At 45.0% G+C, this 66,665-nt stretch overlaps 2 protein-coding genes across 2 annotated transcripts in view; one reads left to right on the forward strand and one right to left on the reverse strand.

Moving 5' to 3' along the window:
• Positions 1-566: 566 nt before the first annotated feature.
• On the forward strand, positions 567-55,003 carry LOC118769819 (protein AF-9-like). The gene is made up of 13 exons (XM_036517150.1): positions 567-674; positions 1,290-1,470; positions 28,335-28,417; positions 29,149-29,292; positions 30,641-30,679; positions 32,351-32,497; positions 36,647-37,255; positions 47,914-47,986; positions 50,012-50,153; positions 50,954-51,053; positions 51,850-51,921; positions 52,233-52,304; positions 54,729-55,003. The coding sequence occupies exons 1-13, from the start codon at positions 663-665 to the stop codon at positions 54,858-54,860; spliced, it is 1,806 nt and encodes a 601-aa protein (XP_036373043.1). The 5' UTR covers positions 567-662; the 3' UTR covers positions 54,861-55,003.
• Positions 55,004-66,566: 11,563 nt separating this feature from the next.
• The window catches only part of LOC118769718 (histone H2A.Z-like), a 2,923-nt gene continuing 2,824 nt past the window's right edge, over positions 66,567-66,665 (reverse strand). The window contains exon 5 of the mRNA XM_036516999.1: positions 66,567-66,665. This exon is cut by the window's right edge and continues 268 nt beyond it. The gene's annotated coding sequence lies outside the window, so the exon portion shown is untranslated.

Genomic DNA, 66,665 nt, shown 5'->3' on the forward strand with positions numbered 1-66,665 from the left:
CAAATCCAATGCATCTCTAAAATGAACATTGTTGAAGATTGTTTATTTAATGAACAGACACCTTTCCCAAGTTAACACAGCACACAGCCACCTGGGGATGAAACTGGCAATCTTCAATCCATTGGTTCAGCTTCTTAACATTTCTTGCCACGCTTTTGGGTTTCATACTCAAGGGGTAGTGCTGCATTAAGGATTTGAACCTTTAGGTCACAAGTACAGTTCCCTAAATTCTGCACCACCAGACTGTGACAGTCTGTATGGGGTTAACTGACTCACTAAAATGGCTAAATCATTATCTGAACAAACAATTCCGTCTTTTCACGTTCTTTAGTGAATTGTTGACATTAGGACTGACGCTGAAAATGCACATCTGTGTTGTGAGTCTCACAGTTATGAAGCTGTGATGTTGTCCCCGGATTCGTACAAGATACAAGACTTTGGTCGTCTGCCAACATTGTCCATTTGTTCACCTCTCCTCTGTCGCCGGCAATTCTCTAGACGGTGCACTGAAACCGCGCATGCGTCTTGCTTCTCTCTCCTCCGACTGAAAGTCGGGCTGAGTTCAATTAGGAGACAATGTCCGCCATCAGCACACTGCGCTCTTCCACCTTCCCATTTAAACTAAATTTTCCATGAAATAGCACTAACAGACGGCCCCAAGAATGACCAGCTCGGTGAGTATCAATTTGTTAATGCTTCAGGATGTGTCATAATTGCAACAGACAGCTTTTTACGTTTCAAGGAGGTGATAGTGCGCAGCCCATTTGTACGGCAGATTTCTAGTCATATTTCTGCATGCAAGTACAGTTGAACTAGTTGAGCAGCCGACAGGTACGTTTGCAATACTGAGTTTCTTATGCAGGGCAGCTTGAGTTCGGTACTAAAAAGTAGAGTATTATTTAGTAACATCGTGCTCCTGGAATGAAAGCGCAAAGCACGTATGTTAGCAGCTTCGTAAAATAGCAGACCAGGTTCGCGAGATGTGACAGTATTTTCAGAAAGAATAAACTGAGAGAACTCGCTTGATCAGGGTTAAGTATCGCATTGTTAATGGCGAAAGGGCATGTGTTCACACGTGTTCACATGAACTTGTGTATCAAGGTGCTTTTTGTAACTTGTTTATCCACTGAGAACCCTACTGTATGTCAGTGGAGCTTTTATGCTGGAAAAGCGCGCATTTAGCTTTATTCACACACACACACACACATTCACACGGCTCTCACATTTTAGCTGGTGTTCGACCGAGATTTCAGTGTATTTTATTGTATTGCGTTATTTACATGTCACAGGGCGCGGTTCAGGTGAAACTAGAGCTTGGTCACCGTGCCCAGGTCAGAAAGAAGCCCACCGTGGAGGGCTTTACGCATGACTGGATGGTGTTCGTCAGAGGACCGGAACACAGCAACATTCAGCACTTTGTGGAAAAAGTAGTTTTTCATCTGCACGAAAGCTTTCCAAGACCAAAAAGAGGTGAGGGCGCTTTTTGATTCCTAATGTCGTCTGGTTGTCTGTTTAAATGCTGCTCTCCTCTTGCTTGGTTTTAACTGGGCTCGGGTCGGCGTAAGCGCTGCCAGGGTAACGTGTGGCAGTGCCCTCTTAATTTGCCATGTTATACTAATGTGTGCGCTTACTGAGTGTCTGCTCAATAAATCTGAATTCACGTTCAGACCAACGAAGTGGCGTTTGTCTGTAAAATAAATAGATGGCCACCATCTGTTTATATTTGCTGTAAGACTTGTTTTGTGGATAGCCGACAACTTTGCTGTAAAACGTGATGCTAATTTACAGGCATCGGTTCCGTGGAAATGCTGATATGTGTTTCATCTGGATAGCCTAATTTTATACTCCAGTGACTCCTCTAACGCATGCGTGCAAACTAAAGTTTGAGGATTTGTGTCATGCTTTCTTCACACTGATGCCGGTAAATAAGCAGTGTGTTTGCATGTGTGCAAGTGCACTTGTACCAGTCGCATGTCTGGTACACAGTTATGTTGGAAGTTAATAGAACATAAATTATAGAACGAAAACAATTTGTATGAATCTGTTTCAACTACCGTTTACATTTGACGGTGCAGGCGTTTTAATAGCCCGGTATTAGTAATCTAAAGAATCTCTACGATTTCGCATTTCTCTTTTCTCCACGTTTGGATCTATCAGTGTGTTGTGAGAAAGAGTCCCCGAAACCCTCTAAGCTTCAGAGGAATTACTTTTATCAAAACATGGTGCATTCACTCGTATCGATTTGGACAGGTTGGCACTGGACAGAACTTTTTCTTACAACGCTAAATCGCTCTGGATGGCGCGTTTGGCAATGACAACAGAAGGCGAGGCAGAGCTCAGCGCAGCAGGACATTACAGTCCAAGCACCACCGCTCATGCAGCCCGTAACGCAGAAGAAAGAGTTCCCTAACGGTGACAGTCATCGGCAATAACATCTGTTCATCCAACGTCCCCTTGCGTTCAGGCTGGGTTAGGTGTCGCCAGTTAACACGCGTCCATTTCCAGCGGCTGTTATATTGTTCTGCACACGACGGAAGCAAACCTTGAGGATAATTTAACAGTTGCGTCTGCATCATGACTGCATCTCCCTGTATCCCCGTCTGTTTGCCTGCTGTGTTAGATTGTTAAAATACTTTTGCGCCAGAATATTGAATGCGGATGTTGTGTCTTGTTCTGAAGTTTGGTACGAACAAGTTTAGATTTTAAAAGCTGGTTATTTTAGTTGTCTGGTTTTTCGTGCTCCTGCTTATATGAGCGTTAAACCAGTGGCGTCCCTCGTGTAACACATGGGCCACTCTGCCGCAGGGATTGCTGGCATTTATTTGGCGTGCTTCTGTTGCACTGGAATTGTCATTCGTCTGGATGGCCAACGTGTAATATAATCGAATACAAGCCGCTGCGGTCTATCTAGTCAAGTAACACTTCCTTAAATCGACAGTAACTTTAGGCATAATTTTAGAGTGAGAATACGCTGCTGAATGGGAGGTTTGAAATGCCACCCTTAATTTAGTGTCTGGAAATTTAACTAAAGTTTCTCTGGAGTGTACACGTGGGAGGAACCGTTCGTGATTCATGGTCTTCAGGTGTCCCAAGGGTGGTCCAAAATCGTACCAAATCGATCATGGTTTGGCTAGAAGTGCAGAACTGGTTTCATGCACTTCTCAAGTTAAACATCAGCTGACATGGGATTTCTGTGTAACAAGCACCATGTAATAGCAATTTTATATACACCATGTAGCGTGCAATATCATGATTAGAAACACTATGTACCATTAGATACCTTGTTTATATCACTTCTTACCATACGAACAATATTCCCTTCCTGCTGTTTCACTGTGGGTAAATATATATTTTTTGTAAAGGCCAGGCAACAGATTGTAAAAAAACCCCACAAATGAGTCATTAGTTTCAGAGTATCCACAGGCCCCTGCTTTTCCATTTTTCAAAAGGGCAAATTCCATTTCTGAAAATGGCCGGTGTTCTTTTTTTTTAAATAATTTTTTGTTTTTAATCTTTTTGGTTGCATTTTCTGCTTCTTTTCCATTTATTCATTCTACTGCAGATACAGACCAGGCAAGCTGTACTCACTTCTGTGTAGTGTTGCTAAATGACAAATGTGTAAATATCCCTCCCCCTCATTTCATCAGTTAAAACAGCTGGAACAGTGTTCCTGTTTATCTTGTGTTAAGCTAATTGTTTTGAAAATTTACATTCAATATGATTTTGATATTGATTCATTGATATGATTCCCAATTTTCATTTTGCCCGAAAGCAAATGCCATTCAAAACTGACGGTTTAATTTCCAAAGGTCAGTCCCTCTGGCACACCAATGTTTTCAGGGACCTGTGTGTATCTTGCATTAACTGCATTTTCTCCCTGTGTACTTCCTGTATCTTGAATTGTTTTAATGAAGTGTGTGTTTCAAAAGGAAAGCCTGTAACTCCAATTTGATTCTTATCTCACTACATATTCAGAGCTGGAATTGTGCCTTTCTGGGTCTGCATATTTACCAGAGCTGGGGCCAATTCTATTTCAGTGCAGTCAATTCAAGACATTAATTGAAATTCAAGTCATTAATTGAAAAGATCTGCCTAGGAAATGTTGGGTGATTTTCAATCCATGAATTGATTGTTTTATTGGTTCCCCACAGTGACTAAATTGAAATGGAATTGGCGGCAACTGATTTTTGATTTGTGATTTTTACACCCCTGAGCTTTTCCATTGGTCTGCTGTTGAGGACCAGGGATCTTTTACTCACCACTGTTAGTCATCCACTGAAATGGGTTCAAGAAAAGGAAAGCATTATTGTGGACTCTTCATAGCGATGAACAGCATACCTGGAGAAAGGTTATAACAGGAATGTTTTTGTTTAGCTGCATATTCCCATGGCGCTCAATGACAGTGCTATGATGGTTTGTGAAGTGGTGCGGGTAGGTGTGGTCTGACATCAGTCTGCATGGTCTTCTCCCTTCAGCCCACATAAAGCACATTCTCTGAGTGCTTGTTTTGTGCTAGGTGAAAGTTTGTGTTGTGTGTGCCCCTGTGTGGATTCAGATAAGTCAAACGAACTTGTTTCGGTGACTGATTCTTTCAGCTGACTCATTATTTCATCACAAGCTCTGATGCTGTGCTGTGAATTATGCATCTGTGCATCTCAGATAATGCCTTGTACTCACTGAAATTGCATGACACCAAGGTAGGCTTGATGTGTTTGGCTGGGAGTGTCAGGTGTGAATACATCACTGGTACTCTGATCTTTGTTATGGCAGTTGATGAACTTTAAAGCGTGTTAATCCTTCTTGAGAGAGTAATGCAAAACAGTTTTAGAAGTGTTTGGTGATGACTCTCTCTCCTTCTTCTCTCTGTCTCATATGTATATATATACATTAGTATACATATGTATTTGTATACATATGTATATACATTTTTCACCCATGTAAATGTCACCAGCATCAAGTTCTATGAATGTCTCAGAAAGCCTTTTACATATTTAATAATTTATTTTGAATTACAATCGAAAACAGTTTATATATCTTGCTGTCTATCAATAAATATGGCGTATTGCATAGCAACTTTTTGTGGTGTTATCCATTTATAGATGGATTGCTGGACATTTACTGAGACAATTTGGGTTAAGTGCTTATCCCAAAGTTACAACAGCTGTGCCATATATGGGATTTGAACCAGCAAGTTTTGGGTTACACCAGACTGCTGAATTAGCAAACAGTTAGTGAGCAGGTAATAACTGGGTAATTTCCAATAATAGAATGAAATTACAAAGAAGCCATGGTTTTAAAAAAGTTTCTCATATTTTCAGATGTGTTGTTTGAATTTGTATTAGGTTCACACATAGAAGTAATCTGAAAATGGAAAAATCTGAGGATTATCAAAGATAATCCCTGCATTCTGAGTCATGATAAGTTTCTTGATTATTCTCAAACCTGAGTGCTTCTGTGCTATGCTGAAGAGCTAACCTCTTCTGCCACAAGCTTAAAGAAAAACACAAAAAACCTCTTATGACAGAAAGCTAGCAAGGGTGGAAAACTATTACACACCTTTTATTTAGCATGTGAGTTTTACAGTTTTGAAAGTACAAGTATAATTTGCTTTGTGCAGAGGTGTTCTGTGCAGTGTGTTACTCGGGTTGTTGCATTTTTGCAGGTCTATTCAGGAGCCAGAGAAGCTTTCTGCTCCATAGGCACAAAGGATCTCACAAATAATGCACAGCCCTCTGAGGTTTGGGGGCGATACAGGAAATGTACTGCAGGATGCTGTTAAGTTACAAGATCAAACATATTGCTTTGTGTCTCTAGGCCAGAGGGGAGTGGTGGGGGGGGAGGACTGGGGGGCTTTGATCAGCACGGACGTTTGACTGAAAGGCACAAATTGCCATTCAGAGTTTGGTAGATGGAAGCCTTGACGTGGACATGTCTCACCAAATGCTCCACACGACTGCCCGTGACCCTGCAGCTATGTCGTGAGGTCACTTCCTGTGATTTTTTTTGTAATGCACAAACTGTAACAGTCGACTGTTGAGACTGATCCGCATTAAACTGATACCCGTTCCCGGCCTGAAAGATATGCCCTCAGTTACCACACCTTTGAAATACAGGTTTTGTCCTGAGCATTTTGATTGGGCGGAAGTACCCCATATTGAAACTTAATCTTTGTTCTGGTGCTCTTACTGAAATACTGCTTTTGTTGACGTGAGTGTGCATAGTGTATAGCTGAAGGGAAAACAAGAGCTCTTATAGGAGCTCCACTCTTATAATGTAACACTTAACTGTTGTAAAGGTGGCCCTCTATTTGAAAACAAAGGCATTAATATCTCTCCACAGGGCTGTGAAGGTGTCGTTTCAACACCCAGAATTCTTTTGGTTAATTTAATTAAAAATGCCCCCGCTGGATGGAACTGGATGGAGTTGTTTTACAGCTGCAGAGACATTTCAGTGAAACTTGACATCCAACATAAAGAACTCGACATCCAACATAAAAAAAGCTCTCGTGAGCCGCCGTGGTGCAGAGCCTCGCAAACTTGATATCTAGGGTCGGGACTGGTGAGAGGGGGTAAGAAACCCAAAATAAACAAATTGGGAATATCGTTTTACTTTTTCTCTCGTTCCTCTTCTTTCCAGACCCCACAAAATGTTGCTTCTAATATCGTGGAACACGGTGAAGTGGTTTGGTTGATTGTCAAGGCTGTCTCCTGCAATTTAGCAATATGTAAAATATAGGGGAGTTTTTATTTGGTACAGAATATACCAAGGGTAATAACTGAAATATGGACCTAGTATTATAGGGATCATGAAAAATAAAAAAGAAGTAAAAAAAAAAAAGACAAAAATCCTGTTGAACATGCTGAAACAGTCGATACAGTGTCCGTCTAAGTTATGATCTACGAGGTTGTTCAAGTTTGGCTTTTTGGATACCTGTCATTACATTCCAGCATATTGGCTACAATAAGGGTGGGGACCCCATGTTCCCAGGGGCACACAGGGTCTGCTGGTTAAGTGCTTTGGGACAAAATTTAGCCTAAATCTTTCTTTGAGGAGAGAGTCGCCTTGCCAGCTATTCCAGGTGTAAATCTGATGCAGACTGAGATAAAGTCAGGTTGTCCAGTGAGCGTCAGTCTCTTCACTATTTAGGCACAATGATTCACAGTAGACCCCATGACCCCCCCCCCCCCCTTAGGAACACGGCCTCCTTAATTCTGGACTGCAGTCTAGCCTTTAGGTTCTGTGTCCGCTGCAGGGGAGACATGACACCAGTTTTATAATTGGACACCTGTCAGCATTCAGTCTGGCAGGTTTGGCATTCACATCCTTCGTCTCTCTGGGCTGTTTCCTGTGAGTCTAGCTAATGTTGTCCAAGGTTTGTGTGGGTGTAGTTCGTTATATCTGTGCTGACCAGTCAGAGACAACCATAGTGCCTTTAGCGCTATGGTAGAGGAACAGGTTGCTTGGATTACAGGTATATTTCCCTCCTTAGATCTTTGGATCTTGGTGTCACTGCTGGTCTGTTTTAAAGGTAGTTTGAGAACACGTGGGACATCCTCACATCATGCAGATGAACACTGTCATCAAAAACGTCACATTGGATTAGGCACTGCAGTGTAGCATAGTGGTAAGGTGCAGGGCTTGTGACCAAAAAGATGCTGGTTTGATTCCCCGCTGGGGCACTGCTGCTGTACCCTTGGGCAAGGTGCTTAACCCATAATTGCCTCAGTAAATATCCAGCTGTACAAATGGATAACATGTATAAATTGTAACATTTGTAAATTGCTCTGGATAAGAGCATCTGCTAAATGACAATGATGTAATGGAATGGATTAGGCTTAGGTGCTGTTTGGAGTGTAAATGCTAAATACTGGAGATTTCCAGAAATATGCCTTTAATGTGACCTGAATATGAGCACTACGCAAGATGAACGTGAACCCAAAAAGTCATTTTACTCTCCAGCTGCAAAGCTTCAGACCGCTCCAGATTATCTTGGAGTAAACCCATAGATGAGGCTGTTCCTTCTGCTCCATTTTAAGAGGCCGTCTGTCCTTTTTCCCCCACGTGACGCGCGGCTGATCTGGGTTTGTAGCCGTAACCACCGGTGCAGCGTGGGCCGCAGCACCTCACTAGCTTTGCTCAGCCCGTGCTGATCTCAGCACAGTCCCGCAAGGTCTCTCCTCAGAGCATTAAAATTAATGATGCAATGTCCTATAAAGTTGTAGCCAAGCCCCATTAAAACAAGGAGCCCTGGTGTTTCTGTGGAGCGAGGGGCAGCAGTGTGGTGTAGTAGTAAGGAATTGAGCTAGTATCTAAAAGGTTGCTGGTTCAATTCCCCACTGGGGTATTGCTGTTATACCTTTGGGCAAGGTACTTAACCCACAATTGCCACAGTAAATATCCTGCTGTATAAATGGATAAAATTGTCACCTGTCTAAGTTGCTCCGGATAAGAGCGTCAGATAAATGACAATAACGTAATGTAATGACAATGATGTAATTTACTGTACCCACAGTGTACCATGTCACCCATATGGCCTCAGGCTTGAAAGGCCTCAGCGCTTCTCCGACATGTCCGTGTTCGCTCTGAATAACCGCTGTCTGCACAAACAGACCCTGAAGGTGACCAGGAAGACCAGGTGTCGTTTTCCATTTTAGCGCAGAAGCGGCGTCTCCCACACGGAGCAGCACTGTGAACCCTCAGCGGGACGAAAAGGGCCCGGGGATTATGCTGTGTAAACAGGCTGGCGGTTTCGACAGGAAGCAGACGCCTCTCTCTCTCCCGGGAGCAGCTCTTCTCTTCCACGCCGCGCCGCTCGCTGACGAAATCGTCGCCGACATCCCGGTTTAACATCTCCTTTTTTTATTTAACCACCCTCCCCCTCCCCCCATTCCCTGCCCCACACAGTCCTCTTCATGTTGAGGTCACCACATTTGCCTCCAGCAGAGAGGCAGCAGCTTCAGCTAAGTCTTCTCAACTTTTAATTTTCTCCTGTCCGCCTTTCAGGGCGAGTGTTTTGCGGTCGCCGCGCGCACGCCACATCAGATAAGTCGCTGAGGTAACCCCCAAAATATGAAAGTGCCTCAGGGGGGAATATTTCTCTCAGAAGTCGTCTGCTGGTACTCGGCGCTCCTGCCTTTTCATCGTGGCGGATCTGGGGGAATGCCTCTCGGCTTTCAGCGCGGGCGATTGAGGTGTTGGGTGATCCGACCGTCCCTTGTTGCTGAGCGGTGTAATTATCCCCCACAATAGCGCCACTGTGAACCGTAATCTGAAATGCAGCCTATATTTTGAGAGTGAAACGGGAAGCGGCGGGTCCTCAGCCTCCTTCACTGCGAGGCAGGTATCGATTTCAAGGGCAGTGGCCGCGTTCAGAATGTTGGCGTGCTTTGGTTTAAAGGGCACTCAGAGCGGGTCTCTGAAAATCAGCAGGAGTTTATTTGTAAGTTTATAACTTACTAACATAACTGAACACACGCACACTCACATGTATATATTATATATACTTGGTTGAACTGAAGAAAATACAGAGGTTTTGTGGGCAGAGTCAATCAGTGGGCCTGTTGGAAAATGAAAATGAACGTGGTTTGACATATCAAGCACAGCTCAACTCACAAAGCCTCAGAGGCCTGATTTGAAAGTGCATGTTTTGTCTGACCAGGCGCTTGCTGTTTCTCTTTTTATGTAAGAAAATCTCTGTGTACTGTTTGAACCTCGGGTTAATGGTGGAAGACTAGGCCTTACAGGAAGTGCCGCCCTCTTCTTCTGGTCAGAAGACATGGTAGAAGCGAAGGGGAGGCTCACATTGACTCATGGCGCGATGAGACTCACATCAGTTGTTTTCCACTGTAACTGGTCCCAAGGAATAACAGCAGCAAACATTGAGTAAAGGGACATTTGCATGCTGTATCTGCAATTAGACATGTGTCTGTACAGAACTTAAATGTATATATAAATGTATACTATAATATATGAATGCATACACATAATATATGAAAATTTATTAATAGATACATTAATTATACACGTATGTCCTGGTTAACGAGCTTCAGAATTATTTACATTGTGATTGAAAGTCATAATTTTTGAGGGTAATGTTAAAAATTTGATATTAGTGGAGGCTGGTATTAAGAGACTTTGATTGGATCCTTTTTAAAATATTCACCGTAGGAAGCATGTAAAGAACGTCCCGTTTCTGTACTGTGCTACTGTACGTCTGTGTTTACTGTAAAGCGGACAGTGTGGCGCTGTTTATGATTAACACCCCTTACATGTAAAATTCAGGAGGAGAGGTGAATGGAGTGAGTGGCTGAACGAGCCTGCCCTCTCTGAGAGTGAGGGGGTTGCCTGTGGCAGTGCTGTTGAAGTAATTGCTTCTCTTGCCTTGAAACACGACACACCCCCGCTTGACTGAACAATAATACTTTTGGCACACCTCCCTCTGACACATCTCCTTCACAACTTCTGAGTCTGCAAGGATAGACAGAGTGCCTGGATGCTGAACCAGGATCAGTTGTGATTCTCTCAAGGCCTCTCAGTCTGTGAAGACAGAGTGTACCAGAGCACCTCTCCACTGAACCAGGATCAGTTTTGGTTTGGTATGCACTACACAAGTGTGCGCTAAAAGCACACATTGTTTTCTCAAGTAACTCATGTGAGTTATTCCTTCTTTAATCGAAATGCCCGTTCTAGATTATCTTAAACAGCTGAAATTGTAAATAGTCTTCCTTGATACAGCTGAGTATTTCCCAAAGTGCCTCACTTCAAGCTATAACAGCAGCAGTCAATGACTGAGTCAAACCTGCTACATCAGGGTACAAGCAAATAAACATAGACTTCTAACAAGCTTTGTGGTAGTTTTGGTAATGTTAAACACTTGAAAATCTGCCTCATATTCAAATGTATACACCTGGAACAACCCCAGTAGTGACAGATGTGTTTACACCAGCCTCTCTGCAGAGCCAGAATAGAGCCTTAAGCAGCCTATTGAGTTCTTTATTTACAGTTTTGTCAAGTGCGACATAATATTATGATGTGAGAGTTGCCTGTAAGCACAAAAGCGTCCCACAGCGAGCGGCTCATTGAAACAAGTTTATCTTTTCAAGGGCTTTTGAAAACGATCAGCCATCCAGGGTCCTCCTAATTGAAACGTCTCGGGAGACCAGCGGCACTCAAACGGAAGGCCCTCTCATTCGCCCCCCCCCCCTGCCCCCACGGGTGTCGGGCAGGGTCGGAGACCCCACGCGAGAGGGACAAAGAGGTGCCCGAGCGACAGAGAGGCTGTTTTCCGCCGAATTAGACATGGGGCCGCGGGCCTGAATATCACTTCCGAAATGAAGGGTGGCGATGGCACGCTCTTTCACCGCGAAAACGTCATGCTGGGGAGGGGGATGTTTTTCATGCCATCGTTTCCTGAAAAACGACTGGATCCGCACCCCCTCAAAGCGCCAGCCCCCCCCCCCTCGTCTCCTCTCTCTCGGCACCGGACAAAGGCCCGCGTTTGGGAGCCCCGTGTCTGGCCGTGTTGTTCGGCCGCTTTGAAGACCCTCGCCCCCCTGGGGGGGGGCATTCAAAGTGCCGCAGGGGGCTCCCGGTAATTGCTTTACGACGCGCCAGAAATGGTACCTGCTTGAATAGGGGGGCGACGGAAAGGGGACAAGCTGTGAGGATTCGAGGCTCTCTGTGTAAAAAGAGGGTGTTGGGGGGGTGGAGGGTGGGGGGGGGGTGGGAAGGGAGCAGGGCAAGCTGGTGGAGGCTCGAAGGAGGAACTGGGTGTTAAACGATCACCCTCGCAGTTTTGTCAATGAAAGGAGGACGACGGGGCGGGGGGGAGAGGGTGTGGAGGAAGCCGTTTATTGAAGCATGGTTTATGTGGGCTGTCTTGGCAGGTTTTTTCTGCTCTGCCTCCATAAAATGTTTTTCTTTTCTTTTTTTTTCTTCTTTTCACGTGTGGATTCCAAAAATAAAGCTGTGATATTTGAGTCAGAGCTTAGCAGGAAGGATTATGATGTTAATAGTGAGGAGAAAAGTGAAGCTGGAAGTGTTTTTCTCTGGGGTGGCTCACACTTTTCTTTTTCTAATGGGGAAATGACCATTACATTACATTACGTCACATTACGTTATTGTCATTTAGCAGACACTCTTAGCTCCAGAGTGTCTCTTCCAGTGTCTAATAAAGTGTCATGAAAAGTAGCACAAACAGGGCACCAATAACCACGTATGAAGAAGTCTTAGTGCCAAAATAAATGACCAAAACAACTGAAATGTCTTTGAAGGAGCCTTTAAAGCAGAAAGACCAAAATAAACTGTATATATAACCAATTGCCCTCCCGATTCCATTTTATAGTCTGTTTCATTTGTTGCTTTCTTCTGTTGTCCAAACCTCACCCGAAGTATGATAGGTGTCAGGTGAGGGAGATGTTGGTAGCTGGCAGTAGAGGCGCAGGGCACCCAAACCAAACTTCACCAGTTACACTTACTCGCACTTCACTTCGCGCCCGCTGCATTCGCACTTCATCGATCACGTGGCCATGCCAGAACTGAGAAATGCAAGCTTCTCCGTGGCAGGTTCCCCGGTGCGGTGGAAATCACCAAAGCAAATTCCAAAAAGGTATACTGTGTCCCGGGGGCCTAAGGCATCGGGTTATCGGAGCCCTTCTTATTGCGGGAGGACGCAGGAGTATCAGGTGCTCTGTGCATGTGAGTGCAACTGAAGATACATTTACATTACATTTACATTTATTCATTTAGCAGACGCTTTTATCCAAAGCAACTTACATAGGTTACAGTTCTTTACAATGGTGTCTGTTTATACAGCTGGATATTTACTGAGGCAATTGTGGGTTAAGTACCTTGCCCAAGGGTACAGCAGCAGTGTCCCAGCGGGGATCGAACCGGCAACTTTTCGATTACAAGTCCTGCTCCTTAACCACTATGCTACACTGCCGCCCATACCTGAAGATACCTGAGGTGACATTCAGTTCATACATCCCTCTTGAGTCTGAAATTCCTTGTTGTCCATGCATGCAAACAGAGCACATTTAAGGACCAGATAACAATATGAACGTGTATGTAAGGGAAGTTTATTTATTTATATTTTGAGAGTTACAAGAGCAGCTTACAACACATAAGGAAACTTAAACTTTAAAATTTTGTTCATAAGAAGTAATACACCAAAAACACAGTTAACTTGCAAAACCTTCAACTTAAATATTTTGATAAAAGTCATTTTTCCTCTTTGTTTATGTCATCCCCATCCAGCTAATGAATCCTGAGTATTTGACTGTCGTAGCCAATGAGAGGACACTCTGCGAATGTCAGCAAGGCACCATCGATCTTAGTGGGGAGGGGCAATTACAGTGTCCTTGTGCTGCAGGTTCACAAACCATATGGCAAAGATGAGCGCCTGTAGGCCACACTCCGCTAATTACCTGACCTTAATAAGCCCGGCAGTTTCCAAATTTAGGTGTGGCGTAGCACCACGCTGGTGAGGTGCTGGGGAAACACGATTAGCGGGATGAACAGGAACGGCATGGTGGAATTAGCATGCAGCCCGCAGCATGACGAGCATTGAAACCTATACCCTGTGCTTGCATCCAGAGGGAAGCTCCTGTATGGATATCCCCATTCAGACAGGGAACGGGGGAGAAGAAATGATCAGGTATTCAGTAAAATAGCTACTTAGTGGCATGGGGGTTAGCATGGCTAAAACTGCACGCACAGGCATCTTATGTGCTTTATTCTTAACACCGCTCTCCATATTCTGTGCTCTCTCCACTTATTTTCGCTGATCTTCAGCGCGAGCGTTTCCAGGAAGGGGAGGGGGGTAGGTGGTTAGAGCCAGGCTGTGGTGAAGAAGCAGGATGAAACCTGACCCATAGTCCTCTATTCTCCGCACTGTGTGTGTGTGTGTGTGTGTGTTTGTGTGTGTGTGTGTGTCAGGGGGGTGGGGTCCAGCAGTGGTATTGTGCCTGTTTGGCAGGCACTGAGAGCCTTAATTCAGTCTTAAATATTGCTGGGAACCGACCTAAAAGTGTAATAAATCCGACTGACTTAGAGGGCAATAATATTTTCAGTTTAACAGTTGGAAATTTCTGATTTTTTTTTCACATATTTTTACTTTCAAAGAGCATTCTCTTTTGGCTCTGTCAGTATGAATGATATAGAATTAGCCAAGGTATATTTGACAGTTTTAAAAGTTCAATTAAAATTAGAATAATATTGATCATTGGTGGAGCATTAATTCGTTACTCTTTTTTAAACGGGTGGGCAAAAAATTGTGATTCTATACTACGGCACTTGTGTCAGTAACCGCAAATCAAATATAATGCAAGACACTCAACTTACAGTTGTCTTTGTCTACGAGTGATTTTTTTTCTTGTCACATTTCATAGACCAGATTTTGCTCATCTGGGCTCTGGAACTGCTCTTTGTACTTCCAACTAAGTTGTAAATTAGATTGGGCTATTTTGAACATTGGATATTAAGGTATGTATGCCTCTTGTGTACGCTGTTACTGATAGTTACTGGCAAACCTCTTCAAGGTTACGCTGACTTGACTTGAATTACCCCAACCATGAAAAACATCATACGAAAAAGTCATCACGTGCACTTGACCAATGAATGTCTTTCCCATCGGCAAACTGAAACATTAATTGTTTGTAGTTATGTACATGCACATAAAAGAATGCCTAATCATAAAGTTCATTTACATTTTTCTATGTAAAGAAGTGCTCTGTTGTAGTCAGGTACTGTAACTTTGCCTGTCTTGTGTTGTTTGATACCTTCATTGGTGTACACATATAAAACGGACGTGTACCCTACTCTTTCCTCACAGTTCAGTGTTAAGATGACCACACCTGGCCGCGCGGTACAGCATCAATGACAGAGGCACGCGGTCGTTCTCCCGAATGCGGAGCTAATTATAGTAATCCGCCCTCCGTTTAGCTCAGCACTTCTGGCCTGCCGATTGTACCGAACGGTTTCGTCTTTCCGCTTTTCAAACGAAGAGGCGACCGCTGCGAAACCATATCTCCCCAACTCACTTAGCATTAACGGTGTGCGGTGGGATCGTTCCAGTGCCCTTTGAAATGCGACCGTGTTTCGAGCGGGCCCGGTCGAATCCCATCGAGGTCTTCAAGGGAGATGTTACAGCTGCGTGCTTTTCCTGGACGGTGTATCACCATAGCCGGTCGATGCCTCTGGTTTTCACAGGGGCCTTTTTCACGTCCAGTTCACCCTTAATACTCACTTTCCTGAAATTTGACTAGACTGTAATACAAAATATGGATCTTCTTCTTGCATGAGTGATAATTTTTGCTTGAGATTCATTTTCCTTCCTCGGCCAGTGACCAAGCACGACCAAGCAATTTTAGAGTCAAGGCAAACTGCAGTCTTTTGAGATTGATTTGTTCAGTCTTTCGTAAATGTTAATCTCTGAAATTCTTCGCTTGCTTATCTGTGAGAGCTTTTGCCTTGGCAAAGAAACCACTTAGTGAAACGTCCATCAAGCAGGGAAAGCCTCTTCAAAACCGATTCTTCCTCATTCCAGACAGACTTTACAGAGGCAAACTTTGCTTTTCATTAAGACTGCGCGGCTGTGTGTGCTTCCTCTTCTGAAAGACTTGTGGTGTTCTGACGTTCTGGGTGAATGAGCTTTTAATTTATGCTCAGAGCTTTCCTTCATTTTCCTTTGGTGGATTTTCTGCATCCCACCTGATGGGGGTGTTCATTGTAGAAGACATCAGCCCTTTTAATAAGTAAACACTGTTCACAAGGCTTGTGGCTTATGGATTTGCGCTAGAATTGCCAGTCTCCTTTCATCCTGGTTGTTAGCAGCTGGGGTGTATTGTAAATTGGCGTTGTGAACATGTTTTGGTGCTGTCAGTACAAAATCAGCTCTTTCAGCCCCATAATCTCTAAAGACCTCGAAGAACATTCAGCTTCTCCCCTGCCACTGTTATACAGAATGTTGATGCCAGTAGTTACTGCCTCTGCTAGACAATGTTTGCCTTGCTGTAACCCAGCCTTATTTAACGCACTTCACTTGTAGGAGACCTTCACAGTTAATATTTCTTTTGCTCGTAGCCAAAGTTACCAATATATTCATAAGTGCTTGAAGACCATAGGTCACATGACAGTTCAGGAGAAGCGGAGCAGATTTGGGGAAGTGGGACAGCGTAAGGTGCTCAAAGAAACACAGAGTGGAAGAAGGTAATTCAGAGGCGATGATAATGTTTGGGTTTTCTTTTGGCCTTGGAGTTGCAGCTTTGTTCTGATAATGAAACAAAATACAAAAGCTAATGCAGTAAATGCAGCACCTCATCACTGTCTCAAGCATGCATTCAGGTACACTAGCCAAAGTACCACCTCCTGTGTACAATATTGAGGTCTACAGTGCATTCCATGACTTACTGATATATGGTTTGCACATATTTGCACCTGTATCCTGTACCCTGGTCAGGGATGTGCGCTTTGATAAAATCGAAATAAGGCAGGTGAGTGTGAGGGATATGAATTGTCATGTTTTATGCTGGGTTCTCAGGCTGTCCTTTATGAATATTGATGAGAAAGAATGTTTTTTGTCACTCGACAGTCATTCTGACAGCGAACCAAGTAATCAATTAGCGATCTCATGTTTAGAGTTTTGCATGAACAGGTATCCCTTCTCATCCAAACTAATATTGACAACAACTTCTTGTCTCTGGTCTTTGAACAGATTGCTTTGATCTTGTGAAACTACTAAGATACTCAAGACTACAAAGATACTCATAGTCAATGTTTTATTAAATTATTCCTCCATGGTATTGCTGCTTCACTGACAAATTGCAGCTCAGCTAAATGGTATTAATATGAAATGGATCGAAAGTGTAAATTCATAACAGTGTCTTTTTCCTGTTATAGTGCAATTTTGTGGCAGAAGGGGTAAATCAGTGGCAGAATGGCTAAATGGAGTCTCTATCCACAAAGCAATGGAAGTGTATCCTGCATATGCTGGGACTGAAGGGTATTTAAGAAGTTCAGCTCATGGTGTAAATCAATCAGATGCCACTTGGCTGGCCCCAGTGGTTTTTCACTGTAGTTTGGAAGAAGGATCACATCTTTGTGAGCCAGCTAAACTGGACCTTCCAAAAAAGGCAGTAATGACAGTGAGGGATTTTCTGTTGTTGTTTGTATGTGTGTCTAATATACATTAACATTACTCTCTCCCTTTTCGGATATTCGGTTACCGAATTATTAGCCGCCCGAATTGTGCTATTCTTGAGGTATGCTGGCAGGCCACGAGAAATGGGTGAGAACCATGGCAGAGCCAAGTTTGGGATTATTGCGGTTCAACCACAAAAGCTGTTTGATTGAAATATGGTCTTGGCCAGTGCGCAGCTATAACTTATTTTATATCTGGAACAGGCCCACTGAATCATATTGGTTCAGTTAGCAGAATACCGAGACCCTCGCATGTTGGCCAGTGGGATTTTGGGTAATGCCTCTGGAGTCCTGAGGCACATTGGTTCCATTGTATTCCAAAGGTCAGTGTCATTATTTTTTGTGCGAGGCAAAAAAAAAAATAATAAATGAAATGGAAAAAAAGTATTTTAGCCATGGCTGTACTTTTTTTAAACTAACTTGGATGCAGGGAGTCATGGTTCTTTACAGTGATGTTCCATGAGCAAGTGTCAGCGGTGTCATGCTGTGGAAGACATTAACCATTTCAAGACGAGAGTTTTATTTTGTCATTGTTAGGAGTTTTACGTTTTCCTCCTATTTGTAGACTTCCTTGTGACTCCGTGGCCTGCGTTTCTCTGTCTCTAATGGTTGGCTTGGGGCAGACAGCAATAGGCTGTCCCACACACATACCTACCCTCCAAAAAGGGGGATGGGAAAACGACCTGGTCCCGCCACCATAGTCTGTTGCATTTTTCGGGGGAATGGGGTGCAGACGCCAGCAGAAGAGAATCTTGCTTGGGGATGGTTGCTTAGAGACGTTAGATGGAACAGCCTCAGTTTCATTAATTACTTGAAACAGAGGTTAGGGAGCTGCACTTGTAACCCAGAGGTTGCAGGTTTCATACCCGGTCAGGGCCCTGCTATTGTATCCTTTACTAAGGTGCTCAACCATAATCACTTCAGTAAATGTACAGCTGTACAGATGGTATGTGTAAATGTAGGTCATGCATGCTGCCTTTGATAAGGGTAGCCGCTAACCAAATTAATTAATCAGTTATTAAAATTTTTCAGCATGAACCATCATCATGGGTACAATGAGGCAAATAGATCGATTCGGTAATTTAAACTAGTGAAGTAGCTCAGTTTGGTCGTTCCTTCAAAAAGGTGGTACCAATTAATGAAGAGAGGATGAAGTCCCAGTGGCTGGGATTGATTAGTTTTGCCTTAAATGCCACAGGCAGGAATGAATTTCCTTGATCTGCACACTGCAGGTCTTCTAATTAAGCAGATTACAGAATAGTGAAATTTAATTACGACCTGCGCTGTACTGTGAGTGTAGTATCTTGCAAGTGGCTCACATTTGTGTAGATCAGACGTGATGCAGTGAAGCCAGATGGGTTACAAAAGAGAGATCTTGAGATGTTAAACATGCAGTATATTAGTCTCGGGGGTGATGTAACCAGACTGCTAAAGGCAGAGCCTTCCACGTTTGTTCTGAATTTTTTTTTTTATTGATCCTTCTTCAAATAAAAAAACCCAGTCTGTTAAGCTTTGACTGTTTGGCATAGAAGTTATGATATGCTATTGTTATTTTTGCTGAAAGTTACAGCCAAACTGCTTTGCATATTGAACTGTCATGTTAGGTTCAGCAGAAGTGTTGAAAGCACTGGAAGTCTCTGCAAAGCATTCCCTCTCTCCCAGCTTTTCGAACGGTTCTCTTACAGTAAAGCGGACAGTTCTGCCTTTGGTTTCTTCAGCCTAACTGCAGTGTGTTTTGTCCAAGACTTTTGAAGAGTAAAAACTCTGAGTGTAAATAAGTGGTACTTTTTTTGTTTCTTACCCTGTGCTATGAGTCTGGCAGCCAGTGGGCCTCATGGAAAATACTGCACAAAAAGTGATAAAGCAAATTTTGCTGAAACGTTGCATAAAGAATTCCTTGCAGGTACATTGTGTGTTTCCCAGTGTAACTGGCTCTGAAATCAACCCTCAGTTGGCCGACACTTTTTATCGTAAGACGTTGTGCAACCTTTCTCCCAAACCAAGAATTGGTTGTTGCATTATATGTCCACACCCAAAATGTGAAGCACAGGCAGTTTTTTTTGTTTTTTCATGCTCAGGGATTGGTTTACAAGTTTACTGCTGTATGTCCAGCCTAGGAAAGACAGAAACTGCCTCGCACAAATATTAAACCAAGCGGGGAGATGATGAAGAAGAGAGAAAGGCACAAGGAGACATCATTGGCACCGTGGAAGATACCATTGACTGTCACAGAATGCGACTGTTTAAAAAATATATCTCCCCTTGTTGTGAAAGCCCATTTCTTTAGACAGTGGTGAAGAGGGTGAGGGATAGCAGGGGTGGTGTTGAAGAGTGTTGACCTGTGTGTGTGTGTGAGTGTGAAGGAGATTGGAAAACGATGGCCTCTCTTCTTTACGACTTCCCTGGGACAAGAGTGGCTCGTCTGTCACAGGTTTTGACATTCATTGCCACGGCGACACAGCCCCCAGCTCCAAGCCGGGCCCTTTAATGAAGCCAGGCCGCCATACATCTCTGGGCAGGCTGGGCTAGCCGTTTCGGGGTGGTGGGGGGGGGGGGGGGGGGGGGGGGCCTGGTGTCACGTCCTGAGAGCATCCACCCTTGCGTTGCCACAGCCACAGTGGCGGCTACTGGAAGGTGTTTGCGTCAGGGCTGAGCAGCTGCAGGAATGGCGATTGTTGCGTGCTTCTCGCGCGAGGTTGGGAAGCTCCCTTTATCCCCTTATCGCACCTCCGGGACCCCTCAGCATTGTCTCCTTTGAGCCAGGTGCCATTTCACACAGCTGGCCATATGGCAAGGTGTACAGTACCTGCACCCCCCCCCCCCCCCCCCCCCCCCCCCCCCCAGGTCTCGCGTTTGTGCTGTAAGGGGACATTCCACTCTCAGCTTGGCCACTTTGCTCTTAGATTATTGCCTTTGTTTAAGGCGCATTGTTGTGATCAAGGATAAGACTGAATTCATCTGTTTATACATTCAGCCATGAGATCCTTAATTCATTAATCGGATTGGTACTTAAATGCCTATTAATGAACAAAAATGAGGTTATGTCCTTTTTCAGCGATGTTTATCATTTGGATGTAACAAAACACTCTCAACAAAATTATATATTTAGCCACGTTCCTATCTGAATGCAAGTAGATGTTCATTCACGCAGAGTCCCTGTTTATTCAGAACAGGGTTTCATTTAGGACTTGGAGAGGGAAAGGCAGGATTCAGTTATTGGATTATTCAGTTTTGAGAACCATAGAGTTTATCGCTATCATGGTAAATACAACTATCTGCCTTTTAACACCGGGGTCTTGTTCCGCCGGTGGCTATCCAAAGCACATGGCCAACGGCCACAGACTGCAGCCACCAGGACAAAACCATATCAAGAGTGCCATTATCAGCGCATAAGTGTACACAGCTGCCTTAACACAGCCTTATTTTGCCCAGAGACTTTTGTTAGCTTAAGGTAAGAGAAGTGGCTGATGGAGAGTCAACAAAAAGGTCATGACGACATGACATTTTATGCCCCAGTATTTACAAATGATAAATTCAGTATTTGCCCAGTGCAACTAAGGGTGATCATTGATCATTGATTACTGTACTCATACTTAACAGTGGTATGTTCAAGTAATGCTGTTAAGACCCAGTTTACTGTGCAGAAGTGTACCTCTGCATAAAGTTCAAATTCAGATATGGATTGACCCTGTGCTTGTTTTTAGTTGGTCCTCATGAATTTTCTAGTTAATTGGTAAGGACTTTTATGAATACATTTTCTTTGAGGTGTTAACAATACTTCTCTCTCATGTTGGAATGCAACCAAATCCCTCCAACCAAACTCAGAAAAAAATAGTTTTATTTGTTGAAAATGTAAATTAGGCACCAAATATATACTGCATAAAAATAAAGGAATATTTTTTAAGTTTGTACCCTTAAAAATGTTGACTTTTAGAGGTCTCTGAAGTGGCTTCATGGATCCATGTGAGGTTTGGTTGTTCCAAATGCGATACTTGACTTAGTGGTTAAGGATAACGATCTGAAATTAACTTCAGTCATTTCCCCTGCCATGTTACAGCAGTGGCACTCCGATTGTGGCTAATTCCCTTGGCAGCATAGAAGCAGAACAGATTAAGCTATTCCTTTGTATGCTGAACTTCGTTTAAAGTGGTTATCTTCACTGATGATCATGTTGGCCAGCAATATACTTTGTTTTGATCACACCCATCCATTCCACCTATCCCCTGGTTGGAAACCCCACTCTCTTCTTTTCTAGGGAAAACACCAATTTCTCTTTAGCGATTGCCAAGATGGTGTAGCATTATTTTCTGTATGCAACAGGGTAGTGAAGGGATTTTTTTTTCTCAGGGGGGTAGGGGGAAAATCTAAGCGAGCCCGAGTCTTAATAATGCATATCGGAGCGACAGAAGAATGATGCAGGCCCGCCTCTGGCTCCAGAGTTTGACATCTGATGCAGCAGGTGGCAGTAGGATTTACAAACCCAAATTAGCCCAAGTCTTCCCCGCACGCTTTTTTTATTGACTGCAGCCCTCCTAGCCCAGGGGAATCCGTGTTTCTGTCAGCCCGCATCCTGAAACGGCAGACCCCCCGGCTCAGAGCGTACGGCGAGCGCCTGTCAGGTTGCTAACAAGCTTTCAGCTCCGCAGTCTGTGAATATGTATTTTGGGCTGATTCGGGCTGGCAAACTGGAAATGTGTTATTTTAAAGTGTTCTGCTGGGTTTACAAAGGCCGACGAACGGTGGCGAGTGCCGGGCCGGCTAATGAGCACGTCACCGGCCTGGGCGGCCCGGGTGGGAGGGGGTCGGCTGTGGGGGGGGACGTGAACGGCTGCCACCACTAACGAGGCCGTGTCTGGGACCAATTATGGTCAGACCGGCTCCCTCTCCCAAATTTGTTTGTTATTCCATGTCGGCCGCAGCGCGGCTCGCTGGAGATGAATGGGTGGGTTTGACGGAGGACCTGCCGCCGGGTCAGGGCCTTTTTGAGGGATCGCCCCGCCTGCATCTGCCAAATCGCACACTTAGCCTGTCATGTCTTACAAAGGGACACACTTTCCTCTGTGTGCGTGTGTGCAGTTGTGGATGCACACACGGAGACTTATTTTAACGCGTTTGTTGACATGCCTTTGTGGTGTATATGTACATGTGGGTGCATGGGGTATGCCGGTGTCTGTGTATGTGTTCTCGGTTTGCCTGTACGTGTGTCCACTAAAGTGCACGCGTGTGGATGCACGCTTGGTTGCACGCCTGCTTTGCACGCAGAGGTGTGGGGCGCATTTGTGCCCGCGTGTGCTTGCATGTGTACATGCCTGTCCCTTCAAAGGGATGCACTGAAGTGAGCTGAAGTTCCTGTCGTCACCTGCTCTAACAGTCATGCCTTTTTCCAGCGAGCACTTCCTGCACGCTTACGTGGGAGCAGCTGCCGAGGAGCAGTCTGATTAAACAGAAACTCCCCAACCTGTGCATGTAGAATGACACTGGAGGAGCCTCTGAGCATCATGGCTGCTCTTTAAATTACTGAAATGATACATACATGCGGTAGTCATCTTTTAAGTAAACATTTTTTTTTTCTTTTAAGAAATGTGTTAATGAAGGAAGAGGTGTGGAATGGAGACGGTGAATACACAAGAGGGACTTGCTCAGTTGTGGCTCAGCTGATGTCATTTCTGTGTTGTTCTTTCATTTTTAAGCTGTTTTGCGTGGTTATCCCCTGCCCAGGTTAACTGTGCTAACAGCCTATATAAACAGACACGGCATTAACGTGTTTAATTTTGCATTGTCTCTGCATAAGAAACAGAATAAATAAACTCTCCTTGTAAAGCTTTGAGACTGTGGCACTGTAAGGACCTCTCTCCTGCCGAGCACCTCTCTCAGGCTGCCATTCACCCCTCACCCCTATGTGCGCTGAACCCAGCCATACACCAGCTTGTGCTCAGTCTGTTCACCTGGGCTTTGCATCAGAGAGCTCTGTGTCCTCGTCTCGGGGGGGGGGGGGGGGGGGGTGTTCTGCGCTTGGCGCTCGCGGGAGACCCTGGGGTGGAAGTGGGTTGTTTACATCCGCGACCCGGCGGCGAAGGCCCTCAGGCGGCCCCCGGGGCTACGTCATAGGCGGCCACTGAGATTGCCCGTTGCTAGGCGAGGGTCACCTGTTGCCTGTTTTGTGAAAGCAGGAGCCAATCATCTGCATACATGTAAGGTTGAGTGCTGAGAAGGCTGCTGGTGTCACGCTTCCCCATAATGATGAAACCTTTAGTCCTTCTTTAGTCAGCCACTTAAACTATGACTCTGAATCTAGGTTTGAGAAGTTCAGCTACAGTGCCTCATTTTATTATAACAACACGACTAAGACTGACTGCCACGTCCGGTGTAAGAGCTGCCTCTGGAGGAAGCAAGGGACACTGGAGAAAGCTGGTTTGGAGGTGGTTTGAGTTCGCATGTTGTGAGCTGTTCGCAGTCCCTGTAAACATGTGGACTTCCTCCCCCGCGACTCTGCCGCCCCAGCCAGCCATGCCAGGAGCCCAATGTCTACCAACGTGACCCCTTTCAGTCACACAAAATAAGAATAAGGCGGCGTCTACATGCGCAGACTGTCACCATCACTCAGTGGTCAGTGCCACGCATTAGGGCTTCCTGATGCTGTTATTTCACTCCAGCTGCATATTACTCATTGACCATCCCCCAAACATGAGGTCACACTACAGCCATGTGGGTTAACAGTCTATGCAGGGGCAGCTAGCAAAGTGAACCGCAAAGCAGTGTGTCAGGCAGGCCCTCTGTTGCTGCGCTTAACAGGCTTTGTTGAGATGCCAGGCTTGAGTCTGAGTCTCTGACTTCTGACTGGCATACAGGAGCTGACTGAGGCTCTGGTCCATCAGAAATCTTGCTTTACCAGTGCTGCTCCTTGCCACCAAAAGCAGAGGATGGAGCATGACTGGGTGTTAATTGCTGCGCTACATTGTTTCTATGCTCAAAGGAGAAGCGGCTCTATAGCCAGCATTTAACACACAGTGTGGTTAGTCAGGGTTGAGTCACGTATTGTCATGTCATGACTCTTTCCAAATGGAAGAGGAGCTCATCTTCAAGGAACAGAAGTGGGGGCCATCACTTTGTGTTTTCTCTAAAGCTACATGTGTGATCCCCTTCACGAATAGCCAATACCAGTAATCTAAAAAAAAGTCCAAAAACACAGAATCCACAAATCTCTGTCTGACAGCGAGTGTGTCACAAACTGTATAACGTTACAAAGATTTGAACCTTTCCTGTTATATACTGGATAAAGAGTTGCAAAGTATTTACAACTGATGCCTTTCTTTAACATTATACTAATGGTGATAGTATTCTGCAGCCTCAGAATGGCAGGAATGAAAATATGTGTAGAATAGCCATATGAAACACTGGATTATAGTGCTTGTGAAAGACAAATTTTTTCCTTATCAAAACTAGTGGGTTATACATACAGTACATTAGTCCCCAAATGCTCATTCCTTATCCCATTAGCCTTCAGCCAGTCTGTTCCCTGTACAGCTCCTCCACTGAAAGGGAGCTCGACACTGAAGCTTTATTTTGACCCACAATGTTAGGCCAGTCACTCTCACCTGCTCCTTTTATGGGAGTTATGGGGAGCGGTCTTAGCGAAAAGAAATGACACTCTTGTCAGCTCTGCAACACTTCACCATGCATTAGACCAGCCTCTGCTGGTTCTGTGATCTGAAAGTGTGCAAAGAGATGATTTTTCAAAGCAGGAGATTTCTTTTTCAAGTTTGTGTTTTTTTTTTTTGGAGAATACATGAAGACTCATATATCAAAAATATTTGTAATGACACATCACTGCATGAAAAAGCATTGCTTTTGAGTCCCCTCCTGATGGCAATGTTGGACAACAACTTACACTTTTAATATTTTAACATCTTAATATAAAATTAAATGAGCAAAAGAGACACCATCTTTTCCTGTAACAGGTTAAGCAAGCTAGGTGAAACAATTGAATCATGGCTGGCAAGTGCCTTAATTAAATGTCAACGAATTTTGGGAGGTGGAAAGTGAAAACCGTGCGAGGCGAGTGTTTTCGGATCTTGGAAAAGGGTGCATTTCCTCTGCAGACTGCTTCACAGTTTAATTTGGCGTCTTGTTCTGCCCCGCCGTAAACGGCCCCTGGAAAAAAAGCAAATGCGTTGTGACCGCAATTGTGCTCTGATTGGCATCTTGGCATGATCCGGAACAAGAGAGCCCTCAGAGCGCTGCTCGGTGAGAGGGGACGTACTCTTTCTGTATGTCATGGTTGGCTGAGGTCCCACTGCAGATCAGTGACATCATTTTGCTACACTATGGGATTCTCATGCACAGTGACCTTTTGAAACTCATCTAGACCAGAGCCAGGGTAACGTGGGCTCCAGGTCTGACCGAGCTCAAGTTTGTCTTTCCATGTCAGTTGTCAGTTTTTCCATGCTGTTTTGTCCAGGGTCACCCCAGCAAGCTTCTTTTCATTCCTGCTGAGCGCTTAAATAATTAAACTTGATTGAGCCCTTAATTGAACAGTGATCCATATTTTGACGTTTTGACCTGCTGTAAATCTGTGTGGGAATTAAAATTTGATTTTGAGGTGCGTTTGTGCTTGTAAAAAACAATAAATACAGAAAAATACGTTACTTAAACTTATTTTTGATCAAGTGGTGCTCTTAAATAAATAAGTTCAGATAAATTTAAATGAATTAGATTAGAGTAATTGGTTATTTAATTTATTGGCCTGTAACAATGCACTAAATAATTTTAAGCTATTAACACGTCTGTATTTATGATTTGTTTAGATCTGTTTCATGGTTACATGAGCTATGTATACAAACCAGTTTTGAAGTGCAGTTCTAGTGAGTTAGTTGTACCTCAGTTTGGAGATGGATACCACTCCTGTCAGATGCTCAGGATAAGAGACATACCCTCAAATCAGCACAGCCATTGGCCCTCGGACGTCACCAAGGGCGATGAAGATGGATGTGAAGCCTTGAGCTTGCCTGGGCAGCGATAAACGATCACTCGCCGCCCACCTGCAACCGCAGGTGTGAGGTGCTTTCTGCAAGAGCAACGACCCTCAGCCTAACAAACAGCGTCTTATCTGTGGCTATCTGTATCTGTGGCTCAGTCTTACTTCACTCAGTTTCAGGTAGCTGAAGCTTGACCTAGCAGCACAATTAATCTTGACCCACGATATTTTTGTGGCATCATGGGCCCAGGCCACTGTTACTCTGACAACAGGGTAACTCCCCTCCCTCCACTCACCCTCCCCCCGGGCCTGTTTTAGTGTTGGTGTCAGTCGTTTCATCTAAAGGAGAGGGGCTAAAGAGCTACTTTCTTGCCCTGGCTCGCTTGGGTGCTGGTGTTCACATGCTTGCAGGTGTGTTGAAAAAAGAAATTAGGCCTGTTCACTTTCCATGTCAAAGAGACCTCTTCTAATGTTCAGAGCTGCATTAATGTACCAAATATTTGTGATGAGGGATGTTTTTAAGAAGTCAAAATTTCTGGGAGAACAGACATATTGCTAAAGTGTCCCATCGGATGCTCCACTTACGAGAAAAGCAAGTCTTTTGTGCAAATTGCAAATTGTCTTCCCAGCATCCTGTGAGTTGGGATTCTGTGAATTCTGGAATGGTCTGTCCTTGCTACATTTAAGAACTGCTAGACACATTGGCTTATTTAGCAGAGATGACAAAAGATGAAGTTTAATTGCAAATAATTCTGGAGGCTTTAATTGTGCTTGCTGTTAGTTCCTTTTGTGCTTGTACCCTCTGTGGGTCACCCTGGATGAGAGAACTGGAAAACAAATATGTTATATATGGATTTAGTTTTAATGAGCATAACTGTCACATTTATGTAAAAATGAAGAACCTACAAATACAAAGCACCAGAGACACTGTGGATTTTGGAAATGTTCTTTTGTGGTTTGTCAGCAAGCAGACCCCTGAGGGTTCAAACCCGCCAGGTGAAACTGTTTAATCTTTTAATTGTAAGGTGTGTGTTTTTCTTCCAATTACACAGACAAATTAGAACAGATTTATGAAGCTCCGAACATTTCAGGAGTCACAGACGAACAGCAGGACCATCGGCATTATTCAGAGGGTTTTAACGAATGTTTCAAATGAAGCCCTTTACCCTTATTCATTAATTTCAAATGCTGTCTCCTTCCATAAATTGGTGCAGGAAATTGAGTTTTTGGATAACGATGTCCCCTGAGATGATGACTTCAGCATTTTCAGAAATGCCATCGCGGTACTCGTTAGCCGGAGAGAGGCTGTCAAACCTTGGATCTCCGTTAAGCACATTCTTCTGGCTTCATAAGAAACACGTTGCTAATTTTATTTAATTTTTTTTTTTATTCGAAGAGATTCAATGGTCATGATTTGAAATGTACATTTGTCTTTAACCCTGACAGGCACATTGCTGAAGGCTTAGCAGTGTAGTAATTAGGTATTGAGTTACAGGTGGGCCCTAGAGTTGTGCTTAGCTCTGTTGCTTGGTGCATTCGACAGCAGTGCCCCGTCAAGGATTCAAACTGGCAGCCCTCTGGCAATGAATCCAGTTCCCTTACTGCTGTTCCATACTTTCCGTGCCTAGCTCAATTTTACCCTATTTGCAAGCCAAAAGATTTCATGTTTCCATGGAGTTCCACAGTATTGCTAATTCTACTTTTATGTATTTACAATACTGTTCATCAGCAAAGGGGGATCCAGATAATATGGGATCAATTTTTCAAAACATAATAATGTTGTTTTGCATCACAATCACAGTCTGATAAATCCAGAGTAGCTGGCCAGGCAAACAGTGTACGTTAATTGGTCCTAATTGCTCGCCCAATCAGTTCAAGCAATTGGCTTGGTTGTTTAAACCTGGGTTTTGTACCATTTTGTAATTCATACGGTTTGGATATGTTGGGTTTTTCCTGAACTCACAATGCACAATGCACTATCTCTCTGCTAATTGGCCCAAATTCCCAATGTGACCTGTTCACAGCCAGTGATCGACGTTCAGCAGGAGTTGCGGCGCAAAGACAGAAGCCACACCCTCGATTGCTTAGAGGGGTCCTTTGGTCTACAGAATGACGCTGATGTCACTAATCCTCACGCCTCTCCCCCTCTTTTGTCTTGCAGTGTGCAAGGACCCGCCTTACAAAGTGGAGGAATCTGGGTACGCTGGCTTTATCTTGCCCATTGAGGTTTACTTCAAAAACAAGGTACTTAAACACAGCAGCAGCAAAGCCTTACATATGCTCCTCACGGCAATGCCGTGAGGGCGAGCAGGAGGATGAGGTATGTTCTGCATGTGCACAGCTCGCCAACCGCTGTTTGTATTATGTGTAATAAGTCATTGAGCTCATTAGAGCCAAGCATACTCAGTCATTCGAGGCTGTTTGGTAGTCCAAACGAGAGTCTTAAATAGGTGGTGACATACATTCGCTGGCTAGTGACTACCCACGCTGTGAATGTTGGACGGTTGTGCATAAATTCCTCTTTTTGTCGATAAGCTGATGCTAATGTTTTGGCACGAACGCTGTCCTCTTTCTGATTGGTCGAAATGTGTCAGAACATTGGTGTCAGCTCGAAAGAATTGGGCGTGACAGATAGTGCACCTTCCCTTTCTCCCCCTGAGGGTTCACCAGTTAGCCAGCACCTCATCAGCTTTGGATGTGCCACTTTCAGCTCTTTACCAAAGAAAAAAAAAAAACAAAAAGCATTTCCAAGCCCTCAGAAGAGCGAATCCATTATATAAAGTATATAAAACGTGGTATTTTTACACTTGTGACAAATAACGTCTCCTGAACTAAAACGGTGCTTTGTTCTGGCTTTCTTTGCCACGGCGCTTGGCAGGCGATGGAGTATCAATTCGGCCCGTTGCCGGTTTGTCAGATTTCGTTTGCGTGTCGCTTGGAATCTTGTTGCCAAGCAACCTGTGTGCTCCCGCCAGGAAGAGCCGAAGAAAGTGCGCTTCGACTATGACCTGTTCCTGCACCTGGATGGCCACCCCCCCGTCAATCACCTGCGCTGCGAGAAGCTCACCTTCAACAAGCCGACTGAGGAGTTCTGCAGGAAGCTGCTTAAGGCAGGAGGGGTGAGTGTAACGGCGGGGAGCCCCTTCTCCCTAAATCGACACCTGACGGCACTCAGCAATGCGCTGTGAGGTAGATTTAGGATCCTTGAAAGGCACTTTGCAGGCTATTCTCATTATTATTACTAGCGCTTGTTTTTTTTAATATTGTTTAAGCTTGGCTACTCTTGCTCAAGAAGTCTGCGTCTGTGTAAAGGGTTGTTGAACACAGTCAAACAGTAGTTGTAGAGGGGAGAGCTTCCTGTGGTCTTTTGCAGCATGCCGAGCCCAGAGTATAAATAGAACAACACCTTTTCGGTACAAGTGTCCTGTCAAACCACAGTTTAACGTTGTTGTTTTTGAAGATGGGAGAGCGATTACTTTTGCCGTCAAATCATAGGTGCATATGGGAGGGCAGCTGAAGGGAAGAGGGGCTGAATATTTGGCTCGGCCCAAGCGGGATAGTGGAGAACTTTTATGAAGGCAGTTTAGGGGCAGTAGGGGTGGCAGAGGGTGACTTCCTGTCCTCTCTGCGAACAATTAGCGGAACCCATACAAACAGGGATCCTGCGGAGAGGTTACAGGTAAGAAAACAGGCCTGCCCGGCGCATTGGTTCCAGCGAAGACGCTTCCACGCAATCCCAGCCACTCTCAGGCAGAGAGTTTTACAGAGTTACAGCCCTCATCTGCCAAGACACTAAGACTTTAGAGGGCAGCGTGATCTAGACCAAACCTGGCCATTCATCACTGGGGAAACGACAGCTGTCCTTGGCCAGGAGCCAGAAGACCTCACACTGCCGTTGTTTTTTTTTTTATGAATGGGTGCTACAGTAAGTGGTTTTTATTTACATTTTTTTCCCTCGTCAGCATTATCTGAACAGACCAAGTCGCTCACAAAGAATGTTAACCTCTGGCTGGCTCAATCAATTATAAGGCTAATAAATCACAAGCTTCCTATGTGTGGTATGGTAAGTCCTTGTGTACATTTCGTTAAATGTAAGGAATTGATTTTTATGGCCGCTTTTGCCTCTCTCACTTTAGAAGTAGCACAGATATTTTATGGCTTTTTAGATTATGCCGTGCAGAATTATGTACTTAAAGTGGAATGATGCCAGGTGGGCACGGCTAAGCATATCCGCTGTGCCCTGCTCTTCATAAATGAGCTTTGATCATTGGTAACATGTGTATGCCCAGCAGCCCAGGTTTTTTGAGAAGCTGGATAAAGTTTAGTTGTTTCTCCTAGTCGGAGAAAAAGCCCTTCACTTCATTCTCAAAACAGATACGGCCAGTAGAGCTGTCTGCATGCGTGCAAGGGGGAGGCTCAAGCATGTGTGTTTATATTCTAAGTTCTTTCCTTCTATGTCCTTGACAGCACAGAGACCCTCATAAAAGAAGTTCAGAAGACTCTAAAGTAAGGATTTGAACACGCTCGTAAAATGTTTATTTTAATTTGAGTTTATCTGGGAAGGGTTTTGGGGAGATTTCTGCTGCCGTCGGGCCATGTAAAGTGACTTCGGCTCGTCTTTGCAGGACCTTTTAAAGGTGAACTGTTGACAGATTTCCCAAGAACGCTGCAGTTATTGGCAGACCATTTTGTCCTGTTCGGGGCTGGCCTTACGAAACTTAGGACTTACGAAATAAGCAGAAAGATTTTATTGTTTTCCACGTTGAGTAAAAAGAAGGCCACGGTCACCTTGCCCTACCGAATGTCTCGGCCTTGAGTGGTGCCTCAAAATAAGCCTCTGACTCCACTTGTCTCAGCACACCTGAGCCACTTCAAAACAACAAACTGAGCTTGATGATCAGAACCTGAAGAGAGGCAGAAGGACTCATTTAGTCTTTTGGTTTGTTTCTGGTTCTGGTTTTGCCTCTCGGGGTTGAAACCACCCCTTACTCTTTCTGCCTGCTGGAGTTACACGTACACTGAGCAAATTTGCCATTTTGATGGGCCCATGGCAGCGGAGGGAGAGCAGTCCAAAATCAGAACGTTGGATTATCATATTGCAATAGATACGGTTTTGTGCTGAGTTCCTGTCACTGCCCTTTCACCCCTAATTACCCCATAATGAATGTCCTTGTGTGCCTGTAATTTTTCCAAGCACCTTTGAGGTGTGGTGTGCTCGTAAGGAGCAGGGCTTGTAACCCAAAGCTTGACGGTTTGATTGAGACGGGCCACTATTGTCTTACCCTCAGGCAAGGTGCTAAATCTGAACTGCCTCAGTTAATATCCAGCTGTACAAATGGGTAACATAAAAAGTGTTGGCTACATCACTTACTCTGCTATAACAGCATCTGCTAAGCAGAAATGTTATATTAATACGCTAATTAATAACCACAGAGTGAAATCATAAATGCAAGAGGATCACGAACAGGTGTTTTGCATCTCTAATGAGTTCAGTGTGGAAACATCTATTTGGCCTGTTGTAGCCTGCCACATCCAAATGGCACAGCTGCTAATAAGTAATAAATTACTCAATGAAGCAATTCAGTTACAAGCTGAAATAATTAAACCTTCAGCTGTGTTGTTTAGATTCTGGTTTGTTTTAATACAAACTAATTGATGTAATGGTGACTATACCAGTAAGGAAACAGGAAGCAGGTTGTGAGAGGCTTTTAAAAGAAACTCTGTTATCTGTTGTCTGACTTTCTCCGTAGGGATGAAATTGTTTCAGACATACCATATAGTGTACATATTATGTCTCCACACAAAATAATATTACAAACAACATAAACCTGCATGCTTATATACACATGCACATCGAAGCAGAGTCATTTCACAGGTTATAACAAGCAGCCCCCAGGCTGGTATGGCGTATCTACTCCTGAATGTGGCCAGTAAGAGTAAGACTTTAGTGACTCAGCGTGACTCACTGTGGGGGAAAAAATGGTTTTCATTATGAAGTGATTGAAAAATGTGCTGCCGATTCAGGCACTTTGGGGAACCATACATAAAAATACTTTTCTCATGCATAACCTGTAATATTGTGTAGTAACCTGAGTAGTTCTGAGTATTCCCTGCCTGTGCTGTCATGTGGTATCGGCAGCTGTAGCCCGGTGATTTAGTGTCTTTGCACGTCACCAGGTGATGGTCATGCAGGAGGCTGCCTCCTCCCTCTTCAGGCAGCACCTGAAGCTGCCCGCCCTCCACAGCGGCTCTGTCACCCTGACCCTCTCCGAAGCCAAGAAGAGCAAGCCCTCCCACGGGTCAAAGGTCACACGGGACGCCCAGGTACAGCCCCGAACCGTATTAACGCCTTAAGCCCTCTCACCCCCGTAAGAGGTCTCACTCCTTCAAAAGCCTCTGTGTAATCCCACGCATTTGGCAAGTTTAGATGTTGAGTGAAGTTTAACTTTTGAGTCTTTAAGCTGCTAAACCTTGAAGAATTATATATGTATTTTTTTCCGATCATTTAAAGGGCAGTCCTGGTCTTTATGCTGGCGCGCAAAATTGTTATTCTGTGTCACTAGGAGACGATTGTAAATGCAATACATAAATGTTTCAAATCGCTCCGTTAAAGTTTATTGAACGGCACACACATTGATGTGGCTCCATGGTTACAAAGCCATTATTTTCCATTTTAAATTTCTCCGGACCGGATGTAAGTCATGTCACAGTTTTAGAATCTGACCTTTCACATACCATAAGACCAATTTTCATGTTTCCTGAATAAAATGGACACTTTCAAAGTGCCAGTATAAACCAGCCCTGTGTATAAATTTTGTCATGAGGTGGATGTTCGCTGGTCTTTCTTAAGGATGAATGAAACTAAAATAGAGAGTGCACTCAGATTTTTTGGGAGCAGTTTTCTCATGGTTTCGCACTGTGGTGCCAGGATTGTACAGGTGTGAAACCAGATACGTTGGAATATGTTATTTTTCAAATCTGAAGTGGTATAATTACCCTGAGTGCCACCACAGTCATTTACAAGACTGACACTGTTAGACTGAGGTTATAAACTAACAGATTTTTTTTCTGCAGTCTGGCAGATGACTGGCTTAGCAGCTCTTCCCTCTGCTTGAACTGCATGAAACATCTGTCCACTTATCTTAGCGGCTTAGTGAAACGGCAATTGATGTTTGTTTGCCTCTGCTGAAAGAGGATATTTGGTGGGATTTTGAATCAAATGATCGGCTCGTCGTTGTAGACCCCCTCCCCACCCCCACCTCCCCGCCCTTGTCCAGGGCAATGTCATGTTTACATTGCACCCCCGCATTTATTCGGGTTGGAGAAATTGCCTGACAGGTTAAAGCGGGCTCGCGCAGGTCCTGATTGCTCGATGCATGCGGCTTGATTGCCGTGGACGCTGAGCCAGGGAAGTGTTTTCAGCTGGTGTTCCCCCCCCCAAAACGCACCGGAGTGAGACCCGGGCCTGTGACACGGCCGGATACGCTGCAACAAAAGCCGCTTTCTTACGAGGAAGAAGAGAACGACAGACAAATTAAACACAGGCTAAAGGTGTTTACAGCTTCGGCGGACCCCTTTAAAGGCCTCCGAGGGCCGATCTCTGATGAATGAACCAGCAGTTTGCCTTGTAATTATCATTTAACATGTGTACCTAAACTGGAACTAGAGATACATTCTGTGTTCTCTGGTGGAGTCCAGTAGGTGTTTGACAATGCTGGCCATTGAAAGGATTGTAGATACAAATGCGCACACACACATACACAAAGTGCACTGTGATTCAGTGGGCCTTTTCCACAAAGCTGATGGAAACGTAACATTTTTGACTGCTGACCACATCCAACAAGGTGCTTTCCCTGGGTTGTCTTGGTTTCCTCGCAGAGCCGCTTTAGGTGTGTTTTAAAGCATGGAAGTAATAGTGGTGTGAGTGTAGCGGGGATAGTTCTGTGGCTGTGCAGAACTCCCTGGCCTGGGCCTGAGATCTGACAGGAGTGAGGCAGAGGGAGGACCCGGCAAAGCTCCTGAGGGAAACCCCGGAACCTTTACGATGGCCTGTTCAGCAGAGAGGGGGGTCTGGTGGTGTCTGGGGGGGGTGGCCACGGTAATGAGAATTTCAGAGCGGCAGAACTCCTCACCCGGAGGCCTGTATGGGGCGTTGAGGTTGGATGCGTTTGTCATGTGGAGGGGAGATAATGCTCCGTGTCCCGGGACAGCGCGCCCTCGAGCCCACGAGTCGCATTGTGGCTGTGAGCGGCTCAGGGATAACGCCAACGCTTTACCTCACAGCGACTGCATGCGTGAGACGCTCAAATGGGCATGTGGGCCTGACACTTTTATTGTTTCCATTACATACAGCCAATACATAAAGTGTTTTTTCCGCCCTCTGCTTTGATCAGCTTCCATGAAATCAAGCTACCTTTGTTGTAACAAGTAAGCACATCCGTCCTGTTGGAGTAATTACTTACATTTTTCAGATTTATGACCTGGATTCAGTCAATATTTGTCCAAAACCTTGACTGACAATTAAATGTCACTGTCAGTTTTTTCATCACACACAGTTTGGCAAGTTCAAAAATTGTCAGAATTCATAAAAAAGGTGGTTCTAAATGATGCTTGTATTAAAATTCAGTAACAGCTGCATCGATTGTGAGTCAAGGTTGTAAAAATGCTGATTGAATCCAGATCGGTATCTCAAAGAATCTTTAAAGTAGTTGTTATCTGTAGGTTTCATTTAAGACTTTATATATTCAGATACACATGTACAGTTAGGATCTCTTAATATCCTAACAAAGCTATTTGTATTTGTGCTCTATTTTGTGTCTCAGTGCTTTGTTGGGAATGCACTTGTATGTTTCATTTTCAGGAATACATTCAGAAATGAAAATATTGTATTTGATTTTATTCTTTTTGGCACTGTAGGATTGGTTATGTACCAAAATGCCTATAGTCAAAAAGAATTCAAGATATGCATTTGAAGTTCCACCTGGATTGTAGCCTACAACACAGAAATGTGCGTTGCAGCTGATAATCTGCGATATTGATTTGATTTCTCAGAGCGATCCCTCGGGAAAACTAATAATCTCTTTGATTCAGTTTGGAAGGGCTGGAAGTTTGGCTCTTTTTTCTGTGAAAGAGAAAATGCTTTAAGCAGAGGTCATAGGTCAGGACCAGAGGACAAAATAAAGTTTTAAAGGTAGTTAAAGCCGGTCGTAACTCGGCCCGGCGTCTAGACTGCTTAACAGCTTTACTGCATTGATGAAATACTGACAGGGGCAAGTGGGCTTGAACTGGGGTGGAGGGGGGGGAAGGGGTGGGTGGCGAATGGGCCTGTTCAGTCGGAAGGGGTGGAATTCTCTCGTCTGTCTGGACGTCGCACATAGCAACGCATCAACTGCACGTGTGACCCACCCCCTCTTTGGAAGAAGTCGAGGTGTTTTCGTGCCTCAACCGGGCATGGTCGTTTTGAAGGGCCTTCTTCGGATGTTCTTCTTCGGAGTGGCAGAATGGATTCATCTTTCCCCTGAGCTTTCTTCCTCATGAGCAACATGCACATGTCTGATTTGCCCAAATGTGTCACATAGGACATCTAAACCAATCCTTGACAAGTGCGTGCTGCATGTGAGAAAATCAATGCACCTGTTCTTCGTGCAGATGTTTATAAGTGAACTATGTGTGTTAAATAACACAGGTAAGACTTGCCTGTAGTAAGTAATACCAAATCAGTCGGTCATGATATGATGTGAAGGAAACTTGGCTTCCGCTTCTGTCATCCCGGCTGGCTTTGCTTATTTAGCTGCTGTAGGCGTATTGATCTTAGGACCTTCACCAAAACGTGCGTGTAGGCAAATGAAGGAATCCTAACCTCAAAGCTGAGTTTTCCTCTCCCCCCACCCCCATCCCTCTTCAAAAGTATTGTGGTTTTTATCTCTCAGTTTCTCCCCGGCTCAGGTCGGCTTCCTGTGCCCTTAATTTCACACCTGAGGGGTCTGGATAAAGCTTTAGGTATGAGGGTAGGGCTCTCTATTCAGCAGCCATGAGAATCAATAAGAGGATGCTATTTTTGCTATGCCTGTCATGTGTTGTCAGTTACAGCCATGTGGGTAAAGTTCAGAAGCTTTGAATTAAATATTTATTTTTTCATTTTCATATCTATTAGATCTGATGTGAGATTGTTAGGTCTAGCCCCCAGTACATACTATTCAAGGCCTTTGTGTCTCAGCTTTTATCTGAATGCAGGAGGTTTATGTCAGTTCTTATGGAACACATAAAAAGAACTTTATGCACTCCTGTCTCCTGTTGTCATATTTCATCTGACATTGCTGTCCGAAGTGCTCATATGGCAATAAGGTACTAAACTGTGGAATGCAGACCTTTTATGAGAATAGAAGAAAGACCGAATGGACACAACCATTGACGGTTGGTGGTTGTGTATAAGCTGCTGACAAGTTTGTCCTGCTGATTCTTCCTTCTCTTCAGGACGGGTCCAGAAGCGCTCTCACCACCAGCACCACCAGCAGCAGTGGCAACAGCAGCAGTAGCTCCTTGAAGCCCCACAAGCTCGCGAAAGAGCACAGGGACCGAGCGCTCAAAGACTCGGGAGAACCCAAAAGTGCCTTCAAAGTCCTGACCAGGGAACTCTGCAAACCCCCCAAAGATTCATCGAGGAAACCCAAAGAGAACCAGCCGGTCCGGGACGACAGGCCCAAGACGGGCTTCAAGGAGCCTAAGGGCGTGTCCAAGGAGCACAGGCCGGAGACGGGCCTCTCTCACGGGATGGGTGCGGGAGGCCCGCAGCACAACGGCAAGGCTTCCAGCAGAAGGCCGGCCGACACCCCGGACCACGCGACCAAAAGGAGGAAGAGGGACCTCTCTGAAACAGCCCCTAGGCCTACGTCAAACTCGCCGCCACGGTGGCAGCACCCTGACAGGCGGCTTCCCAAGGAGGGCTGCCAGGTCCAGCCTGCCAAGCGGAAGACAGACACCGAGCCGGCGGAGAGGGTGAAGCCCACCCAGCTGCCTCCCTTCCAGGACCTGGTGGACCCTGACGACTCTGATACGGACGACAATGTGTCCGCCAAGTATGAGGTGAGCAGGGGTCCAAGGGTTCCTCACGTTTTTCACACGCTTTGCCAATCAGCATTTTGAGCTTCATGAATGAAAGTACTTAAGCTTTGTCCAGTGTTAACTTTGCTGCTTCAGGTCTTGTCTTCAGCTATGATGCATCAAGTGAGGTTTTATCAACGTAACTTATAATAAGCATGAGCTTACACAATAGCGGTGCTTGTCGATGACCTCAGATTGACAAATCTAAGAGCAGAACATATTTCTATTTACCTAATGCGGTTCAACCTCAGTTCTTTTTGAAAGCTTGAGAGTGGGAGTGTCTAATAGCAAATGGGCAAAAAGTTTGATTCTCAGAACATTTCATTGTCTGAAAAAAATCACATTTCAAAAATCAAAATACAGGAAGAGAAATGGCATCGCTGACATCGTCCTCAGGCTATTAGCATATCGATCCCAAAAGGCTGGTGGGCGGACATCTCCAGCTTTCAGTTTTTTTATGTGCATTCATTTATGTGACTGCTCGTCTAGCGCACACAAAGGCCGCTGACATCATGTGTCCGCCGCTCAGACCCTGAAGTGCTTCCTGTAATTGCGGTCTCAGTCTAGCTGAAAGCTATTGTGGATATCTGCCAGCACCAGGTACGTGTCTGGCAGTGTGAGTCAAAGAAACCAATGTACCTCAGACAGCTGGTCCAAACCTCCCCCACCCACATTTGACCGTACAGGCCGAGAAAGTTCATCTCCTCATCACAGCAATATTTACATTGTACTTATTAAATAGAGATTACATAAATATTTTGCACTTTTACTACATACACATTGATTTTACTAATATTATTACACATATATGTTCTGTAATTTAATTGCAGTGCCATTACATTTATACATTTGTCAAACAGATTTTTGTTGGTTTTATTTGAGGTGATTGATGGATTGATTCCAATCAGCACCACATTATTTTTGAGCACAAGATTACAAGGATGAAACACAGATGAATGAATTCTTAATCTGCTCAGTTTTAAATTCTCATTTATAATGAGGAGTTAAATATAATTCATAATGTTTTACACATAGCAAAACAGTTCTGCCTTGTGTGCGAATTAAAGATGACTTGGAGATGATTCTGAGGTAATTTATGCTCACACTCACTGATCTGGGAATGTTGTTAGCCTGGTCTGACACTGTTGACCATTCATCTTAAATGGATACACTTATGTTCTCTGGATAGACGTATGTTCTACTCTGGATAAGAGCGTACGCTAAATGCATGTAATGTAATGAAATACAGACTAAACCTACACCAAGTGCACCAAGTGAAATATGTTCTCTTCATGTCTTTTTCTTTGGTTTTGATTCTGCAGTTACTGCTTTGTACAGTCTAATCTCTCTGATTAACACAGACTTAAAAATGTTTACCTCTCATTTCCCCCTGTCATTCTTTGCACCGGCACACGGCTCTGCCCGCACGCGAGTCCCAGCGCCGCCGCGGGGCGACGGACGCCGCGGCCATGATTTACGCGCCGCGAAGAAGGAAATGCCACGGGCGCTGCGCGGGCGTCGTAAAAAAAGAGCGGGCGGGGCCCTGGCTCGAAGAGCCCGCCGGAGGGCCCGGCAATGAATCGGCGCGCCTCTCTGAGCCCTCGCTCTTTCAGCGGGGAAACCTCACACAAAGAGGGAGAGGGCCATTTTATTGGGGGAGAGAGGCTGGCAGGAGATTTATGGCTTTATGGCACTGAGAGATGGTGGCAAAGGGCCCTGTGAATACCTCAGGATTTCCCTTTAATCTCGAACCCTTTAAAAAAAAGAGAGCGAGAGAGAGAGAGAGAGAGGGGTAGGAAGAAAGGCTTTTAGATCTCAGACTGGCCGCGTTTAATTGTCCAGTGCAAAATCTCTCCCCTCTCTGCCTTTCCCAGCCTCCCCCGTCATATCCTGAAGCAGGGATTGTCATGTTCTCTTCCTGTCCTGACTCTGGACTTGGGTGCCGGTGGAGGTTTTTGGGTTTACCCCTTTAGAGCAGCGGGTGCGACGTGGTGTTCGAGTTGTGGTGCTGCAACCTAGAGCTTTAGACGAAAAGAGATAGGGCTCTTTTGAAGCAGAATTTTCATTTCAAAGATCGAGAGAGATCGAGCACTAAAAATAAACGCTCATCGGATCCAAGATAGTTTTCTGAACAGCAGCAGGAGGGAGGAGGATTAGTGAGTAGAAACCCAGATTGAAAAGGCTTGCTCATCTCAAAAATCCGAGGCACTCTAGAGGGTATATTGCAAAAGCTTAAAAGCCTTTATTATGTTGTAGCATCCAAAAAGAAAGAACCTAAAGCGTCAGAATCAGGACAGCAGCCGAGCATCACAGACTTTGGTCACAAATGCGGAAAGGGTCCTGGGGGGGGGGGGCAAGTCATGTATTAGTGTCACTTATCCAGGTACACTAGAGGACTACCGGTCAAAATGTTGCTTTGTGATACATGCATAAAGCTACTACATTGTGCGGGCATTTCTTCTTTGTCTTCCTTTCCTTCTGCCCAGTGCTTGAAAATTAATGTGTGTGTGTGTACTGCGATGGATGTAGCTCTCTGTCAGATGCCACAGTTGTTCACATGGTCCGGACCTGTTGACACAAGCAATTGCTTCCTGCCTTAGGTGCCGTTTTAGCTGGCTCACCTCTGAAGTGACAGGACGGAAGCGAGATGTGAACGCACACACAGGCATGTGCGCGCACACACACACACGCACACGCATGCCAGGGGCTGCTGTCGTACTGATCCTTCATCGTGACATCTGTCACGTCCTGAGGAAGCATCACAGATGTGAAGGACACCTCCCAACCTCTTACAGGTCTGGGTCACAGATGGGGCCTCAAGTGAAGTCCCCACTCATGGGTAACTCTCAGTAAGTACTCGCTCTGCTCTGTAAACCTAATACAGACAATATAAGTATACTATGTGTATAGTAGTTTCCTGGTCCTCTTGGCCCCACAATCAGGCAAATGGGAAATGGGCGTATCCCAGTCTGGCCTGTCCTCTTCAGCCAGGGTGTCCTGAAGAGGAATTTTACATTATTGTTGTTGTTTAATTGCCTAGCAGATGGCCTTGCCTGGGAGAGGGGAGGGTCATACATCTGCAGGGATTACATATCTTTCGCAACTAATCTTTGTTGCAGATTGATACATTTACTAGAGCGAATTCACCCGCAGTAGCTGTGCTGCTGGGGCATTAGAGCAGCCCTGTCTTTAGGACAGCAGGCATCAGTTGCCCCTTTTTCAGATTGATACATTTATTGAAGTGAGTTTGGTCAAACACTGCCACAGATCCCCTCCCCCATCCAGGATTCGAACCCGCGACCCTTCCAGCAGCAGGCAGGCTCATAACGCCTCGCTCCAGGGCTGTCAGAGCAGTCCTGTCTTTATGTCAGCAGGCCAGAGCAGCTCTGGCGAGGGGATTATTAACTTAAGGCCAGCGGAGGCCGTGTGCTGATGACCTTCTCCTCTGTGACTCATCTGAGAGGGCTCCAGCGGGAGCTGTGGTGGTGCAGCGGGGGTGGCGGGGGGGGTGCATAGGCTGGACGGGCTCATGTAGACGGCAGACATTCCTCCGCTCAGACATATGGTATCCTAATTGTTTGGAAATGGGGTGCTACATATTTTCTCCCCTTTTGAAACGCTGCATCTGCGCGCCGGAGATGGCAGGGCCGCGGGCCACGGGTCAAGGAGGCAGCTCGAAGCTCCGGCGGGTTTTCCAGACGCCCCGCCCGGCTCCTCCTTCGTCAGCGTGGGTCGGGATCCCGCTCGTCCGTCCATCAACCCGGTTCCCGTAAAGAAGAAAAAAAAGAGAAGGCTCTCTAAATTGAATAGAATGGATCCGCGGGGGCCGAGCCACCACTGAGGTCTGTTTATTGGGCCCTAAATGATGACTGCTCTGGCGGCTTTGAGCCAGGGAAGACAGGGCCACTAAATCACGGCCGCGGCGAGATTTACGGCGCATCGGAGGGGGGCCGCGGGGGCCCGTGAGGTGCTGGCACAGCTGTGCACGGCTGGCAGGGGCGGGGGGGTGGGAGGCGGCGGCCAGTGAAAGCTCCCGCCTTTGTTCAAACGTGCCCTCTGCTCTGCTCGTGGCTTTTACTGCTGCCTGCGTTTTCATCAGCCAGCAACACAGGACAAAGATTCCGTTACAACAAAGCAGACCTTTGGCTCTCGGGTTTAACTCCTTCAATAAACACGTATGTCTCAGAATGTGTGCTTGAAAACCAGGAAAGTGTGGGATAATCACTGGAGAATCAGGCTTGTAACCATGTTTGTAGGTTGATATTTACCCTGATTTGCTTACATATACAGCTGTATAGAAAAAATGTAGTGTAAAGTGTAAATTGCCTATTCTGAAGACATCTGCTTATCATATCCAATTTATAATCATAATCATTCATATTCCTTCCATCTGTGTCAAGGATTAAGGTTATAGATATAATAAATGGAATGAGTAGGTAAAGGAAACAGACACCTTGATTCCCCTGGAATGGAAGTTCTCTCTGAGGGTTCTTGCACACTTCCCCTGAGCTCCATCCGCCAGTTCGACACGCTGTCCTGATTACTCCCCTTTTCAAACGTTCAAATCACTCTCTGCACGGCTGTGACCGAGTCGGGGCCCTGGATACGAGAAGACCCCGAAGCAGGTCTCCGTAGTTATAGTGCAGCTGGTTCCTAAGGCCTTCCCCCCGACGACCAAGTCCTCAGATAAAATATCACTCCTCCCAAAGAAAAACAATTAAGATTCATGCGCTCCCTGCGAATGTCTGCAGGACTTCACATGCTCCGTAAATTAGATTTCACTTCATTTCCTCCCTCTGTTGGATGGGTATATTTTCGAATGACTAACCCGTTTCCTCTGCCTGGCCCTTCATTTCAGTTATTTTCGCCTAAAGTCCGTGAAACCTGGTTTATAAGCAGGCATAATGACATGTATTCAGGCAAATTGTGTTTCAGCTGAAGTTGTATTGCTGTATGGTACCTGTCTATGTGTTTTCTTAGTGCAACACCATTATTAACCTCATTATTAACCCTCATGTATTTCTGCTGGAGTCTCACCTGCCACTCAGTTTCTCTTAACCCTCTAATGTTGTTAGTTGAACTTTCTTTTTGCCTATATTGTATTTCTTTGTGAATAAATGAGTGAGGCTTCTTGCTAATTTTGTGCCTGTGCTTATTTGTTTTAGCTTACGTTAGAGGAATACGTTTTGGTGCTAGTTCTTTTGTTTGTCCTGTTTTGGAGAGACCGCTACATAGACATTACAGTTGTCGATTGTAAGCAGATCTGGTGTATAGCGAAGGAGGTCAGACTTTAACTTTCTTCAATTTACAATTTTTAGCGTGACCTACTGAGGACTTGTGAGCAAGTCCATGTTACCAGGCTAGAAGTAAACAGTTTAGCTGAGTTTCTGGCTGTGGTTTTTCACACTGGATAAACACACATAGGTCCACATGATTCACTGGGCTTTACGGGAAGCTTATTGCATTTCAGGTGAGGAAGTATACTGCCACAGGTTGTACTGCCTGTGTCAATTTATTGTTTAAATGTCTACAGTTCGCCTCAGGTATGGCTGACCTACAGCTTAGCCAGGTCGGTGGCAGCTCCTCAGGTATGGCTGACCTACATCCGAGCCAGGTCAGTGGCAGCTCCTCAGGTATGTTTGATTTATGGCTATGGCAGGTCAGTGGAAAAACTTCCAGTTTGCCTTAGGTACAGCTGACCTACAGGTAAGGCAGGTCAAGTGAAACACCTGCAGTTTGTCTCTGAGGTGTATCTAACCTACATGCAAGGCAGTGATAAGGTGGCTTGAAACATCAGTGGAATGTTCAGTGCTGGATTAGGTATTCAGATGTATCACCTGAATACAGCATTATCCAGTCACATGTAGGCCCCGGAGGTCACATGTCAGAGGGCCAATGTATGCTTCTCCTTGCTTTCATTCAAGCAGGAGAGAGGGCTTTGAGGTTGTGCATCGAAAGCCCCTTGCTCATATTAATCAAAGGCTATCCAAAAAACAGAACTTTATATCTTGCTTCCTACCTTTGCAACAGTTGCTGTGTTTTCGATGTGGTGGATTAATTCCAGTAATCTCGAAAGCAGCGCAGCTCCTCAAAGTGTGTCCATCACTCCAGGCTGAGCTCTCCTTGCGCTGTGCCGAGAGAATTGGAGGTTTGCTTTGATCACAGAGAGGGAAAATGCATTATGGGATGCTTAAACCTCCCACCTGGCTTTGTAGATCTGCGGATTATGAATCGATAGCTACACGAGCAGATTGCCCACGGAAACGTTTTGTTTTGTCTTCAGTGTTTTAGCCCGCAAGGAGTCTTCTTGCTTTACCAGTGCCAGCTAACCCAATTTTAGAAGAGCACCATAGAAGTGGAAGTGGCTCCTTTTGTATTCTCTGCCACAAGCGCACACCTGAAAATAGCAAGGCTTCATTTTTCTGGCTGGCCACCCTGTTGAGTTGCATTGAAATGTCAATGCCAGTACATTTTGACCTCTTTCTAGGGGCACAAGTGGTGACAAATGACGGTCTTCCTAGTAGTCCTTCCTTCCGTAGTCCTTAATTATGTGAACCAATGGTGTTATAATGTGATGATCACAAGGTCATAACGTAATAATTTCTCACTCAGACACTTGAACAGAAGTATGTTCATGTTCCAAAAATGTAGAATAAATCTGTGAATGTGAAATATAAGAGTAGATTATGAAATAAATTCTGTTACTCCACACTGGCTAGTCCTTCTAAAGGTGCGTTGTGGTTTGGTCGGTGGGTTTTTTTTAGCTGCTAATCGAGCACCAGGAGTAGGCTGCCCTCCAGCCGCCTTTCCAAGCGGCTAACCCGAGGTGTCACGTTTTTCAGGGCATCTTTTGTGTCGATCCTAAAAGGTAATGTGCCATGTGACAGCGTTGTGACTGCACAGGCCAACCTCACACCCCCTGCGAAGGCGTGGTGGGAGGACGAGTGGGGAGTCTCAGAGCGACGGCGCACCACGCGACTAATGGATAGAAGGCCACAGCTCGCGGCGTGGGTCCTTTAGGAGCGGGCGGGGCAGGTGACAGGGAGGGAGCTCTGATTTACGGCGGGGGACACCAGGCCCTGAGCACGGTGTCGGCTGGACGCCCAGGCGCTCAAACGGCCCGTAAAGTTCAGGGGGAGAGAGAGAGGGTGTTTTGCGCCCGCTCCCCCAAACCCTGTTTAACAGGAGCTCCAACAGGAGGTTTATCACCCTCATCTGAGTTTTTAGTGACCCCCCCCCCCCCCACCGCCACCACATCTGGAGATATGCACATTAACACCCCCCCCATACCCACACACACAAACACACACACAAAATCTTTGTGTGGTCTGCATTTAGTATTCTGATTTAACCCCCATATTCAGATTGGAAAGACTAGAATTCATCAAAGCTTTGATTGCTGAATAGTCATAGATAATTGTCTAATTTCAGTTTTTACTAGCTGTTTCAATTTAGAAATGGTATGATTTTTCTAGGGTGCATCGTCTTCAGATTCTGTTTGTGTGTGTCTGTCTGTCTGTATATGAGAGATCATGTATGTGTGTGAGCAAGAGAGAGGGAGAGACACCGTGTGTGTGAGTGTGCGTGTGTGTGCGTGCGCACATATGTGTGCGTTAGCTTGTGTGTGGAGGAGACAAAAGATTCCTCAGATATTTACACTCTCATACTCCTCTTTCTGTCTAAGAACTCGCTCATGAATCCCATTACACCATCTGTAGCGTATCAATAAACCATCAATGCGTTTATCAATAAAAATCACCCGGTTGGTTTCTGTAAGTAAAGAACCTCAACATCCTTATTTCTGAGTACAGTTTCCTGGCATCTTGTGTGGTTACGGGGCTTTGGTTATCATCTGAAACGTTTCGGCCTGTCCTCTAACGAATCTGCTGCACTGCGGTATTTGAACATTTGCTAAAATTTTATTTTATGAATTGGGAGAGCTGAAACTATGAGTATTGTGCCAGAATTCCAGCAGTGTTTCTCAGCGAGGTCATTGGAGAAGAATGCAAACAAATGAATTCAGATCAGCTTCAGATTTCTCTCTGAGATCCTTACCAGAAGGGATTATCCTCAGTAGTAGCTTGTTGGAAGTTGTGTTTAATTATTATTATAAATAATGATTTTAACCGTAGCTTCAAATGAAAATATGCTACGGTTGGGCTGTAGCCATGTGGACATTCCATTTGTATCAATGCTTCTGTTCTCTTGGTTTGATTTGGCCAATAATCACACACGCATGTCATCCCCTGGCCCAGCCCTGCTGTTTGATGACAACCAGCTCCTTCAAAAATTGCATTTTCAGTTTTACGGTTTTTGCTTCAAAAACCCCTGGCTGAGGATCCTCTGTCATGGGTTGGCTTTGGCCTTTTGGTAAATGTTTGTCTGTTAAACATGCTGAACAGTTCATGACATATCCATGCTCCATTTGAAAGACTTGATGTAAGATTAGCATGCTCACATAAGAGTGTTGTTAATGCTTACATGTACAGTTCCCCAGGAGTCTCTCTGTTTATTCTATGGCTTAATTAGTCTATCCATTTGAACATAATTAAGCTTTTGCTGTGCATCTAACCTAAAATTCTGTGAAAAAAAAAAATCACATGCAGACATGCTTGCGAACAGAGTGGCAGTCAGCTTAGCCTGGCTGTCGTACCTTATATAAAGCAGGTGATTTTCGGTAGCCTATTGCCTCCACAGGCTGTTTGGACTCAGCGTTTCAAATCTCTTCCATATGTTTCTGTGAGCGTTAACAATGTTAACAGGATCCGCAGTGCTGTTAATTCATTCTGCCTCCTGTTGAGGAAACTGGTCTCCAGGGTCTGTGTGGTGATAATATATTATATGTGGGTGCAGTGCAGCTCTTGCAGTTATTCATGTTGGGGTGTTGACTGTCTTTTTTTGTTTGACACATTCGCAGCGGAAGTGAAACATATATCTGAATTTGTGAATTAATTCAATTTCCACGTAACTGACCCTATTTTTGGAAAACATTTAATACGTATATAATGTGTTTTATTCAGTCGTGTTGTGGAATTGTTTTGAGAGTGCACAAGACAGCATTCAAAGGAATGTGTACCAAATAGAATAAGCATTATTTCTGTAGTTCCCGCTCAGTATAAAAGCATTGTTTTGATGTCAGTAAATAGACATTTTTTATGAACATTTAGTCTCCTATTACATACATATGTTAAGCACCAAATCAATATATTTATTTATTATATTATATATTCTAATTATTTGTTGTATTATAAAATATAAGTTCCAGTAGAAGATTATAGCATATTATTACTGAACTACAATACTGACTTTTCACCGTAATATGTGAGGCGTATTTCAGTGTTAATTGCTGGATTCTGATATATGGCGTCTCCTCCTACAGGGAGCAGGTTGTTTTCGGCAGTGGCTATTGTAAGTAGATGACGACGATGATGACAGATGGTCGGCCGAGGTCGGGGTGCGCAGTAAATCTTTCGAAACCCCAGAAATGAATCACGGATTTAACAAGCCGCCGTCGGGTGGCGTTGGTGGAAGCCAATCAGATCGCTCCCTCTCAAGCCGCCAGGCCAGCATCTCTCGGCGTTCTCTTGTTTTACTGCTTTTAAATCTTAAATCGACTCCTTGTAGCCACCACAACAGAGGTGGGTTTAAAGGTAGCAGGCGAAGTGTGGGAGGAGCCAGAGTCAGGAGGGCCAGTGGAGGGTGTTGTGGCACGACTGTCATTCTTTGCACCACAGGGGGGGCAGGGGGGCTCCTAAACCCACCTCTGCTGGGGGGGTCAGAGAGGGGCCTGATTTATGGAGGGGAGGGCAGTAAGGACAGCTAAGGCCATCAAAGCCACCTGCATGGAAGACAGCCTGGAGATAATGGCGGTGGTTTATGGCCCGGGGAAATTGGTACCATTCCTGCGGTAAGCAGCGCACCATCATTGTTCGTTCCGTCGCCCTCCATGGGGTGATTTAACCTCTGCGGGTTTACGACCTCCCCCCCAGCCCCCCCGTTGTCATGGGAGCCACCCCGCCTCCCATTGAGGGACGTCCCAGGGAACAGCCGGTGCATGTGCGGAAACACCGTGGTTTGAACACGTTGAAGGCATTAGCGCATGTGTGCGCTGGTTTAGGTGCTCTTTCCATCAGGGGTGTTTCTGTATGGGGTTCTGGGGCACAGATGAGATGCCATTGATGAGATGAGATGGCTCCGCAAGAGCTGTTATCCGTCCATATGAAAATCTCAAGAGAGGCCACTCCCGGCAAACATGCGGTGCATTGACTTGATTCTGCCACGTTCATAGCCATAGACGGCTCACAGAATGTTTTGCATTAGCTGTTACACTCCTCTTTTGAAGCTCTGATCCTAATCTCAGAGCCACAGATTAAGAGCAATGGGGTCTCGTTCATGCAAGGCAGAGTTTCAGAAAAGCAAACCTGTCATGTTCCCACAGTGCCTCACCAAAGCAGAGCAAACGTTTAGCAAACGTTATGAGATCGTTTGAGCAGCACTCCAGATAAGTGTGGACATAGGTCTGAACCAGCCTGGTCCGCCGGCGTATGGGGGAACACTGTCACTTTCAGGAGGGGGGGGGGGGGGGGGCCCGGGGTGGGGCGGGTATTAATGTGCTTTTTGTTTCTCTCCCCCTGTCCTAGTCGGAGCAGCCAAGCCCTGCTAATTCCAGCTGCAGCTCCAAATCCGGCTTCGCCCCCCCGCACAAGCGCCAAGGTGGGTAACGCGTCGTAACTCCACATCTCTCGCCAAACACCTTCAGAATACCGCGAGTGCGGGGAGTCTCCCATGGCACTCCCACCCCCCATATGTGAGGCTGGCCTCGTTCTGCAGGCCCCACGCACCTCCTGTGATGACCATGTCCTTAAATAACATAAGTGTGCATGGACGTGTATCACCCCTAACTGCAAGGAAGAGTGTTGCTCGCTACCTGCCCGCTCCTTACATAACGAGAAATGTTCACCATGCATTCATTGACAGTTGAGGGGGTGAATCAACTGTTTTTTGATTTCTTAGCATTATCTCCTTTCAAAGCACCAAATGTGTTGTCAGGCCTGATCATTGGCTAGGATTTCACCAGCTCTAAAGATGGGCACTTGTCTTAATTCTTAACTAAATTAGCAGGGCACTTGCTTCTGATATTAGAAAATGGAATTATATATTCGTATTTTCTTTAGAAAGCTCTCCTTTAGAAAAATGCGTACTTCCTTGAGAAAAACAGAAAAAACTTCCCTTACACAGATTTAGAAAAGCCAAACTCTAATTGTGTAATCTTGTCACTGAACAATTCACATGCTGGTATTGCCTTGGAATCAGGTTGCAATCGGCCCTGTTTTAAAAGGGCTTTGGCAGCAAAATGCAGAACAGCACAGCTCCTTTGAAAACACTGTAAAACTCCAAGCGGCGCAGATGGTGAGTGTGACTCCGGAGTGGGGCGACTGACTCAGACGCGTAAGCGGAGCGGAACAACGCCGGGCCGAGAGAGGCCGCTCCGAGACCCGCTCCGAGTACCCAGAGCCGCGCGAGCCACCGCGGAGTATCAGGTGTTACAGAAATGTGCACGAATGCATTTTCGCCCGCGTCGGGGAAGCTGCCCGGAGTAAGCGATACTCGTATCGAATGGATTAATTCCTTTAATGGCATTGCCCTCTGCTGAGAGAGCTGGCAGGGCGGATGTTGACGTTGGTGTTGGTTTTGCGCTCGCAAAAATTTACGTTTCCAAATGAGAGGCGGTTAATGTGTCGCAAGGCCCATTTCCAGTCAAGGGGGGTTGATTTACTGAAGAATACAATGATCACTATGGCCTGTGAATTGCAACAGTGTGTTTCTGTTATGGCTGGAATTTACATGTTGCGCATTATTTATTCGCTTTCCAGATACCCTTGTCAAGGATAACATGTACTGGTTTCGCATGAGTTTTCCAGTCATACAGCTGGACATTCACTGGGGCAATTCAGATTAGAAACGTTGCTCAAGGGTGTAATGGCCCCTGGGATTTGAACCTGGAACCTTCCGGTTACAAACCACCACACCACACTGTTTTAAAGTGATGGTGGTATTTTCTGGAATAAAATCCTCAATCTATGAACAGTATAATTTTGCTCAGTGCAATGCTATTTGGATTAAAAATTTTTAAAAGGTTTAAAAAAAAAAAAAAAATATATATATATATATATATATATATATATATATATATATATATATATTAAAAATTTCAGGGAGATATATATATATATATATATATATATATATATATAAAATTTCAAGGGGAAAATATGGTGCAATACATTTATTTTTTCTGTTACATTATTTTTTGTTCCTATTTAGTCAGGAGTATGAATAACTGGAGGGCACACTGATGTGAATGTGGTTAAATAACTATGAGGTTGCTTTGGTTGACATGTAGGATGCTTCCTCTCTGATTATGTAAAATTCCTGTTGACAAGCGTAAGCATTACTTGCAGTGACAATGATCGCTTTTTATTCGGTAAGATTCTCTGGGACTGTTTCAGAGTGTCAGAAGGTATTCCCTTTTCCAGTGTATTTGAAGATAGAATCCTTTTACTGTATCACCCAGGAGCAGTGTTATAAATAATCAGTAGTCATAAGTGATAATGGTGACATGGTCAGGATGGACTGAATTATTTGGTTCTCTTCCCTCTCTCTCTCTCTCTCTCTCTCTCTCTCTCTCTCTCCCCCCCCCCTCCCTCCCTCCTCGTGTCTCCTTCACCGTCCCCTCAGCCCGGGATCCTCTGCGCTCCATAATCCGGGACCTGCACTCTGATGACAACGAGGAAGACGAGTCGGAGGAGGACGATGACAGTGAGGCGCACTCTGACCTGGAAAGGCCGCTGCACTCTCACCTCACCCATCGGCACCGACGGTCAGATCCGCCGCCTCGGACCTCGCCTCCATCACAGTGATGGCCTGTCACTCTGGCCTCGTTGTATTAAACAGATTCACTGTGCTGCACTACGTGCTATATTGCATACATAGAAGAGTCCAGTACGCAGCTGTGCCAGCACAGTCTGTGGGGGGAGAGTTGGAAGACTTCAGTCATGTGTTATACGATATGTTGATCGTTTACTCCATTTAAGGCCGGTGGTTTTTACGTGTTGTGTCATTTCCTTCAACGGAGCTCCAGTTTCACGAATACTCCTAGATCATTTCACGTTATTTGCTCATAAAATATCTTTGCCAAAGCTTAAAACACTAGGAAAGTGCTTTTCCACTCGCAGGCGACCCATAAATCGATCAGGTTCTGTTAACCTAATTTAGCAGGCCGATTATAGGCATCGCCCGCATTTGGTGAAACTGACATAAGTTTGGTTTCTGTGTGTGTGTGCTGAGGTAACATTTCTGTTAAAATCCTTCATATGAGAGGTTTTTGCATCAGGTATGGAAGTATTTAGTGGGGAGATCCAGATGGACCCACCGGGGGCCCTGAAAAGCACTTTCTTTAATGTTATCACCAGGCATTGTGTAGTACACAGTGACGCCCTATCCCTGCATCTTACATAGGATGTCCACTCTTTTAATTGTGCTCCAGCTCCATCCTGAAGGGCAGCTTGGCGATTGTCCTGATTAGCCAGGAGTGCTATGTTGAGTAGGGGTTGGTGTTGTGCATAGTGTGTGATTGATGGTGGAGGGGTGTTGATTGATCTGTGCTTTTCTCTCTGACAGGGTGAGCTTGAGTGACGGCAGCCACAGTGAGAAGAGCTCCGCCTCTTCACCCTCCCTGTGGAACGACCCTCCCACTTTACTGAAGGCGAGCAATAATCAGGTGAGAGCGAGGGCCCTACAGCGGCTCGGCCGGTTTACCACGTCAGCTGCTGAGACATCACCCTGGCACTCTGAGCATAAAGAGGTGTCTCTTACAAATTGGGATCTCGAGTTTGGCCACACAGTAAATCTTAGGACCTTGGAATCTTAGGCTTGGAACCAGAGGGCCTTGAGCTCAAACCCCAGATGAGGGCATTGTTGTTGAATTGTGATGCAAGGGACCTGGATCAGCATCGCTGTTATATCTGTGTAAGTGACTGATATAGATGCTAAACAGTACAAATAACCCTGGATAAGGGCATCATCCAAGCAATAAAATGAATAAATGGCAAGAACTGGCTGACACAACTCCCTGCAACACAGTGGGACCCACACTGACAAAAAGACATTTCTTTTCACTCTGCCTCTACCAAAACGTTGGTAGCAGTGGAGCTGACAGGCAGAGTAATCCATTGCTCTAGATTTTTAGAATGAGTACAAGGGGGAGGAGGAGGAGGAGGAGAAGGATGGGGCAGGGCCTGGGGGGTGTTTTTATGCAGAACAAATGTTCCACTGGGTTTTTGTTTACCACCACTGTGACAGCTGATCGTGCAACTCCAAGCAGCTGCAGATCAGTAATTATGTTTCAGACACAGCGTCTGGGAAGAGAAACTCTCTCATCGGTGCTCTTAATTAATTAGCATTTCTGTTTCCCCAGCGCTCACGCCATTCATAAGTAACTGTGTGTATAAATAATGCCGCGTAGGGCTGAGCCCGCTTCCCTGCTGTCGATGGCTCAATTTGCTGCCGTCTCGTAGGTTCTGGAAGGGAAGAGTCCCGTGAAGCCGGGGAAACTGGAAAAAATAACAAGAAGTGCAGACTGTGACAAGGTAAGCTGGAGAGGTCAACCACATACCCTTCTATTGCTTGAAACATGGTTTTTGATCCAAAACAAGACATATTTCAAATTTGCCTATGAATGTTTACATTTAACAGTATTTTAGTTGTATGGGAAAATGTCGCAGGTGATCGGCATTACAATTCAGCAGGGAGAGTTGAGAGAGGTCTGTTCAGCTTTAAAACAGACTGACCGTGTAGACCGGACCCTTTTAGACATATGAGAGATAGAGACAGGGGGGCGGGCCATGTCCCTGTAGGACGTCCCGTGATTTGCTATGCTCTGCTATGCTCTGTGTTGCAGGCCTACCTGGATGAACTGGTGGAGCTTCACAGGAGGCTGATGGCGCTAAGGGAGAGGCACATACTGCAGCAGGTGAGAGTCCGCCGCGCACTGCGCTGCGATATCCGCACCTGATTGAGGAGACACGCCCCTCTCCCCTTGCCGAAGCCAATCAGATCGCAGCAGAAGGAAGCGACGGGTATCTCTCGGACCGGTTGTTGATGATGAAACTCTCAGCGCTGTGGCCGTCTGCTGTGGAGCCTGGGAAGAACTTCCCCACAGGCATGCGTGTAGCCAACGCAAACATGCAGAATTAAGCAGGGAAAATCTCTGCCCCTCTCTGCAGGGCTCTTCGTCCTACGATATGAGAGATGGAAACAATTAAATCCAGGCCCCTTGCATTTCCTGAGACCACAAACTGGAAAAATGTAAAAAAAAAAAAACTCGGTCTTTGAGAGCCCAATCGCGTAGATTTGTCCGGCACAGGGAGTTCTATGTGAAAACAAGGCCGGGAGCTGTTTACGTCCTCTACAAAAGAATCTTGCGTGGGCGTCAGTGGCATAGATAAATAATTTGAAAAAGACATGAAATTTAATTTTAGCCTGTTTCCTATTCCTGTTTTATCGCACCCGTGTATCAGCAGGTCTTAAGGTACAGTCACGGGGCCTGAGTCGCCATAATGGGCCTCTGGGTTTTCTGGCCCGTTTTAGGGGTTGGGGGGCGCTTTTCCAGACAGAACCCAGTTCTGGGAAACACCGGTCAGACCTGGGGTCCTGCCACAGCGCAGTCTCTTTTCTCTGCAGAGCCATGCTGGACTCTCGCTAACTATGGAGAAGGTGAATTTCAATGCAGAGGAGAGATTCAGTATAACCCCTTTGTAAGGGTAGTGGGTGGGGATAAACTAGCTCTCACGGCACGTGGTTATGGTGAACGTCTTGCCTTAGGTCGCCGTTTGTGAAGTGTGGGGGGATGGGGGGGGCGGTGCATAGGTTAGCATTCCATTGAGAGCCTCTTAACACAGAGTTCTCTCCCCTCACTGATCCCAGCACTCATGAAAGGTATCACCTGTTTGCTTTTGCACTTGGTCCAGCACTGTTTCTAATTTCAAGCCTGCAGATTTCAGTGCTGTGATTAATTTTAGCTCGGATTGCCGGGGATGCACCTCCCAGTTATGCCTTTCATTCTGAAGGGGAGTATTTTCCCAGCCTGGCAGCACCCAATAGCAGAACAGCACTGAAAGCTTTTGTTTATTATTGTGATAATAATTTGACAGATTTTACTACCCAGAGCGACTAACAATGTCATATTGATGGACTGCACATTAAAAATTAACTCAGGAGGAACGTGAACATCATGAATACAAAAACAGAACAGCCAGTAACACAGTGGGCATCGGTCTTAACTGTAGTAAAATCTGCAATCAGTAACTATTTTACTATGCAGAAAATGTTTAACGGATCTTGCGAGGAGCAGCATAACTTGATGTGATGATATTAACATGCACATAGATAGCCTAAGGAAGATCCATTAGAGCAACACCTCCTATCATCATACATGCTGACAGTACCTTACAGTAACTATAAGAATATACAGTCCCAGTCAAAGGTTTGGACACACCTGATTATGATAATGGGAAACAAGCATTCAAAGACTTTTTGATCAAAAGACTTATGCTTAAATGCTTGAAATTTGTTTCTTAGACGCATATAAATAGTTAACTTGATGCCTCTGTGTTAAATACTTTACATTTTGTTTTATTTAAAAAATTAAAACGTTAAAATTTAAATTTTTTGGGGCTACTTTGAAGAATCTGAAATAGATAAGAGTTTTGATTTGTTTAACACTTTTTTTTGGCCACTGCGTAAGTCATAATACTGCATAATAATAACCATTTCATGCTCTTGATGTCTTCACTATTATTCCAAAATGTGGAAAATAAAACTTTTGTGTCCAAAAGTGTCCAAACATTTGACTGGTACTGTAGTTTATTGGTGGGAACAGGCCATTGTTAGGCTAGGGTCATCATTCTGCCTCTAGTCAAAAGTGTGTCTAGCGCTGTGTCAAGCCTGCAAGCCTGATCTTGAGTACTCTCAGGGTGTCTGCTTCTACTATGACTGGTGGTAACTGTTCCACAGATTTATAAGCCTCAGAGTGAATTGATTTCCTTCTAGATAGTCTTGTTGTGCTGACAGAACCCATTTTGAAATAGGGTCTGTGGTAGACCTTACACACTATATCAGATTTTATACAGGGTTTGAAGTGATCAGGGGTTAGGTGGTAGACACAAGATATCAAGGTTGTGGGAACCAAGGGGAGTTTTTAGTGAGTATTGGAAGATACTGAGTGATTTTGGAGTTCTGATGGTTGTAGGCAGCCCGTTTCACCACTAGGGGGCCAGTGAGGTAAATTAACGAATTTAGCTGGTGTGGCCACGGAGTCAAGTAATCTACCTTCAGTCTCTTTGTTGATTCGACTGTTGTTTCTAAACCTCCTCGTTTTTCCCGCACGCTCTTTCAGATCGTCAACCTGATCGAGGAGACCGGACACTTCCACCTCACCAACACGACCTTCGACTTCGACCTCTGCTCGCTGGACAGGACCACGGTGCGCAAGCTGCAGAGCTACCTCGAAACGTCGGGAACGTCCTGAGGCTTCCGGGGCAGCCGGCCGCGCCGCCGCGGGAGGGGGAAGGGGAGCACCAGGAACTCGGGACTAACCGTTTTTACTTTCTCGTCTTTTTTACTTGAAATTTTTTTTGCTGCAATGCAACTGACCTGCCAGGTCCCGAGGGTCCGCCAACCTCTCAGGTGTACCTCCGCGCCACCTTCAGCTGGAAAGCCTGTACAAAAACAGAAAAAAAGGAAATGGGAACCCAAAGACCGAAAGTGGATTGTGGTCGTTTTGTTCCATGTGTCTAATGCATGTCTGTGCGATGATTCAGCTTCAGGTATCGGACCCTGAGTATAAAACTGCACTAGGCCATTTTGCATCTCAGCAACAGAAACATCTGAATCTCTGCTGTAGGAAATGTGTGCCAGGTGACTTTGGCCCAAGAACAGGCGATCTTATTCCCTCAGCAATGAATTAGGTGGTGGTACACTGTCACAGATTAAAGACACTACATGAAGAAACTACAGTTTTGTACTAATGTACACGACAAGCAAGATGAAGCAATGTGAGAACAGCTTTTGAGATGATAGCAAAAATGAATTGGTAAATAAAGAATTACTTTTCCCACAGTTTTGTATGGAAAAAAGAAATTACTTGAATTGGATATTCAAAACCAGATATCATAACAAAGAACAGCTGCTAATGAAATATGAACGCATATGTTAGCATTCATCTGGTGAGAGTGGTACAGCTAGGCCTGGTCACATGACCATGAAGCGCAGTGTCATTGGTCTGCAGTCATGTGATCCCAGCTCAAGGGAGGAGCCTGGGCCAACAGTAGGAGGGAAAACCAACCTATCCTGGAACTGATAGGGTAAACCTATTCTTACAAGTGTAAGACACTTTTTTGTAGAATGTTGTCCTTTTTTTATCTGTTAAGACTTATTTATTTCGTGTATCTGTCTTCATTACATGGAACTCCATGGCAGTGGAAATTCTTACATTGGACGCTGCATTGTTTGGTTTTCGCTGGTTTTGTGGAACCAGGACCCACAGGAAGTCCAGCGCCCCCTTCTCACTGCGGTGAAAAGTGCAGCTGAGCTGCCGCCCCCCGGCGTGTGTTTGTTCGGAAATAGTTCATCGGCAGACGTGAGCTGAACGGCGCTGTATGTGAGGTGTGTGTGAGTTGTGTCCGAACACGCCTTTTCATATTACGCTCCAGTGTGTCGCCGTGTATAGCTCATGTCAGTGCCTTTTTTCATTTCTCAGCCCAAAGATGTTTGTTTTGTTGTTTTTTTTGTATAAATACCAGTGCGTACTGTTTATATGTACATATAAACTCTATATGTGACAGAGGTGTCGTCTTTCATTTTTTGGAATGTATCTTTAGAGGGGCTCTGCACTCTGACCTCTCTCCAAATCGTTATTCGCTTTACGAAGAATTTGTGGTTTAGTTCCCGGTTGTGCAATGGTTAATTGGGGATCATGTGATCAAGGGAAAATAGTGGCAGCTGAATGGTAAGTAGCGTTTGTTTTCCATTTCCTTCACCAGTGTTGTGGTATGCCCAAGGGTTGTGACCAGGAAAATGGTGTCATGACTGGACAAGGCTATCAGAATTTGCTTTGGCATTTGACGATTAGCTTACCACTCTAGTCCAAATGAGTCATTCTGTCTTTCTGTTCAAGGTTCAAGACAGCCATTACCAGGGTTATCCTGAGGATTTGTGAAGGCCTGTGTGGGGAGAGTTTCATGGGGAAAGCAGGGTCTGATTAGTAGACATAATAATAACAGTAATAATATTATTATTGTTATTGTTATCGTAATAACATCAGAGCTTATTATTATTTAGCTACTGAAAGGGTCTCATTCATGTCATCTGCTCTGAAGAAGGCTGGATGCGAGGGAGTTCCTTTTACACTTGAGTGTCCCAGCAGTTCATTTTGTACGTTATGATTCATAACCAACTTAATGATGCTGTTTATGAGTTACTGCAGAAGGACATGCACAGTAACATGCAAACTCAACCACAGACATGCTATAAAAGAAAGACGATGCCCCAAGTGCTTATGGTTTTTATCTGAGTTCAGCTAAGTAAATTCAGGAAAGACAAAAAAAGCAGATTAAAGAGGAGTTCTTTTAATATACGAAACCCCCTTTTAGAAATGTTTCATTTTAATGGCCCACATCTTTTATTTCTGAGGGTCTCCCTGGAGGGGGGAGGGGGTGGCTCTGGAAAACACAAGATCAGCTACTCTTGGGTTTTCTGTGATTCTCACGTTGCGAGTTTTGCCACGGTTGTGTCTGAATAGCCAAGAGAAAGCGTGCGACTCCAGAGACGTCTTCTGCCACGAGAAGAAGGGGAAGATATTACGTTATAGGACATTACATTACATGCATTTAGCAGACGCTCTTATCCAGGGCGACTTCAAGGGGAACAGAGCAATAGAAAAGGTCGTGCACGTGCACGTGCACGTGCGCTCCTTGCATCATCTCTCAGCGGTAGCATGCCTCGAAGCGGGGCAGACCTGCGAGTCATCGCCCCGCGTGCGCTCGGGCTTGATTCGGATTTTAAAGGTCGTTTTCCCCTGAAGTCATCCATCAAACGGGCCGCGGGGCCCCTTCCCGTAAAACGCCGCCCCACGCGTTCGTTCCCGGTTTCTCGCGTCGCGCCTTAAACGGCAAAGGACGCCGGGAGCACGACTTTTACCCGGGATCGAAAACATTAGGGGGGAGGACCGCGAACACAGAGCGTATTGATAAATAACCGAGGGCCCGGGGCATGTGGGATACATGTGGTTTTTATAGCTTTCTCAAGGTGGGTGGTGGGAAAAAAAAAATGGTGGAAGTCTTCCAAACCCGCTTTTTTTATTAGAATCAGGGGTGGGGGGGGAGGATTCTGTGTTGGGGGGGGGATTGGGGGGGGGGTGGGTGTATAGGGAAAACTTACTCCGATTCCATCTGACTCTTCTCAGAGCCTCCTCTACCTTATGTAGTTAATATAGAGTGGAAAGGGAAAAAAAAACCCTCTTTTGAATGTGTTTCACAGGAGCTTGTGTAATATTTTCCAGCTTTTACTTAAAAAACTCATTTTTTTCAATGGCTGTGAGAATTGCCACTTTGCTGATAGGCAATATCTGGCAATATCTGTTATTCTTTCACTCAACGCTGCCTTACCTGTGGTGGCTGTGGGTTTAAGTGATGTACTGTGTTCACCTGGATGAAATGAAGTGTCTTGGCTCTCTAAGGACCAGGATGGTTAATGACCATTGACGACAAACAGTAAATTGTCCATGCAGCAGGGTGGCTAAAGGACGTCTTAGCACTGATGCTGCCAGCGCTGCCCCCTGTCCAGAACAGGTGTCACATTGCTTTGAGATCCTGAGGCCTGAGGTTTGGATATGTGCTCTTTCAAATCCTGTGGAATCATGATAACATCATCATGTGTCAGTGTTGGGGTAAACTTGGGCAAAGGTCGATTCAAATCAATCAGCTAATTAGAATATGTAATTGCATTCAATTATTTTGTGGAAGCCGTGTTGTGTTTAGTGGCCGAAGCTCGACGTGAGATCTACCTTTCCACAGACAGACCCGGAAAGCCGAGTCTCTGTGCACTTGGGATGTGCATTTTAATTTGATATTTTCTATGGCTGTGGTTGGCGATCGAATATTTGAATAATTGAGCCCTGCGCTTTCTCCGCTGAGCACCGTATGCGGGTGCAGCTCTCCCTGTGTGAATAATGACTCACTGCAGAGAGATCTGCATTCGCTCACACTTTCGGTCAGGGAAATGACTAATAGCACTGAATTAACTTATCTCACGCGGGGCCTTCTTGGTTCACATTCAGGCATAATGATGAGCAAGAATAAAAAAAAATAAATGAATAAATAAAAAGTGTTTCTTCATGTTTTGCGCTACCAAGTGTTCAGATGCCAACCTAAGTAATCGGAGAAGGAACTCGCAGTTGAGCAATCGATTGATTAAACATTCTGTCCCGTTCCTGCTTTGCCCCTCATTCCGGCTCTAGTGGTGTCTTTGGAGGAGCGTACGTACCCACATGACCGAGCAGTCTTCCTGCCGTTCAGCCAACGAAAAGAAGCACGCCCTTGCGCACCACTCAATAGCGTAAGGTTAACCGCAACTCCTACAACGAGCTGGAGTTTACGCAACGGCAGCAGACCATGTCATATTTCACGCGAATCACGCCCTTATCTCTGTCACAGGAAGGAGATAAATCTCTAGTGATTATTTTTGTTTGCAGGTCATGCACCTCTGTTCTCAAAATAAGACTCCGTGCCCGGGTATCTGGAGGCCGTTTTCGCAGTTCTGCAGCACAACAGAGAGCTAGGAGGGGGGAGAAAAAATGAGCCAGGCGCGGTCAGGGCCGGCCGCGGGACGTCCTGCCGGAATTCGGAAGCACCGCTTCCTCCAACAGAAAAGGGGGGGGGGGGACCTTCGAAATAATCCGCTGCCAAGGAGACATTGATTGGCGGCTTGGCACGGGGCCAGGCTGAGGAGAAAGGGCCCGGCAGACCCTCCGCTGGGCGGCTGGAAGCATTCCGAGAGGGAGGCGCTGGAGCCGTTGGCCTCGTGAGCCGACTCACCCAAACAAAGGGCGTCCCTCTTCTCTCTGAGCGGCCAGCATTGCATGAACCAGCAAAATTACAAGCACATATGGCTACAGATAGGTGTAGCGTCTTCGATTGACCTCGAGTCTTAACAATTTGCTTTACGGAGATTACTGTGAATAATATATGCGAGGCAAAGCTAAAAACATCTCTCAGATTCGTAGGCGCATTCAGGTAGACACGTGGTATAGCAGGTGTCTGGTGACTTTGAGCCTCGGTTTTTCATGGGACCCTCCCTGTAGCCAGTCTTTGTGACATTGCCACTGTTTCTGGGGAATGCTGGGTACCCTCTGGCTCTGTAGGAGGAGCGCAAACACAACGTTCTAAAAGCAGATTAACTTGTGTGAAGGACGGTGACGTGTGGGCGTAGGGAGGGGGGAAAGGGGTGGAGCCCCTCTCGCTAACCAGTGGAGGTGTGAAAAATAGAGGTTGCGAAGAGGGGTGCAGGGGAGTAAAATCTTCTTCCCCTGAACACAGAGGAGACATCCTGAAAGACCACAGTCCCCAGATGACGCAGGTTTACCTTTCGAATTTGCCTTCTGTCACCTCCAAACGGCTCGCTTTTGGAGCGAGTCCCAGTCAAAGCGTGGGCTTTATTCTTTTTTTTTTGGGGGGGGGGGTTGAAATCTCCTCCCTCTTTTGCCCCTCACAATGTGTGTTATCAGGCCAGTGAGCTGTGACCCCTGCCAGCCCACCACATCTGTGCACCCCAATACAGAACCAGGAAGTGTGTGTGTGTGTGTGTGTGTGTGTGTGTGTGTGTGTGTGTGTGCGTGTGCGTGTGTGTGCGCGTGTGCGTGGGTCTGTGTGTGTGTGTGTGCGTGTGTGTGCGCGTGTGTCTGTGTGTGTGTGTGTGTGTGTGTGTGTGTGTGTGTGTGTGCGCGCGTGTGCGTGTGTGTGCGTGTGCATGTGTGTGCATGTGTGTGCGTGCGCGTGTGTGTGCATGTGTGTGTGTGCGCGTGTGTGTGTGTGCGCGCGTGTGTGTGCGCGCATGTGTGTTTCTGTGTGTCTGTGTGTGTTCGAGGGGGAGCAGGTCGATGAAGGCAAATCCCCAAATCTGCAGCAGCTTCCTCTCAGAATCGAAGCCCGCAGATTACAGAGCAGGCCTCTTTTCCTGCTTCCTCCCAGCGTCCTTTGTTGTCTCCAAGTTGCCCATCTGTGTCCAACAGTGGAGTCTGGCCGCTGACATTTAAACAGCACACGTCTGTCACAAACAGAGACTGAGGCGCTGATGTGATCGCTGAAACACAGCCATCAGATATGACTCAGTCCAAAGTGACAAGACCGAAGCAGAAAGGTTCACTTAGATGCTGTCATTGTCTGTTCATTTTACCCCCCATCTTGTCTGACCTCATCTCCCATTTTTCTCTAAAGGAAAAAAACAAGTTGAACTTGTTGGGGGAAAAAAGTCCATTAAACTTTTAAGGAAAACCATACAAGATAGTGTCTCCTGTCCATGTGAATGTGTTAACGGTCACATTCTAAGGATTCCATCAATTCTTTCTCTCCCCTTCCGCTTCTTGGCCTGGAGTGCAGTTCCAGCAGGATAATGGTGCTATTACCAAACTGCAGTGTAACGTCTTCCAAGATACACGCTGTGGCATTTTACTGAAACCCAGCAGATACAACATCTAAATATTGTACGCTCCAAACCACAGATTTTCCAGTGGTGGTATACTGTAGTCTCTTGATTCAAGAAGGAAAAAGGATGGAGGGAGGGGTTGCAAATAATCCAGATTTTTCCCAAGAAATGGGTTACCTGGTTAAATGGAGAGTTCATTGTGTTTGGGTGAATTAGTGTGTCTGCTTTTCCCAAACCACACATCAGCGCCATGTTAAAATGTCAGTGGCTTATGTAATCCTTTGATGACATGCTGATTCTTTCTCCCCCATAAATAAAACTTCATAAACTTTAAGCACCTGTGGAATTCTCAGGGCGCAGTATATGTGTAATGGTTCATAGCGGATTAGCGCAGGGATACCTACATGCAACAGGCACACACGTTTGTTTCCTCTGAGGCAACTGGAAGCTAATCATGCAGAAATATTGAGCTCCTTACAAATTGACTGAAACCCTCAGCCCCCGGTTATGATTGTGTTCTTGCTTTTGGAACTCTGCGGTTTTTTGCATGGCATGCAGATGCTCATTAGCGGAAGGCATTTGGTTTCCGCATTCAGAGCCATCACCAACAACAGCTATAATGAAAAATCCTGTCACAGAAAAGTCACGTCAGGCTTAATGAAAAAATTACAGGGAAAAATGAAACATTTTTAAATAAAATATGTTTCTGACTGGCTAGCAGCGTACAGAGCGAGGTTTGCCTGAAAAGACGAAATAACAGAAAGACTGGTGGAGTGACTTTCAAGTGACATTACAAGGCCGGGTTACGTGAAACACCCCACGAATCCAATGTGTCGATTTCAGCACAAGTCTGACATTTTCAGTGCACGTGTCAGAAGCAAAGGCACAAAGCTATTAATGGTCAACAACAATCTACCTGCCTCAGCAGCTTATTAGTCAAACCGCAGCCGTAGGAGAGGGGCAGCATACATATTTAATAAAGGTATTAAATATGGATGGTGAACAAGATAGCCTACTAACTACTGGCTCAATACTGGGTGGACCCTGGGGCAAAAGTGGAACGTAAGAGGAAAGTGAAACGTAAGCGGGCGGAATGAGCGAGCGGTAGACGAGGGTCAGATCACTGCCTCGCTTTATGGAGTAATGCAAAGGTGTCCCGGCCGGGACTGTTTGCAGTAAACGCAGGGCGTTCGTGTTCATGGGCGCTAATGTGCAGGATGAAACTTCATGCTGAAGGAGAAGGGAGATGTTTATAATCTCTCTAGGGACAGGAGCATGAAGCGACCCACTGGCTTTGCTTATGACTAAGGGCTGGCATGTTAGGTCCACAGACTGCAGCTTTGCAAGTGTTTGATCTTGTGCACCCTCTGTGTGTCATCAGTTGTTATTACAATCCCTAATTTCCTGTCCTTAGGTACCACGAGGTAGGAATGAGGTTCAACAGGGTCTAAAACATTGGTGAACACACAGTTGAACTGAAACGAAAACAGAACTGACAGCAGTTCAAACAAGGGTGAAAGGGCTGCAAACTGTTAAAACTTGAAAAGTTTCTGTCTCTGAACCAAATCTCTCTTGGAGCCCTAAAACAAGCCCTAAAAAAACTTATCAAAATCATCATTGCACAATCAGCTGTTTCATCAAAATCTGTATTATTGGATTTACAAATGTTTAAACATTTTGCAATATTTAATATGGGGGTGTTCGGCTGACAGCTAGCAAACATGAGAGGGTCAACTTGCTTGATAGAAAAGTCACATGGCAGGCGTTAAATTACTGAGTGGAAGGGAGAGTAACTACATGGTTAGTTCCAGTGCTGGATGAATTCCATACAAGGCACACAACACCATCTAAAATCGTGAAACATTTTATGCTTACAACTCATTTCTACACACTGTTCAGTTAAATACAGAGCTCCTGAGAAGCAATGGAAAGTTACCTATCGTCATTTATTCCCTTATTTGAATGATAATTCCTTTTCAAATGGTGCGCCATTCAAGTGTTGCATGAATACACGTTATGGGTTGTGAACATTAAATCATTCCGTGCTTAATGTGAAGAGAAGGCCTGTTTAAATAGTTAAATACTGTACATACTTTTGTTTACTGCATATGGAATGCCTTAGTGTTGCCATGAGAGGGAGAGCAGAGTTAAACTATGACTGCAGAATTGAGTTATTACTTGTGAAAGCATTTGACTAATCTAATTCCAGACATATGCTATCCACATAATACTCACGAAGTGCTGTAATATAAATGAATGCGTAACACATTTATCTTCTCAATGTATTGATGACAGTAAATTAGGAACAGAAACAGTTATGCTACTATATTTTAAACATGTGTTTAAAGTTTTTTTTTTACTTCCTAAATACGAAATATGACATGTGGTTAATCTGAGAGGTTTGGGGGAATTGTTAAAACCAACGCTAGCTGTCATTCTATATTTATAGTTTACTGACCCCTAGTGGTCATTATTATTTAACGCAGTTCCTAACATGCTTGTGTCAGCTCCTCGGGGTTCATTTAGCGCCTGTTGTAAACCAAGATGACCTTATCAGTGACCTTATCATTATCAGTTGCTAATCCTGTTAATTACGTTTTTGACTTAATTTATAAATTCACCACTGTCCTGGAAATCAGAAATGATTCCATCTCTGAGAAAAATTAAAATACGTCCATCTCTTTTAGGGCTACACAGTTAATGCAGCACAACCAATCACACAAGATTTTTTTTAGCATGAAAACAAATAAAGTCAACAGAGAGCACAGGAGGGCATCCTTTTGAATCATCCTTTTGAGGACCCGGTGAAATTTGAGGTAGACGAGACGTTAGGTCTCTGATGACCAGTATGGTCTCATCCAGGTAAAGCGGATAATTGTGTGGATTGGATGGCTGTCACTTCGAACCTCTTAATTATTTCCATTATATTGTACCATGTTGCCCTCTAGTGGTAATGTTGAGTTAACTCAAGGATCTTATTTATTGGATGGACGTAAGGTCTGTGGCTCGACGGGGTTTAGTATATTATGCTATATGAAGTCACATGCAGCTTTTCTTTAGACTCCATTAGTAGCACGGGTAAGCTTCGGTGTGCATACTTTTTTCGCGTTTTCCCCGGCAACCCGTAATTTAGCCGGTGGCATACGTGCCATCCCAACCACTGATTTGCAATTTGACTTCTCTGCAGCGTCTGCCTTTTTGATATATTACGCCGCCTAGTGGACATTATTCACAGCACTGCCTACGATCGTACGTTTTCCCACACTTTCGTCAACGTTGGCAAGATTAAAACAAACTACGAGTAACCCGGGATTAATCTTGAATTCACTTCGCTAATATATATCACCCTCAAAATTCCAGCATTGTGCTCACTGTCGCCATTTTAGAAGGTCACTTAGTGTAGTGACCACTGCTGTATATGGAAGCTCCGTATAATGCTATTTATGAAACGTCATTAGGCAGCTATAAATATTCCCCATGTATGCCGAGCTAATAGCAGAGTTGACTTGACCCCTTCATTTCACAAACTTTTGCTCTTACAGTTTAAGATGAATATGTTTGGAACATCCAATTTCTCACATAGATAGCACATCTTCCATTCATAGCCCATTTTAAAATTAAAAAGGGCAGAATATTGTCCATTTCACAATATTTCTGTAACACAAACTGTCACAGTTTAGACCAAATATTACCTTTCACACATATTTAGTTAATACTAGTGGAATACGGTGAAACCAAGGCACAAAATGTGTACAAATCACTTTAAAAAAACCCTGGCTACAGTCCAAATACAAACATGCTCACCTCAGGGAACGGTAGTTACTGAATCAGAATAACCAACCTACAGCAATTTCTATACTAAAGTCACCTTCAGAAAACCAATGGCAAAATTCCTTTTCAAACTGTTAAGATGAAAACTATTCATTTTCATTACAATCAAGAGGGGGTGTCAAGAACTCTGAAGAAAAGCCAGACTTCAGAATGTATAAAAGATGTACATGGCTACACATCAGTAGAAATTAGCAAAAATACCCTGGGTTTTGCAATATCCAAGGACCTACAAGTATAATCTCTCCTATCATTAACAGAGATCTAAGCAATTAGATTTTCTAACAGATATTGAAAGCTTTATACAGAACAGAAGGAAGGAAATGCATGGTCCCATTTTACAATGAAGTTTGAGTTACCATTTCAAGCACACATGGTTCAAGGACATTTCCAGGGAATCCATACCACGGTTTGCTCTGGGTCACTGAGCAGCACTAGTCAGACTGCCATTCACCTATTGGCTCAGGCTTAGCGGGACGCACACAGAGCAACTGGCTTCACTCCTCAGGTTATATTAGAGACTGAAAGGGTCTAAGCATTTCCTCAAGGATGTGTGCTGTCCCCACTGCTCTACTCACTCTATACCAATGATTGCACTTCTAACAGTGAATCTGTCAAACTTCTTAAGTTTGCTGATGACACTACCCTGATTAGCCTTATAGTCCACATATCGGGAGGAAGCAAACCATCTGGTGTCATGGTGTGAAGCTAACAACCTGGAGCTGAACACACGAAAAAACCGTGGAGATGGTCATTGACTTCAGGAAGAAGCCCACCCCACACTTGTCTTTGGCAATACATGGCACCATGGTCAGCAGAGTGAAGTCCTATAAATTCCTCTGCTCCATCATCCAACAGGATCTCAAATGGGAAGAGAACATGATCACAATAACCAAGAAAGGACAAGTTTATGTACTTCCTGCGACAGCTCAAAAAATACAAACTGCCACAAGAGCTGCTGGTCCAGTTCTATACAGCCATTATTGAATCAGTGATGACATCCTCCATTTCCGTCTGGTTCAGATCTGCATCTTCGCACTCTAAGCGGAAACCAGAGCGCACTGTGTGATGCGCAGAGATTATTGGCCACCACTCACCCCCCTCACAGACCTGTACTCGTCCAGGATGAGGAAGAAGGTGAGGAAAATCATGGAGGATCCCTCACATCCTGGCCACTCTCTCTTCCTGCAGCTAGGCAAAGTAAGAGTGAGATCCATAAAGACTAGGACTACACATCACCCGAGCAGTTTCTTTCCCCGGGGTAAAATCCTCTCAAATAGGGACCCTTCCCATATCCGCCCCCTGTCCAGTTGCACACTTTAATTGTCCATCCCACAGAGGAACTGTAAAACTGAAGTTATTGCACTAATATACATAACCAAAGGCATTGCAGTTTATTAATTGTATTGTATTCTACTGCATTTATTGCATTGTATAATTCTGTCTACATTTGCACATTTGTACATCTGCACTTGGCAATAAAAATTCTGGTCACTTGCTACACTTCACATCACATTGGTTACTTAGAGTAGGTCGCACTAATGCCTGTTGTATTGAGATATGCCAAACTACAAATGACTAGCCATGAACGGGTACATGTAGTCAGGTTTTCATGCTCTTCCTACTGAAGGATGACCCTTCTGGAACAAAGGGTCAGTGCTCCTGGCTCAGGAGAAAGAAAAAAGGCACAACACAAGCTGAGTGTTTATTGACCTTTATTCCAGGATGTAACATCAGTCAAAAGCGTATGGATTCAAAGCTGACCCTGACCCCGGTCAATCCCTGCGCTGGCACAGGCCATGCCATC

This window comes from Megalops cyprinoides, chromosome 22 (genome assembly GCF_013368585.1).
Source record: "Megalops cyprinoides isolate fMegCyp1 chromosome 22, fMegCyp1.pri, whole genome shotgun sequence".
In the NCBI taxonomy this organism is placed as follows: Eukaryota; Metazoa; Chordata; class Actinopteri; order Elopiformes; family Megalopidae; genus Megalops; species Megalops cyprinoides.

Coding starts and splice junctions, on each gene's coding strand:
- LOC118769819 (XM_036517150.1), top strand. Junction 1,471..28,334: donor CTTTCCAAGACCAAAAAGAG/GTGAGGGCGCTT, acceptor TTTGTCTTGCAG/TGTGCAAGGACCCGCCTTAC. Junction 51,922..52,232: donor GAAGTGCAGACTGTGACAAG/GTAAGCTGGAGA, acceptor TCTGTGTTGCAG/GCCTACCTGGATGAACTGGT.